This window comes from Rhinolophus hipposideros, assembly GCF_964194185.1.
Source record: "Rhinolophus hipposideros genome assembly, chromosome: 21".
Classification (NCBI taxonomy): domain Eukaryota; kingdom Metazoa; phylum Chordata; class Mammalia; order Chiroptera; family Rhinolophidae; genus Rhinolophus; species Rhinolophus hipposideros.
The window spans coordinates 40,825,500-40,896,436 of NC_138067.1; the positions used below are offsets into that span (position 1 = coordinate 40,825,500).

The 70,937-nt window shown below is 49.5% G+C and overlaps 3 protein-coding genes across 6 annotated transcripts; all 3 read left to right on the forward strand.

Annotated features, from left to right (window-relative positions):
• The first annotated feature begins 2,190 nt into the window (after nt 1-2,190).
• LOC308490471 (poliovirus receptor-like) lies at nt 2,191-15,457 on the forward strand. 4 transcript variants are annotated; one of them, XM_081032761.1, is made up of 9 exons: nt 2,191-2,518; nt 5,299-5,676; nt 6,710-7,009; nt 8,222-8,339; nt 10,612-10,760; nt 11,630-11,761; nt 13,405-13,436; nt 13,890-13,998; nt 14,209-15,457. In XM_081032761.1, the coding sequence occupies exons 1-8, from the start codon at nt 2,386-2,388 to the stop codon at nt 13,959-13,961; spliced, it is 1,314 nt and encodes a 437-aa protein (XP_080888887.1). In that variant the 5' UTR covers nt 2,191-2,385; the 3' UTR covers nt 13,962-13,998; nt 14,209-15,457. The 4 variants fall into 4 exon arrangements, 3 of the variants coding, with proteins under 3 accessions (XP_080888887.1, XP_080888886.1, XP_080888888.1); XR_013992214.1 differs by having other exon boundaries at nt 2,277-2,518; nt 10,542-10,760; nt 14,209-15,456; XM_081032760.1 differs by having other exon boundaries at nt 13,890-15,457.
• A 4,765-nt stretch (nt 15,458-20,222) lies between these two features.
• On the forward strand, nt 20,223-37,368 carry CEACAM19 (CEA cell adhesion molecule 19; the record flags this gene model as incomplete). Its single annotated transcript, XM_081032772.1, has 7 exons — nt 20,223-20,277; nt 20,885-21,253; nt 28,678-28,828; nt 32,541-32,587; nt 33,628-33,710; nt 35,362-35,409; nt 36,195-37,368. 7 exons carry the CDS (start codon nt 20,223-20,225, stop codon nt 36,246-36,248), a joined length of 807 nt encoding a protein of 268 aa, XP_080888898.1. The 3' UTR covers nt 36,249-37,368.
• An 11,464-nt stretch (nt 37,369-48,832) lies between these two features.
• CEACAM16 (CEA cell adhesion molecule 16, tectorial membrane component) lies at nt 48,833-54,771 on the forward strand (the record flags this gene model as incomplete). The annotated part of the gene is made up of 5 exons (XM_081031516.1): nt 48,833-48,869; nt 50,092-50,436; nt 50,777-51,052; nt 51,993-52,271; nt 54,368-54,771. 5 exons carry the CDS (start codon nt 48,833-48,835, stop codon nt 54,769-54,771), a joined length of 1,341 nt encoding a protein of 446 aa, XP_080887642.1.
• Nucleotides 54,772-70,937: the final 16,166 nt, after the last annotated feature.

Consider the following 70,937-nt stretch of genomic DNA (forward strand, 5'->3'; position numbering starts at 1 on the left):
ACAATAACAAGCCACCCCCAAACCTTGGTGACTTGTATTAATCAACTTCTCACTCATGTTACACATTGACCACAGATCAGCTGTGGCTCTTCTGCACACATCTTCTTCATCCTGGGATGCTAGCTGAAGGGGCAACCCCATTTGGGACAGGCAGTTGTGGTGACCAAAGGAAAAGAACAATGGATGAGCCAGGTCACAGCTTTAAAACATCTGCGCAGAACTGTTTTGAATTGTCCCCTCCAAATGCAAGTCAACTGGTGAAACCTAGTTCACAGGCTCGCACCGGCTGCAAGAAACACTAAAGCTGTAAAGTTTTTGGTTTCTTGGGAAGAAAGGACACATAGGGGAAACTGGAGGGAGGGGAGTCAAAGTGGTGGATAGACACAAAGGAGGGGTTTTGAAGAAATTCTTCCTCATCTCCTTACCCTGTCTTATTTTTCTACATAGCTTTCACCATCCACTGGCTTAGTACCTGTCTACTTTTAAAAATTATCTTTCTCTCCCCAACTCCCATCGAGCATGGGACCTCCAGGAGAGGAGGACTTTTGTCTCTTGATCACGGCTGTAACTTCAGCACCAAGGACAGGGCTTAGCACATAGTAGGTGCTCAATAAATATGTATTGATTGAAAGATTCCAAGGAGCTAAGGACTATGGTGGGAGAGCCTAAGGTGCTGTGAGAATCAGAGGAGGGGATTTCAATGAGACCCACTCAGGTGTCATAGGTGAGGAGGGATCAGGGAGGCTGTCAGAGGAACCAGACAACCCTTTGATTCAACCCACCCATTCCAACTGGCACCAGTCTCCCTTCCTCGTGTCCTCACCCAGTCTCATCCAGATATGACACAAGACTTTTTATTTAATACAGCAATTTTGACAGCATGGACACTGTGGCCCTCCCAACTATTTATTGATCCAACTTCTCCCCTCCAGGAATACCAGCCACCAAAGGGCCTCCCCCTCCCATTGACCCTTGCCATATCCTAGCCCCACCCCTGAGGACCCCTCTTTTTCTTGACCTCATCTCTGACTCCATTCTTAACCTTCACCCCATCCCTGACCCTGGGCCCTGCCTTCACCCCACTTTTGAGCTTCTGTCCTCCTCATTATGTACAATTGTTCAGAACCAAGGCTCTAATGGTTTGTTTTCAGACAGAGGCCCCATTCCACCTGAGAAGTCAGATGCCCAGCGAGGAAGAGGCAGAGTATGAGGTGAAGGGGGCCCCAAATCTGAAGCCCAAACATTGGCAGGGGAGGGAGGTAGCCTCTGACAATCCAGAGCTCTGAGAGGAGGCTAGAGGCACAGTAGCCAGGGAGCCGGGGAGGACGGGGAAATCCTGAGGGTGACAGCATGATCTAGAGGAGGAACATAGCAGCCACAGGTTCCTGATTCGGAGAATAACTCAGCAGCCCAGAAAACCAGCAAGAAAATTCCGAGGTCTTCCCAAGGCCAGCCTCCATGCTTCCATTCAGAAATTCACATACATGTGTCCAGGGTGCTAGACGCCAGATTTAAAATTGTTTTTATTGTGGTAAAATGCGCGTAACATAAAATGTAACACCTTAACCATTTTTAAGTACACAGTTCAGTGTATTGGTACATTCACATTGCTATGCAACCGTCAGCACCATCCATCCCCAGAATACTTTCATCTTGCAAAACAGAAACTTTATATCCATTAAAAAAACTCCCTTATTCACCCCTCCCCCCCAGCTCCTGGCAACCACCTCAATAAACATACCTTGACTGAAGAATGAATGGATCATCATTCTCACCAACATTAATTAGTATTTGATAACTGCAAAACATCAATAATAGTTGTTATTGTTATAGCTACTATTTCTTGAGTACGAACTACTGTATATGCCACGCCTTGAGCTAAGCAGTTGCTTGTTTAAACCTTACAAACGGTCCTGTGCGGTGAGTACTATTATCACGTCCATTGTTCAGATGAGGAAACTGAGGCCCAAAGAGAGGCAGCAACTTGCTCTATACGAGCCCAAGCCTTGCCTGGCTCTAAAGTCCACGGGAGTTAAGCCCAGTCGGTCGTTAAGAACTTAGGATCTAGTCCGACTGTAATTTTGAATCTCAGCTCTGTCCCTTATGGGCCGGCCGTGAGCTTTAGAAAGTCACTGAATCTCTCTGCGAGCTTCAGTTTCCCCACCTGTCAGTGGCAGTGCCCGCGCAGGCGCGGAGGGAGTCTCAGCTGACTCACCGGGAGGCGGGTCCAGGTCGCCTCCCCCGGGCTTGCGGCCCCCAGGGGATTCCTAGGTAGGCGTTCAGGCCTTAGCGCCCGTGGCGCGGCGCCGGCAGAGCCCGCGGACGCCCGCGCAGCGAGGAGCAGCCTGTCCCCGGCCCAGCGCGCGACTCCGGAGGAGCCCCAGGATGGCCAGGGCCGCTTCCCGGGCGTGGCCGCCGCTGCTGCCGTCGCTGCTGTCGCTGCTGTCGCTGCTGTCGCTGCCGTCGTTGCTGTCGCTGCTGTCGCTGCTGTCGCTGTGCTGGACGCCCACGGGAGCCGGTGAGTGACCCCGCACCCGGGCCCGGATGAGTCCCCGGGCGCCTGCTCGCCGTCCTCCTGCGCAGGCACTCGGCCTCCTGGGCGCCCGGAGGCGCCGCGCGCTGCCCTTCGCCACTCAGTGTCCCTTGGCCCAGAGCTGGAGGAATCCTCGGGGATCCTTCTCAGCTTCCTGGAAAGCAGCTGCTTTTCGGGGAAGTAGGGCGATTTCTACTGAGCCGTGAGTCAGTCCGGGAAAACTCAAAGGAAGGTCACTGACTCGCCTCACCGCGCCCATCGAGCTCCCCAGACCTCCTTACCGGATGATGACCACAGAAGATGACTAGTGGGGGGAAAGGAGGGCAGTAACACATCACCCGGGTCCCCATCTGACCCAAATGTCTGGCTCTACGCATAGCCCTTCATTCATTCATTCATTCATTCATTCATTCATTCATTCATTCATTCATTCATGTATGCATGCATTCAGCCCACACACGTCTACTGAACACCTAAACAACTTCAGGCATTAATACCTGAGTGAGCTCAGAGTTACCTAAGCTCCCTGTTCCCATAAAATGTGTTATGGGCGTGGGAAATCCACCTACCTTGTAAGACTGTCATCTGGGAAAGATGCTGAGCAATGTTGAATGCACTCGGAAAGAACAATAATGATGATAATGATAATTCACGTGAACAATAATAATACCAAATGCTGACTGGGGAAGCCAGAGACCCTCATCTCAGCATGTCCCAAAATGTGATTCACAGCATACTGGGCACTTCTCCAAAAAAGAGGACACCTCTGAGGCCCCGAGAGCCACCAACCTAAAGCCCCTTCAGGAGAAACCCAGCATGGGTCCTATTGTGACCCCATTTCCAGATGCGGAGACTGAGGCACAGAGGGAAGTAACTTGCCCATGGCACCCAGCAGGAAATAGCAGAGCTAACAGGGAGCTGCTTCTCTACCACAGCAGGAGAGTAGGGTGCCCAGCACCCTGGGTGCAGGGTGGGCCAGGCCCGGGTCTGAACCCAGGCTCTGCCCCACATTTGCTGGTTAGCCCAGGCAAGTTGCTTGACCTTCCAAGGCTCGCTTGCCCCCTCTGTCCAATGGGAAAATACTCAAGGATAAAAGTACATAGCTCATGCAGCTGTGGAGAGAGTTGGAGAAAGCCACATGTAGGGAGTGGCTCAGTGCCTGGCTCAAGTGTGGCAATTATACAGGAGCACACAAGGAGAAAGGCCACTGGACCCAATTTCATCCTCATGGCAGCCTTGCTAAGGAGGAGACTTTGCCCTCTGGTGGAGGAAGTCACCAGAGAAAAAGACTCACTTGCCCAGAGCCGCACAGCATGTCAATGGTAGAGCTGGCAGTCAAATTCAGACTAGCGTGCTCACCACTCCACATTTCCCTGTGTCCAAAATGTCCCCTCCCCACACACAGCGTGCTCCAAGTACCCCTGTCCACTACGTACCTCCTGGCTACTGCTTCCTCATAATAGCAATAGTTATAATATTCACCTTTTAGAGCCCTTGGCATGTGCTAATCCCTTTACATAGATTTGTCATTTAGTCCTTCCAACAACTCTATTAAGTTATAACCATCCCCATTTTACAGATGAGGAAATTGAGGCTCAGAGGAGGGAAAGCACCTAAACAAAGGGCCACAGTGAGTGGCTACGGTTCAAAGAACTTAACTCCTTTCCACCTTCTCCATTATCCTTATTATTAATAATAAGAATGCATAGCATTTTGTGTATTAATATCAATAAGAGCCAACACAATTGAAGACCGACTATGTGCTGGAGCCCGAAGCAGAAAAATTTTCCTGTGGAGCCAGGTGGATTAGAGGTCAGGCTCTTGAGTGCAGGTTCAACTCCGACCTCTGCCATTTATCCTCTGTGTGGTCTGGAGCAAATGACCCTGGGCCTCAGTTTCCCCATCTATAAAGTGGGACTGACAGTAGTGCTTGCCTCAAGGAACTGTTGAAGGACAAAACGATGAGAGATGTGTGAAGAACTCAGAACAGCTTCCAATTTGTATAAGCAACCTGTGAGTGTTAGGTGTTATTAGTCCCATTTTACAAACTAGGACAAAGAATCAGAGAGGTTAAGCAACCTGCCTGAAGCCTCACAACAGAGATCTGAAGGGGTCCAAAACCCTTGAGCTATAATCGCCTCCCTTCTTGTGCCAGGATCCCCTACAAATATTCTCCCAAGCCCTGACCACACATCAATAATAATAATAATAACAATAATAATAATAATAATATAATAATAATAATACCGTATTTCACGGATTCTAAGACCTAGAGTTTCTTCCCCTTTTCACTGCCCTAAATCAGAGATACTCAGTGAGTTTCACCACTGACAGTGAGTCATGCTGTAAATTTTTTTTTAAATGGCATCTCAAAATTGATGACACTGGGATGATTAAAAAAAAAAGTCCTGGAACTAGATAGTGGTGGTGGTTGTAAAACATCATAAATGTAATAAATGCCACTGACTTGTACACTTTAAGATGGTGTAAATGGCAAATTTAATTTTTTAACCACAATTTTATAAATCGGTGATGCTGAGATCGAGGAAATATGGTGATAGCAAAATATAGGACAATCATGGCCCAGTGAAACAGGGCCCACCTGGTGGCAGGCGCAGTTCAGCCACTGTCGCTGTCGCCCTGAGAGCGGGACTTGACCCCCCTACACACACGCCCCCGGGGCTCCAGATCCTCCTGGGCGCCCCTCCCCATCCAGACCCGGGACTCCCAGGTCTCACCCGCCCCGCTCCCCCGTTTTCCCGCAGAGACCGAGACTATCGTTGTGCAGGCGCCACCCCACGTGCGCGGCTTCCTGGGCGACAATGCGACGCTGCAGTGCAAGCTGCACACTCAGGAGCCCAACGTGCAGGTGACGCTGGTGACGTGGATGCGGCAGGACCTGGCGGGGAGACCCCGCAGTGTGGCCGTCTTCCACCCCACCCGGGGCCCCAGCTTCCCCTCGCACCCCAGCTTCCCGGAGCCCGGTCGCTTGGAGTTCGTAGCCGCCAGGCCCGGCGTGGAGTTGCGGGACGCGACTCTGGCCGTGCGGGGGCTGCGCGCGGCGGATGAAGCCAACTACACCTGCCACTTCGCCACGTTCCCGCAGGGTAGCAGGAGCGCCAGTACCTGGCTCCGCGTGCTGGGTGAGCGTGGAAGAGGGACACGAAAGGGAGGAGCTTGAGGGGTGCGGGGAGGTAAGCAGAAAGGGCAGGGCCCTGGAGGGAGTGAGATGTCCTCCAGAGCAGAAATCCTGTGGGGACAAAAGAAGGTGGTAGGGAGGGCGACCTTGGGCCTGGGGTGGGGGAGGGGTGCGGAAGGGGTGGTTGGGGGAAGAGGGGAACCGACGGTGACTGCGAAGCCTGGATCTGCATCCCAATTCACCCCTGCAGGCTTGGGCAAGTGGTTTCATCCCAGACACTCCTTTGGTCACCTGTACCATAGGGTTGGTGACGAGAGGGCTGCCCTCCCTCCAGCAAGCTGTCCTGAGGGTCTCCGGAGTGTCTCCAGGTGACCTGCTTAGAACAGAGGCCCATGTGACTCATAGTTGTCAGCTGTTGTCACTCCCTTTGGCGAGGAAGGGAGAGTTGAAACAGACGACAAGGAGCGGTGCTTTCCCCAGTGGGGTCCCAGCACCCTCCACTTCCATCATTGTCCCACAATCATCGGTTCATTTTCATGAGCACAAGGGAGACTACAACAGGCCCTCCTCTTGGAAATGGAATAAGAAGTCTTTGTGCCTCAGTTTCCTCATCTGTGAAATGGATATTGCTCTGAGGATGACTAAGAGCTGACATTTATTTTTCCCTTATGTGCCAGGTTAAGTGCTTGGAGCTGTGCCAAAGGCAGCTCTGGTCATTTCAGCAAACCTGGGACTTCAGATATCATGGTTTAGGATGAGGGTAAAACAAAACCAGTGAGTTAAATTAAAGAGAAATCATCAGTAAATAATAACCCAGGTAATGATAGGGAAGGAACCCAGTGAAGCCCCAGGTCTGCAAATAACCAGAATGATGGTTAAGAGATGGTCAGGATGGTTTTAGAGTCAGACAGACCTGCAGTGAAAGCCCAGCTGTCACTTAAACCTTGAGCCAGTCACTTTTCCTCTTAACCTCCAGGGCACAGCTTAGCCCTCTCCTCAGATGAGGAGTGACGTGTCCCTTTTTTTCCTCTCCCCAGCCCAGCCCCAGAACAAGGCTGGTGACCTGGAGGTCCCACTCAGCCTGCTCAGCCAGGAGCCTGTGCCCATGGCCCTCTGCATCTCCACAGGAGGTCGCCCGCCTGCCAGCATCTCCTGGTCCCTTGATGGGAAGGTCAATACCAGCCAGGTGCCAGGACCCCTGCCTGGTACATTCACTGTTACCAGCTTATTAAACTTAACACCCTCAAGCCAAATAAACCTCAAGAATGTCACCTGCACCGTGAAGCACGAGAGCTTTGAGGAGCCCATCCTGCTGCCTGTGATCCTCAGAGTGCGCTGTGAGTGTGCCCAAGTCTAAGCAAGGGCAGGAACCACTGCCAGACTGCTTCCACCCCCAGCCCCATCGTCCACACTGACTGCCCTGGGCCACAAACAGTACTGTCCTTCATTAACCATACCAGCTTCTTAGGCGACAGTCAGTGCTGCTCCCCACATTGCCAGGCTCCCCTGGCTACTGTCTGCACTGACACCCACACTGTCCATACTGGCTCCCTTGAACACAGGCTACACATACCGCCTACACCTGTTTCCCTGGTCAACTACCTACGCTGACCTTGCACTCTATGCTACACTCCTCCCCCATCGTCTCCACCAACTCCCTTGTCCGTTTTCTATCTTGCCTTCCTACTGTCCACACTGGCTCCTCTGGACCACAGGTAGCACGGCCCCCATTGTCTACACCAGTCATTTAGGCCACCAACTCTGGGGAGATGTGTTCCCCCTGTTTTCTAAACTGCTCCTGTGACCACTGTCTACATTGTTCTCCTAGGCACTCCCTCATACCGCCCCTCAACATTGTCGACACCGGCTCCCCTGGAGAACCGTCTACACTACCCTCCCCCCCAGTATAGTCTTCATTCCCCTCTGCCCCATAGGGGCTATGTCTTCCCATCACTGTTTACACTGAATACTCCCCCTGGGCAGTTGCCATACTGATCCCCTCAGGCACTGTCAACACTAGCCCCCCTCTATATTATCACTGGGTCTGAGGGAAGAGGGGATCTACACTGACTCCCCCCACCCTCCCTCCAAAAAGAAACACTCTGTCTCATTGGCCTTCCCCCTGGGGACTTTGAAAAGTTCCCTGTAAATCACATCTGGGATGGATAAGCAACAGGCTAAAAAGCAGAGTCATTCAGGAGTCTTTCCTGCAGGACTTGTCAGAGCCTTGAATATGTCCTGTGTGCTGAGTCTCCAAGAGGCCTTTTCTCGTGGGACATCCAAGACGCGCCAGGACCTGGCTACCCAGAAAAATGAGTACAAAGGCCAGGCCTGAGAAGCACTCTCTGCACCCAGCTACCTCCTGCCACGCCAAAGACTCTTAGGCTTCTACGAGGGAACTCTTTGCCGCAGACTCCTCACAGGCTTCTTTAACTTGGGCTGTTCCCAAAACCCGCTGAGGCTTTCCACTATTGTGACATGAAGCCCACCTATCTGTAGGTCCCTCTGAAGACTCCCTGTCTCTGAGCTTGTGTGTCTGTTTCTCCCAGACCCCCCTGAAGTCTCCATCTCTGGTTATGATGGCAACTGGTACCTCGGCCAAAGTGAGGCCACCCTGACCTGTGACGTCCGCAGCAACCCAGAGCCCACAGGCTATGAGTGGAATACGTGAGTCCTGGGTGGCTCTGGACCCCTGGGTCTGAGGGAGGAAGGCTGGGGGCCTTGTATCTGGGTCTGAGGGAAGAAAGACTGCAGGCTGGATTCTGGGATCTGAAGGAAGGGGAGGGGGTGCAGGAAAGTACAGAGAGAGGAGAAGTTGACTTGGGGCCCCAGGAACATTTCTGCATTTCTGCATGTTCTTGGGGCCCCAGGAACATTTCTGCATTTACGAGGGGGTTAGACCTGCTCTTTATAGCAAGCCTTCTGTGTGCCAGGTACTTACCACATCCCATGTGGTCGCCATACTCCAGGCACAATCAGCATTATTGCCGTGCCCGGGTTAAAGATCAGCTGGGCCCCCACAGGGGCCATCATTTGCCCTGGTCACACAGCAGAAGCGGCTCTCCAATTGACATCTGACTCCAAACCCAATGCCCTCACTTCTGGTCTGTGCCACCTCCCCCGTCACCTCAGTCATCTCTGGAGGAGCAAAGACTGTCCCCAATCTCTAGATAAGCAAGTTGAGGTGCAGGGCAATCAGATTTCCTCGAATTCCTACCAGCCCTGGGGTTAAGAATGGAGAAAGAAAGAGGCAAAGAGGTCAATTGTTTGACGTGATTTTTATTGGGCCTTTTTCCTTATTACAAAAATGACTCATGACCATTGTGGAAACATTTGACAATACAGTTATGAACAAAAAGAGGAATATTGCACCTACAGTCAAATGTACCCAGCCACCTCCAGAAATATCCACTGTTGCCCTTTGATCTATATCTTTCCTGTCTCTTTCTCCTGCGTTTCTAAACAAAAACTGTGCTGTCTGTGCAATTTTGAAACTTTTCCTCCATCTCATGAACACCTTTCCATGTCAAGACACATAGATTCACGTCCCCATTTCCCCAACATTGTGTCAGGAAAATTTTCAAACATACAGAAAAATTGTAATTTTCCAGTGAACACTCGAAAATCCACCACATGGATTCTCCCACTAACATTTTGTTGTTTTAGCCCCTTTCTGTCCATCCCTCTCTTCATCCATCAAATGGTCCATATCTTCTATGCATTTCAAAATGCCCACAGCCCCTTTTGAAAGCTGCTGGACTTCCACCAAGTGTGCATGACCTCGATTATTGAACCAATCCTGAATGGGGGGTACAGAAGTGCTTTCCCGTTTTCGTCTATGCAAATGCCATGGTGGTGACCCTCCTTGTGTACCCACCTCTGTGGATAGCTACCGTCGTTTCTCAATTGTCTGTCAAAGGACTTGCTGGTCAGTGGTTTTCCACTGGTGTCGACAGTTGGCGTGTTTGCAGGTCTGCCACAAAGCACCATCATTCAGGCTCACGAGCCATGTGGCAGGGTCTCCTCCCCAGCTCTGCAGACGCCCAAACCTCCATGCCTCTCCCTTTTCCATCCATTAAACCAACGTTTCTTGGCTGCTTACTATGTGCTAGATGCTATTGCCCAACATACCTTGATGAATAAAACAGACCAGATTCCCTCCCCTCATGGGGCTTCCATTCCAGAGGGGGAAGAAATGATAAGATAACATGGTAAAGCACATAACACTATGGAAAATACAAAGCAGAGGAGGGGGATGAATAGGGTGGCCGAGGAAGGTGTCATTAAGGTGACCTCTGAGCAGAGGCCTGAAGGAGGTGAGGATGAGCTATGCTCGTCCCTGGAGAAAGGGCATTCCAGGCAGAGGGAACAGCGTATGCAAAGACCCTGAGGTGGGAGTGTAACTGGATTATTTGAGGATCAACAAAGGGAGAGTAACAGATAATGTGGTCAGTGGTATCGGGGACCAGCTCATGTGGGACCTGTGGCTGTGGGAATGACTGGTAATTACTCTGAGTGAAGTGGGAGCCACGGGAGAGCTCTGAACAGAGGAGAGATGTGAGCACACTTAATTATAACAAGATTGTTCAGGCTGCTGAGTCGGGGACAAAGTTGGGTGGGGAACGAGGGTGGAAGCAGGGAGCCCAGTGAGAAGGCGGCCATAGTAGCCCAGGAGTCGGAAGATCAGATCAGGATGGTGGCCGGGCTGGCGCTCAGGAGTGGCTGGATTCTGGGTAGATTGTGAGGGTGGGGCAGACAGGATCTGCTAATAGGTTGCATGTGGGTGAGAGGGAGAGTCAGGGGAACTTCAGGATTGCTCTGAACTTAGATCATAGATGGCATGGGGGTTTCTGTATTTCTGGCATACAGTGAGTGGCCCATCACCTGTCACTCGAGGCCTCCAGCAGACATCACTTCCTCACTCCTCTGTCTCTCCCAGGACCACGGGTTCCCTGCCATCCTCTGCTGTGCCCAAAGGCAACCAGCTCCAGATCCGTCCAGTGGACGAATTGGTCAATACGACTTTCACCTGCAGTGTCACCAACGCCCTAGGGACTGGCAGGGCAGAACTGCCCATCCTGCTCAGAGGTGAGGAGCCCCCTGGGTGGGGAGAACAGAGGAACCAAAGGAGATGGTCACAGCAGGATTCCCTCTGAGGGAGGAGTTTGGCACTTGGAGGCACCTGGGTAAGGGAGTCACTCAGCCACAAGAATGCTGTCTGACTCCCATCCTTCTCCTGCCCCCTCATGAGAGGACCACCAGGGTTTACTCTCTGTTAACCCAACATGTGTACCATTGGAAGCCTTGTACAGCCACCTGGGCACGTCCCTCTGCAAACCCAGGCTGGGGTAGTTGTGGATGCCTCATCCCCAGGGACTCAGGAAGGCCTTTCTTTCCAAGCGTATTAGGCAAAACTATCGATTGCAGTTGATAGAAGCACAATTCAAAATAGTTCAAGAAAAAAAGGGGACTGTATTGAAAATGCAGGTATGCATTCAGGTATGGTTAGATCCAGGAACTTCAACTGTGTAACCCAGTGACTTTTCTTTACCTCTCATGTCTCTATGCTGCTTTTTTCCATGCTGGCTTTATTCTCAGGCAGATTCTCCCCTCAGGGAGGCATGATAGCCCTCAATAGCTGCCAGCTCACATCCCACTAGTTTAATAATTCCAGGGGAAAGAATGAACGACTTTCAATAGATCTAGCCAAAGTGCCAGGGCTGGCTCTCATTGGCTCAACTTAGGTCATAGCCCCCCTATGAACCAATCACAGCAGCCAGAGAGAATGGCATGCTCTGATTGGCCAGACCTAGGTCAAAGTCCCCTCGTAGAAGCCAGAACCATATAGACTGAGGGAGGCACTGTGGTAGTTTCTCAAAGAAATGATGGGTAATGTTTGCAGGGCAGGTGGAAACCCCAAAAGTTCTGAACCTAAGTCCCTGCTTCTTCCGTTCCAGAGGGACCTTCCAGGGAGCAGTCACACCCGGCCTTGTCCCCTGCGCACGTTGCTCTGATTGTGGTTGTAGTCCTGACTGCACTTCTGAGCGTGGTGGGGTGCCTGGTTTATCGTCGGTTCTTCAGACAGTCTCGTGAGTCCCCTCCTCTTTGGCACATTCCCCGCCTGTCTGCCATGAATGAACATCACCATAGTCGCCATAATTGAGCACCTAGTATATGCTGAGCTCTGTGCTAAGCCTTCCACACAGTGGCCTCTCACTGAATCCTCACCCCAATCCCAAGAGGTTTCCCATTTTACAGACAAGGACACCAACAACAGGGAGTCTGGGTCATTGGATCATTGATTCATTTTACAAATATTTAGGGAGTCAGGACAAATCCTGTAGGGCTTTGAAGGCCACAATAAGGACTTTGGCTTTTAATCCAGGTGACACAGGAGCCCCTGCCAGGTAGGGGCAATTTCAGTTTCAGTTTTCTGCCTTGCTCAGGAGGGATGCCCTAGCTGTTCTCACAGAAAGGAGGGGGTGGCAGGAACTGGTACTCCGAACCCCGGCTCTAAAAGGGCCTGAGGGTCTCTCACCTCAAGGGCTTTGCACAGGCTCTTCCCCTGCATGGAGCACCCTCCCTGTGGCTCCCTCTGGAGAAGTCCTTTGGCTAATTCTGTAATCAAAAGAATTGTAATTTGCTGAGCACTTTCTATGTGTCGGACACTTTCTGGGCACAGCCCCCTTGAGTGCTCACAACCACCCCGCAAAGTGAGTCTTGCTGTGAGCTCCACTTTACAGATGAGGAAATGTTACCTGCCAATCAGCACACAGCTGGAAAGTCGGGACTAGAAGGCAGTTCTGTTGGCTACAAAGCTTGTTTCCTCAACCACTAAACAAAACTGCCTCCTCACAACCCAGCTGGAGGGCCCTCCTCCAGGAAGCCCTCCCTGATCCTCCAGAATGAGCCAAGCGCCTGCTCTGGGCTCCCTTACCCCAGCCTTGCCCACTCTGGATCATCACTGTGTGGGGACTTGTCTATCTCTCCAGTGGAGGGTGAACCCCAAGAGGGTAGAGCTAGAACAGTCATAGTCACGGCTGTGTCCTTAGCACCCCTACCACTAGACTGGGCATAAGGGTGGCATTTGAGTAAGTGTTGGCTGAAGGTGTCATCTCCAGAGCCAGGCTGCCTGTGCCTGGCACCTCACTCTATTTTTTTTATCAATTGTGTCACCATGGGAAAATTACTTATTCTCTGACTCAGTTTCCTCATCTGTGAAATGGGAGTAACTGTACCTGATAATATAGAAAAAACACTTAGTGCAGCATTTGGCACATTGTAAGTCACACACTGGGTATCTATAAGCTATGATTATTATTGCTATTATTACTATTACTATGATTAATATAAGCTCCATGAGAGCAGAGGTTTTTGTCTGTTTTGTTCACAGCTATAGCCCCAGCTCCTAGAATACACCTGGCACAAAGTAGACATTTCCTATTTGTTAAATTAACCCCTGTTTGATGGTTGAGGAAAGCAAGGCATAGAGATGTTAAGTCAATTACCCAAGGTCACAGAGCTCCTAAAAGACAGAACTGAGGTTTGAACCCTTCCACCTACCCCAGTCCTGTTTTACAAATGTATAAACCACTATGGGAAGAGGGACCCCCATGTCAAGAGGAGAGATGGGTCTTAGAATTTCAGGGCCCCAGCCACCAACATGTGTCTCCTTCCCATGCTTTCCAGCATTGTCACTCATCCCTGACAACTTCTCCTCCTGTTTCCCCAGGTCAGAGACAATGCAGCCACTCTGCTAATGGCGTAAGTGTAGCGGTGGGGCTCCGAAGGGTTTGGGGGGTCTACATGAACCACACACTCATTGCTGTGGGCTTTCCCAAGGGATAGTCATTTCTGGGCACCCACAGCACTTAACTGAAAGCCAGGAGCCGGGTCCTGGATCTTTTCTCCAAATGCCTTGAGCAGCGGTTCCCAACCCTTCCTGCTGGGCACAACTCCCTGTAAGATTTGCTAAAATGCAGGTTCCTGGGCCCGCCTCCTGAGAGTCTGGTCTGGTGGGTCTGTGCTGGGCCCTGGCATCTGCATTGTCATAGGTGCCCCTGCCCTCCCCTGTCATGACCACACCTTGAGAAGTGTTGCCCGGGCTCCCAGGGAGATGGGAGGGGACAGGCCTGAAGTTCTTCGCAGGATGGGCTTCAGAGGGCAGGTTTTGTCTGAAAGAGCTCTAAGGCTAAAGTTTGAATATCCTCTTTCTAGAGTGTCTCCTACTCAGTTGTGAACAGTAATGCCAGCTCTCCCCAAGAACTGCCGACAGCAGGCGCAAGGTGACAGCATCAGTACCGAATGAAGGAAGCAACTAGAGCCGGTAAGAGCATACGCCTCGCAGCTGGACCCCACTCCAATGGATGACGTCTCCCTCCAACAGGACAGAACACCCTCTGTGCCAGACCTCTAGATGTCCCGTCTGTTCTGCAACGCAGTGGGTGGGTGTAAGCTCAGGGGTCCCCAAGCCCACTCTCAGGTTCAGTGTGTTCACTAAGGACTCACAGAACTCAGGCGAGCTGTTAACACTCAGGTGAAAGCACGAGATGAAGGTCAGCAGTGGGAAAAGGTGCATGGAGCAGAGCCAAGAGAAACCTGGCACGAGCGTCCAGTGGAGTCATACCACAGTGCTTCCTTCTCCCAGCAACGACATGCGACGACACACCCAGAGTATTGCCAAGCAGGGAAACTCACCCCAGACTTGGTTTTCAGAGCTCCTATTGGGGGTCAATCATGGAGACATCCCTGACTGCCGATGTAGCTGACCTTAGTCTCAAGCACCTCCAGAGGTCAAGCCAATACCGTGTGGTCCAAGGCCCCATCGTGAGCCACAGGGTCAACACAGAACACGAAGTGTGGCCCACGGGGCCTCCTGTAAACCAAGACTATCAGCCAGAATACTCCTAGGGCTTAGAGGTCACCTCACAGGGCAAAGGGCTGAATCTCTCTCTGGGCGAGGTTAACCCTTTCCTGCACGGTGGGGCCACGCGGGATGTTCCCACTGTCAGAGAATTTTGGTAAGAATTTGACTTCTGACCTTGAGCCTCTACATCTCCATGTCAGTCAAATCACTGTGTTTACAAGCAACAGTCACTGACCCCAGAAGAGAACCAGCAGTTGGAACCTGGGCTGCCTGGGGCTGTCTGAGGAGCAGGAATAACTGGTGGATGTGAACTTGGAGTTATCAGTCCCAGGCACCTTGTGCCAAGACTCAAGTCCTGGCCGAGCATCTGCAGTCAGCGTGCTATGGTTGACCGGACCCCGGGGCACGGGGGCCCAGTAACCCACCAAGGCTGTTGTTGCCAAAAGATGGAGGAAGAGACGCGGTGGGAGCAGCTACACAGGACACACGCTGCCCTCAGACTAGGATGGGTGCAGCCCAAGACCCCAGAGTCAGAGCTGCTCAGATGCAACTGACATGTTTAGTTGAAGACGGTTTGTGATCACCAGAATCCCTCTTACAGCGAGAAGTGTCTGCTGAGAAATATACCTCAGGGAGAAAAGACCTTGGGTCAGGATGCTAAATCAAAGGGCGAAGTCTAAGCTGCTCTGCAAGAGGTAACCAGGATTTGGGATTCACGTAGATAAAGAGTGAAAAACAGGATTCTGGAGAGACAGGAACCAAGAGAATGGGAGGGGGAGTGGGGGAGGGGCGCCTAAGCCAGTGGAGCCCCAAGGTACCGTGGAGACAAAGGGGAGACTGGTTGCCTTGCTGCTGTGGACAGTCCTTGTCTGTCTGTTTCTAGCCCCACACCCTCATTAAATCTTATTTATTACACGTCAAGTGGCCATGTGCAAGGGGGTCTTTGGTGGGGATTGAGGAAGGGCCGAGTTTTGCATGGGCTGTTACCATGTGGGATGGGGCCAGCCGCCTGGAAGTAAGACCCTGAATTGGGAAGGCCACAAGAACATGGGTCCCCAGGGTTCTCAGACCCCAAGGGGAGAGCTTGTCTGATTTTGCTCTCTGGTTTTAAGTTTTTTAACTAGGTAATACATAAACACCCCCAAACTGAAAGTTATAAAAAGACATCAGGGGTCCACTTGAGTTCATTTGTGCCAAGGGCATTAGGGAAGGGTCCGGTTTCATTCTTTCGCATGTGGATGTCCAGTTTCACACAACACTGTGAACGTAATTGATGCCACAAAATTGTATGCTTAGAAATGGCTAAAATGACCAATTTGTCGTCTATTTTTCTCACAATTTTAAAAAATTAATAATGTAATTTACCAAAAACCATTGAATGCTACACTTTGGGTGGGGGAATTGTATTTCCGCAGACTTAGTGGCCTGAAACACACAAAATTATTCTCTTATAAGTTCTGGAAGTGAGAAGTCTGAAATGAGTCTCACTGGGCTAAGATCCAAGTATCGATAGGGCTGGTTCCTTCTGGAGACTCCAGGGGAAAAGCCCTTGCCTTGCCTTTCCAGCTTCTAGAAGCCTCATTGCCTTTTCTCCTTTGACTCTCCTGCCTCCCTCTTTCCCTTATGAGGACCCTTGTGATTTAACTGGGCCCACCCAGACAATCCAGGATAACCCCCCCATCGCAAGGTCCTTAACTTCACCACATCTGCAAAGTCCCTTTTGCTGTGTAAGAGAACATACCGTCTTTCCCCAAAAATAAGACCTAGCTGGACAATCAGCACTAATGTGTCTTTTGGAGCAAAAATTACTATAAGATCTGGTCTTATTTTACTATAAGACCGGGCTTTATATATAATATAATATAATATAATACCAGGTCTTATATTATTATAATGGTAAATACATATATATATTTACCATTACAGCGTTGCGGTGAACGTCACTTAGCATGGGTGTTGGGAGGGGGAGGAGGAATTCCTCCTTCCTGGAGGAGGAATTGCTAGGTCAAAGAGTATGGCCCCTGTCATGATAGATATTGGCAAATAGTCCCCCATCAAGGTTGTACTGATCTCTGTTCCCACCAGCGACAGATATGATGGCCTGTTTGTCAAGGAATGAATGATCTGTGGATTTCACAGAGCCAGAAGTCGAGAGTGGACCCAGAAGCATCTGGGATGCAGATTGCTTGGGGTGAGGATGCCTGTGCTACAGAAATCTAACTTAGTAAAACATAATGAAGTGAGCCAGGAATTCCACTCCTAGGTAGATACTCCAAAGAACTGAAACAGATACCCAAACAAATACTTGTACACAAATGTTCATAGCAGCATTATTCACAATAGCCAAAGTTGACACAACCTAAATGTTCATCAACGGACGACTGGATAAATAAAATGTGGTCCAGCCGTACAATGTGATTCAACCATAAAGAAGAATGAAGTACTGACACACACTAAAATATAAATGAACCTTGAGAACACTAGGCTGAGTGAAAGAAGCCAGACACACAAGGCCACATATTGCATGATTCCATTGATAGGAAATGTCTAGACCAAAAGTCCATAGTCCATGGAGAGAAAAAAGAGAAAGGGGAAGGTGGAATGGAGAGCGACTGCTTAATGGGACCAAAGTTTTCTTTTAGAGTGATAAAAGAGTTATAAAAATAGACTATTGTGGGCCCGCCCGGTGGCTCAGGTGGTTGGCTCATAATACCAGCATGGGCCAGGGAGCTGTGTCCTATACAACTAGACTGAGAAACAACGGCTTGAACCAGAGTGGGGATGGAGGTGGAAGAAGGGGGGGGGGGAATAGATTGTGGTGATGGTTGCACAATGTTGTGAATGTGCTAAATACCACTGAAATGTACACTTTAAAATGGTTAAATTGGTAAGTGTTATGTGTGTTTTGCCACAATTTTAAAAAACTTTAAATTCTTATAGAAAAAATTTTTTTCATTTCCTGGCTCTTACTGGCAGAATTTCCAGGAACCAATAAAATTCATGAAGCTGCGGATGGGTGAATTGTTAAAGAAAAAAATAATATTCTGTTAAGGAAAAAAATTGTTCAGTGACATGAGTTAAAACATGATGAGGCAGGTTTTATTCAAGAGGAGGGGACCATGACAAGGAGGGGACGAAGGTGTAGGCACTGTTGCGATGGGATTTTGCAGTAAAGGAGACTGGGATCAACTCCAAATACAGCATGGGCAGGTGGGAATTTATAGCCAGGGAGCAGGTGGAGATCAGTGGGTGGAAAATCACTAAGAGGAAACATCTGGGGAAGGGAGGGTTCTGGGTAAACTGAGCCAGCAAGCCAGGGTGATCAGACATCACCTGGGAGATGGTGCAGGGTGAGGAACCTAATCAGATATCAAGGGTAATCAGATGTCAAGGGTGGGGGGGTTCTGGTTAGACTGACTTATGATTCTTGCGAAACCAGACACTGCAGAGATGAACACAGAAGTCCAAAAGTCAGGCCTCGTTGGAAAAGAGTTCAGGGGAACCTGAGTAGAGTTCAGTCAATGAGAATCTTTACCAGTATATAAAAATGTGATGGTGAGGATACTTCAGGCACCAATGGCAGAAAGCACACACCGCCACCCCACCTCACCCCACCCCCGCCCCCTCCTGGGCTGGGATGAAAAACAAAAAACTTGATTGTCTGGTTCTACTCCAGGCACCAGGTGTGGAGTTCAGCTCTGCTTCTCTGCTGTTTATTGTTTTCTTCCACATCTTGGCATCATCCTCAGGCTGGTGCCAAGATGGCAGTTGCATTCCGGGCATCGCAGCCACATGGGGACTCGGAGAAGTGGCCCACCGGATCCTGGGTGAACTTCCCCAGCCGCCTCCCCTCAGGTCTCATTGGCCAGTATCACCCAGCGCTCAATCAATCCCTGGACAGAAGAATGGGATCACCTAGAGGCTTGGACCAATCAGGCCCTGCTCTCTGGGCCTGGGGAAGAAAGGGGAGGAAGGCTCAGGACAGGGGATGGAAGCCTGGACCTCTGGTATTAGCAGCATCTTTCTCTGGATAATTGGAAGACGGTTGAATTTTGCTCTCTTCTTTTTGAGTCCATACAGTCTAAATTTCTGTAACAAACCTAGACTTTATTTTAATAACGCAAAAGGGGTCAAAGTCATTATTCAAGTAAGAGAGAGAGAGGAGATTCTGTAACTGGAAAATCCAGAATAACTGACCTCTTGCGTTGCCTGGCACTGCTTACAGAGCAGTGTTTATAATGGCAACAGGGCAGCGTTGGAGTCTGGTTGTTGGGACACTTGTACACCCTCTGGCCACACCGCCCCTCCAGGTGGTTCAAAGGTTTCTCTCTCACCCTAATCTGGGGACTCTGGAAGATGCTATCACCTCTAACAATCTGATGATGTGTGTCCAGAACACACACACACACACACACACACACACACACACACACACACACACACACACTGGATGTTCTGTCTTCTTGCAGACCTAGAAATCTCACCTGGCACTGCCCTCTACTGGTCCCTAGTCCAATAGAACTTTCGGTGATGATAGAAATGTTCTATATCTGCGCTGTCTCATGTCACAGCACTAGTCGCATAGGGCTATCGAGCACCTGAAAGTGGCTAGTTTGAGGAAACTAAGTTTTTTAAGGCATTGAATTTTAATTAATTTAAACTCCCCACTCGTCCAGGATCTTGCGGTTTCCCCAGGGCACCTTGATGGCGTGTCAGCCTTTGTATGTGCTGTTTACACTGCATGGGACTCCTCACCCCACCCCACTCCACCCCACTTTCTGCTTCATTCCTACTCCTACTCCACGTCTCAGCCATTCCCTCCTCCAGAAAACCCTCCCTGCCTCTCAGGCTGACTGAAGCGTCCCCTTGGGCTCTCCCAGCCCCCAAGCTCGTCCAACCCAGCACTGATCTCTCTGGATCATCATTGTGTGGGGATAGGCCTGCCCCCCACACACATATGGAAGTGAGAGCCCCACGGTGGCCTGAGGGCAGGACAGGAGCTGTCTTAATCATCACTGTGTCCCCAGCACCGCCCAGCATGGGGCTGGTCATAGGGAGTGTGTGTTGGAAGGAATGAATGCATGCGTGCATATATGCATGGAGGGAGGGAGAGAAGGAGGGAGGTGGGGAGGGATGCTTTTGAAAAACTATACTGAGGGCTTTGGAATAAGCCAGGCACAAGTCAAATCCCACCTTCCCCTGCTAGTAGACTTGCCTTCCTTCTTGAGCCTCAGTTTTCTCATCTCTGAACTGGGAACATTTATGCATAGTGGATGTTGGTTGAGATAGTATGTGTTGGGCCAATCTGCAGGGGCCAGGGGGAGGTGCGCGGATTGCTCAACCAGAGGCCACTGTGACTTGTTATAATTATTGCCGTTCCTACTGGCAGTCACACTGAGTGGGAAGAAGCGATTAATGGGGGGTCAAGGGAGCGGTGCTGGGAAGCCTCAGGAAGTTCCCCAGTCACCTAGAAAACTGGTTCAACCAGTGTCTGTGCATTCATTACAGTGCACACAGGTGAAACCTCCAGAGCCTGTGGAAAAGGGGTGCTAGGGCTCAACCAGCCTCTGCCATGTGTCGGAGGCACCCCCAGGATCCTCACTGAGCTGGTCCACTTCAGACAGGCCCTCTGACCCCGTCGGTGTCCAGCAGGTGGACCCTTGACATCTCCTCGGGATACCAAGATGGAGATTCCCACAGGGACCCAGTGTCACTTCTCAAAGGGCCTCCTGCTCTCAGGTAAGGAGGAAACGTACCCCCAAGGCCAAGGGGAGAAGGAGACTTGGCCCAGAGATTGATGTTTCCCCTTGGAAGAAGGAAAGGTTATCAAGGAAGATGAAAGTATTAGAGTAAGATAAGGGAGGAGGGTAGTGGTGGAGTCACAACCCCAGCACCATTTGATCTATGAAATTTTCTTGAATGTTAAGCACATGAGGACAGGAATTTATTTGTGTTCAGTTCCCTGCTGTGTCCCCAGTGCCTAGAAATCTAGGGAATTTTAGACATATCGTACGTAATTGGTATTGTAGCATAAACAATATATATGCCTGTAACTATTGGTTGGATGAATGAATGCATGAATTCCGAGAGTCCACGTGTTTAGAGACAGGCCACACAGCAGCTCAGGGCAGAGACTTTCTGGTACAAGGGGATGGCAAACCTGTGGCATTCCTATGGGTCTGGGTGTCTACTCCTGAACCCAGGGCAGACATCACTAATCAATCCCAGCACTGTTTCCAATGAGCAACTCAGAATCCTTACCCCCAGATGAGGACTATAGGGAGGGGAATGCTATGGTCCCTGATGAACACCTTTGATCTCCGGCCTCCCCTGTAACTCCCCACAGCCTCAGTCCTGGCCCTCTGGATTCCCCAAGACTCCTGGGCGGACCTCCACATCCAAAAGATGCCAGAACAACCTCAAAAGGACCAGGATCTTCTCCTGTCTGTCCAGGGGATCCCAGACACCTTTCAAGACTTCATCTGGTACCTGGGGGAGGAGACCTACGGTGGCACAAGGCTGTTCACCTACATCCCTGAGCTCAAGCGACCCCAGAGAGATGGCAGTGCCATGGAGCAGCGTGACATCGTTGGCTTCCCCAATGGCTCCATGCTGCTGCGTCACGCCCAGCCCAAGGACAGCGGCACCTACATTGTAGTGGTTACCATCAACCCTTCCTGGACCATGCGGGGCAAGACTGAGGTCCAGGTGACCGGTGAGTGCCGGGCCCTGGGGAGGAAGTGGGGGGCTAATGGACCCTGAGCAGCTCCTGTGTGCCAGACCCCAGGCAAACACTACCTCCACTCAGCACATATTGATTGAGCACCTACTGTGTACCAGGCCTTAGAAATATCATTTGCTCATGCAATTAACCAGTAAAATATTTATTAAATGCCTCCCTTGTGCCAGACGCTGAGTCAGACCCTACAGAGTGCACCATCTCATTTACTCCTCGCATGCATTAATTAATGAAATATTAATTGAGCACCTACTGTATGCCTGGTCCAGAGAAGTAAACTACATCACTCAATCCTCATGTTCGTAAGTCAAGTACTTTTGGAGGAATGCTGGAGACAGGGTGGTGGACAACAGCAACAGCTAACGTTCCTTGTTATGGGACTGTTGTCAACACACTGTACAGCATAGCTTGTCAACCTGGGCACTGTTGACATTTTGAACTGGCTAATTCTTTATAGTAGGGGGCTGTGCTGTGTACTGTGGGATATTTAGCAGTATCCCTGGCCTCTCCGCACTAGATACCAATAACACCCTTCCAGTCGTGACAACGAAAAATGTCTCCAGACATTGCCAAATGTCCCCGGGGGGTACAATCACCCCAGTTGAGAACCACTGCCCTATAGGAACTCATTTGTATCTTTAAAAAACAAACTCCTATATGTTTATAAAAAACAAAATCCTATATGACATATAGGATTTCATATATGAAATCCTATATGTCAATTATATCTCAGTGAACTAAAGGGGTGGGAATAATAACTTCTCAACCCTCCTAGGCAGACTTGGTCACTCATCATCTATGTCCCCATGGTTACTTTTGTGACTTTCATAATGTGTTTTAATTTATCAGTTTACCTGTTGGTCTCCTAGAATAGTCCTTCAAAGTGAGAGAAATAGAACATACTCATTCTTTTATCATCCAACATCTACCACAGTGTGTGGAACATAGTAGGCTCTCAGTTAATGTTTGAATAAATAAATAAATGAAAATAAATTTTAAAAATCCATGAGGTAAGTGCCATTATTGTCTCCATTTTACAGATGGGGGAAGTGAGGCACAGAAATTGGCAGAGCTGGGATTTCATCTCATGAAGTCACAATGATAAGGGTCTGGGAGCTTAACCACTTCCTTTCAAAGCAGAGAAAGAAAAATAATCTTCCTTCCTTCATTCAAACATGGGGTGCTGATAATAAAGCCATAAATAATCAATTAAGATGTCATTTCAGATAGTGACATTAATAATAATAGTGATAGCTAACATTATTTAGTGCCTATTACGTGCCGGTTTTACATACGATAATTCATTTAATCCTCACAGCAGTCCTCTGAGGTGGGTAATATTATTAGACCTATTTTACAGATGGGGAAACTGAGGTGTGGAGAGGTTATGACTTGCTCAGTAAAAAAAAAAAAAATGAAACAGGATGATGTGATCTGGAATGGCAGGTCATCAAGGAGGCCTCACTGGAAAAGAGACATTTGAGTAGAGATGGGAAGGAGGGAGAGAGCCCTGAGGATTTCTGGGGGACAGAGTTCCAGGCAGAGGGAACAGCAAGTGCACCATTATTACAGTATATTGTTATAATTGTTTTATTGTATGCGTATTATTGTTGTTAATTGTTTATTGTACCTAATTTGTAAATTAAACTTTATCATAGGTATGTATGTAAAGGAAAAAACATAGTAAATATAGAGTTTAGTACTATCCACAGTTTCAGGCATCCACTGGGGGTCTTAGAACATATTCCCTGCAGATAAAAGGAAGATTACTGCATTCTTCCTCATCATTAACAACCATCATCAAAGACTAACTATATGCTGTCAAAGGTTTACTATTCACCAGCAATTCGACCTTTAGTCAAATGACCAAACCTCTCAAAGCCTCCATTTCCATGTCTGCAAAATAGGGGCAATCACAAAACCTCCCACCACAGGATGGTTATACAGACTGGCTTGGCAAATCCACATGGTGCTGCTGCTTTTGAAGCTGTGGAAATCAACAAAGACCAACCAAATGAGAAAAGCAAAGGCTATTTATTCAGAGCTTGCTACATACAGCAAGAGAATCAGCCACTATCCCTTGCAGACTCAAAGGCAGGCAGAGGGATAGGAAAGCCTCCGAATGGAAAATAGGGAAGGTTTCACGGGTGCTCTGATTGGAGGCTCTGGACATACGAATAGGGAAACTGACTAGAAGCAGGGCATCCTAGTGACTGGGTAGGATACATATTTGGCTCTCTCTGGTTGTTCTTAAGTTAGAAGTGGGGACAAAAAGGAAAGCTATCAGTTATTAACCAAGTTGCAGCTAGTTGGGGCTGATTGTTACGGAAGTTATTGTCTAGCTTCCTGGAGCGTCACTAAGGAAAGCAAGCTGCCTTCCTGCAAATCTGACTTAAAGCTGGCTGACTTCCTGGGCTGTTTATGAGAGGATTGGTGTCCTAGGCAGGTTTCTGCAGGCTGTGGGTCACAAGTTTGCTTTTATGGATGGTATGGCCATTGTCCATTTGTATAATGGTCTCTCAAAACACTTTTCAGATGTGATTATATCCAATCTAATATCAGCATCGATAAATCTGGTCCACAGAAGAAGCCCCAGATGATACTTTTTAGTAGAACTGAGTATGGATGGTCTCAGAGACCAGTGAAGAGAAAAACCAGAAAGTTTTCAGTCCTGGAAGAAGAAACAGAAGGTGAAGTCCAGTCCTCGTTACCTATTGCTGCAGAACCAACTCTGTGCTGTAAAACAACAACCTTTTTATTATGTTCACGATTTCTGGGATCAGGAATTCAGACAGGGCACAGAAGGGGTGGCCTGTCAGCTTTGCAATGTCTGGGGCCTCTGATGAGAAGACTCAAGTGGCTAAGTTTGGCTCAAATTCTGGAGCCTGGAATCATCCAGAGGTGTCTTCACTTACGCATCTTCACTTACCTGGCTGTCAGTTGGGACCTCAGCTGGAGCTGTTGACAGGAGCATCATCACAGTGGCCTCTCCGATGTGACTGGGTTACCTCACAACATGGCAGCTGGGTTCTGAGGGACAGCACGTGGAGACTGAGTATTCCAAAAGACCGAGGCCAAAACTGGACAGCTTCTTCTGACCTAGCTTTGGAAATCACAGTGTCACCTACACTGCATTTTATTATTATCATCATCATCATCATTATTATTATTATTATTATTATTATTACAAGGGAGTCCCTAAGGTTGGCCAGATTCAAGGGAATGGGGTTAGACCCTTCTGCTGGATAGCAGAATAGCAGGTTGTATCCAGAAGACCATACTGTTGCAATCAACTTTGGAAAATACAATGATTTGCAGGCTCCTTCTTTACAAGCTCACAGTCTATAATAATGAGCAGATAATACAAGAAGTTATAAAAAGAGGACACTTAGTCCTGTGAATCAGGCAGAGTTCTTGCTGCAACAACAGAAACTGCTTCTGGCTAATATAAGCAGAAAAGGAATGGATTAAAGGATCTGGAGCAGCTCAAAGGCTCTCCAGGACATAGGGAACTAGACTTGGGAGGTGTTGTGTGTTCAGTCATGATCCTTCAATAAGGTATGTTAAGTTGTAACTCTCAGTCCCTCAGAATGGGACATTATTTGGAAATCACATCTTTTTTTAAAATGATTTTATTGGGGAAGGGGAACAGGACTTTATTGGGGAACAGTGTGTACTTCCAGGCCTTTTTGCCAAGTCAAGTTGTTGTGCTTTCAGTCTTAGTTGTGGAGGGCGCAGCTCAGCTCCAGGTCCAGTTGCCATTTCTAATTGCAGGGGGCGCAGCCCACCACCCCTTGCGGGAGTCAAACCGGCAACCTTGTGGTTGAGAGGACGCGCTCCAACCAACTGAGCCATCCGGGAGCTCAGCTCAAGGTGCCGTGTTCAATTTTAGTTGCAGGGGGCACTGCCCACCATCCCTTGCAGGAGTAGAGGAATTGAACAGGCAACCTTGTGGTTGAGAGCCCACTGGCCCATGTGGGAATCGAACCCGCAGCCTTCGGAGTTAGGAGCATGGAGCTCTAACTGCCTGAGCCACTGGGCCAGCCCCAGAAATCACATCTTTACAGAAGTAATCAAATTAAAGTGAGATCACTAAGGTGGGCCCTAATCCATTATGACTGGTGTCCTTATAAAATGGGGAAATTTGTACACAGTATGTGAACTTGCTCAGGGTTTCAATGTCTGAAACAATGTTGCCATTTTGTTTGGTCAACACAGTGCTTTAAGGCATGTTTAAATGAGTTGTCCATGCATGAGGCTGGAAATAGTCTTTATTTGGGGCAGGCTTCTGCCCAACTAAAGCTCAGGGTTCTCTTTCCAAGGAAGAGGGAGGCATGGATAATGCTTTCATGGTAGCAAAATGATTCCAGTGTTCACAAGCCTCAAAACTCCACAACTTCCAGAACAAGGGATGTCCTTTTCCCTAATTCTGAACTCTGGCACTTCATTTCCCCAAGATGGACCAACCTGAACCAATCACTGCCAAGGCAATGCAGAGTTCTGATTGGCTTATGTCTGGATTGCTGCTCATCCTGATCCAATCACTGTGCAAGGGGTGGGACCATACTGATTAGAACATGCTAATGAGAGTCCCATCCAGAGCTGGGGGTGATATCAATGCCTCTGAAATCCTGGGTGCCTCACAATGGTGGTGTGGTGGAAGGTTCACTCTACCAACATTAATCAACTGATTGCATAATTAAGTAAGCTATGAATAAAAAGTGTATCAGGTGTCATCTTGGTCTGGGGTTATCAGAGAAGGCTTCCAGGAGGAGCTGGGAACAGAAAAATGAGCAGGAGTTATAGCATGTGGAGAAGAACCTGCTAGGCAGAGGGAACGGCTTGGGCAAAGACTGAGCAGCCCAGAGAATGAGGAATGGAATTGTGGGTCACGAGGGTGGGTGGGTGGATAGGGCAGCAGGGGCCAGAGCAAGCAGATCCTGGGAAAGAGGGCTCTGGATGTTGTAAGAAAACTGGGCAATTGGGGGAGGGTGTGGACATGGACAGAGACTCAGAGGCTCCCTGTGAGCCAACACAGCCTGGCCTTGCACCACCTCCTGAGCCACTCACAGAAGCCATTGAATTTCTATTTGCAATTGTAGGAATTCAATAAGGTAGAAGGTGCAAAAGTTGCTAGCACAGTGTCTAGAAGAGGGGCAGCCTTCTATCCTTTACCCAAATGCAACCCCCTGGGCCTTGGTTTACACATCTGCAAAATGGGCCTAACTTAGCCACCTCCCTGGACCATGGGGACACCTATGCCCAAACACCAGACAACCTTGGACACAGGCTATCCCCTTCCTCACAGTGACAAGATTACATTTTAAAATGGGTTTTGGACAATTTGAACAGATAAACTTTTAGGGAGATAAATGAAATAGGCAAATATTTATTAATTTGATTGCATACAAAAGTCTGACAATTAAATTCGCGAACTTGTTGCAATGGTAAATATTTTTGATATCAGAGGGATTATTCATTATGAATTTGTACCAACTGGACAAACAGGTAACCAAGTTTACTATTTGGAAGTGCTGAAAAGGTTCCATGAAAAAGTTAGAAGAGCTGAACTTCTCTCCAATAATTCCTGGCTCTTGCATCACGACAATGCACCCGCTCACACGGCACTGTCTGAGGGAGTTTTTAGCCAGTAAACAAATAACTGTATTGGAACACCCTCCCTACTCACCTGATCTGGCCTCCAATCACTTCTTTCTTTACCAGAAGATAAAGGAAATATTGAAAGGAAGACATTTGGATGACATTCAGAACATCAAGGACAATACAATGGCAGCTCTGACGGCCATTCCAGAAAAAGAGTTCCAAAATTGCTTTGAAGGGTGGACTAGGCACTGGCGTCAGTGCATAGCTTCCCAAGGGGAGTACTTCGAAAGTGACCACAGTGATATTCAGCAATGAGGTATGTAGCACTTTTTCTAGGATGGGTTCGCGAACTTAATTGTCAGACCCTCGTGTGCGTGTGTGTATACACACACATGCACATATACAGAGGGTGCCCCAAAAAATGCATACACATTTTAAGAAAGGGAAAACTATTAAAATTGTAATACTCAATATATACCAAAACAAAGATGAATGCAAGTCATGTTTAACTTCGGCAATTACCAGAGGTACTCAATGAAGTGGTTCCCATCAGCATAATTTTAATAGTTTTTTCCTTTCTTAAAATGTGTATACATTTTTTGGTTCTCTCTCTCTCTTTCTCTCTCCCATATATATATATATACACACAACACACACACACACATATATATATTCTAGTCTGTTTGAAAATAACAGTTTTTACTCACTCAGAGCCTCAAATAGTTTATTCCTACCCTCCACGGGTTCTCAGGACCCAGGCACCTCTTTCAGAAGACACACAGAGTGGTCATTAGAAGTTCAGGTAACCTGGTCTGGGTGTGATCCCAGCACTACATTGACCATGAGCTCTCGGGCAGTTCAGTTTACGTCTCTATGCCTTAGTTTCCTCATCTGTAAAATGGCACAGAATTTACTTTGTTGGATAATTGAGAGAACATTGTGTGTGCGTGTGTGTGTGTAAACTGTTTCAATCTTCACAACAACCCAAGAAGTTAATATTATTATTGTCCTCATTTCACAGATGGGGAAAACTGATGCACAGAGAGGCTGAGTAATCTGCCTAAGGTCATACAGCCAGGAGGCAGCAGGGACTTGAACCTCAGCATTCTGACCTCTGAGTCTATGAACTTAGCTTCCAAGAATGGCTGGGACATAACAGGTGTCCAACTTGAGATTAAAGGTGGAAGGTCCTCGTGGTGGGGGCCAGAAGTCAAGTAGGTTTTGTCCCAAATATAGCATCTCGAGAATGAGAACCCCGTTATTCGAGTTCCCTATGTCCTATTTTTGTCCTACATAACCTTCAGGTATGGCTGGATCCAGGGACTCAATTTTGTCAAGAAACTCCTCCATACGCCTCTCAGCTCTGCTTTCCTCCATGGTAGCGTCTCTCTCAGGCAGGTTTTCCCTTTGTGCTGTGACAAGATAGCTTCCAGATCAGAACCTCATCCTTTCACTAGAAGGGTGGAGGTATCATCAACTGAGGCAAGAAGAAGCAGGTAGGTGGGGTAGGGGTGGGGAGCATGTCAGGAGGTAGGTTTTGAGTGGTAGGAAATCCTAGGGAAGCAGAGATTTTGCAATGGGAGAGCCGAGGAGTTGCATCTGGGACACGTTGGGTTTTATGTGCTGTGGAATCAATCAGACAGTTGGATACTCAGCTCTGAAAAGCACGAGAAAGCTCTGGGCTGGGAAAACACAATGGTACATCAGTGTTCTGTGGATAGTCACTGAGGCAGTGGGGGCAGTGGGAGGCCTTCCTGACACATCACCCAGTCCTCTCTCTCTCTTGTAATCCTCAGAAAAGCACACGGAGCTGCCCGTTACACACCTGCCCATGAGCACTGGGATTGTGGCTATTGTCATCCTCGGATCTGTTGCCGCTGTGTCCCTCTTCATTGGCAGCATTGCCTATCTCCTGGTGACAAGGGGCTGCAAGGGCCGGAGCAACAGGTATAGGAGCCCCAGGCCTCTCTCTACTTCCCTTCTGTCTTCCTTCCTTTCTTCCCTTCTCACTCAATCCCATTGATTGATTCTTCCCTGAGTCACGTCACCCGACTCATACACAATCTCATCAATTCTTGGAACACCTGGAGTAAAAAAGAATCTTTCTATCCTGTATTAGGCAGAATTCTGCATTGCAAGGGACAGAAACCAGACCCTTGAACAGCCTTACAAAGAATTAGAAAGTTGGTTGTTGGTTTTTGTCCTACATGACCATCAGGTATGGCTGGATCCAGAGACTCAATTTTGTCGAGAAACTGCTCCGTAAACCTTTTAACTCTGCTTTTCTGTATGGTGGCTTCACTCTCAGGCAGTTTCTCCCCTTGTGGTGTGACAAGATAGCTTCCAGCGACTCCAGGCTTATATCCCACTGGTTTAGCCACCACAGAGGAAAGACTGCACCTTGTTCCTGACCGTTCCAAAAAAAGCCCCAGGCCTGACTTAAATCACGTGTCCTTACATGGACCAGTCACTGTGGCCAGGTGTTCAAATGCTCTACTCGGCCAAACGTGTGCTATTTGTGCAGCCCTGGAGCTGGAAATAGAACCGGCTCCACGTGGCCAAATGGATTGAGAGTGGGGTGGGTTTCCCCAAAGGAAACCAGATACTGTTGCCAAAGAAGTAGAGTGGATGGAGGGCAGGCAAAGCCATCAGAGGGTGCTACCACTGCATGGGGGCAGAGAGAGGTTGGGGCCTGTTTCCCAGGAGACAGTCTGTTCATGAAAAATTCCTTCCTCGTGAGATCAGTTCTTCAGTATTTTCTCTCCTGAGCTGTTTCTGAGCTGGTGGCAGATAAGATGTCTAATTTTTCTGTCTCTCCATAATCACCAGAAAATGAAGGCAGCAATCTTCTCTCCTTCCTCAACTCTTCCTTATGTGTTGTGGTTTCTTGACCTTCATCATCCTACTCATCCTTCTCCTGATAAATTCTAACTTAGGCGTGGCAAACAGCTGTAAAAAATAATATAAACGGAGCCACTTTAAAATGGAACTAGAAGCTGCCAATCCAAAGGAACTGCCTTACAACTCTTATGCCTCAAACCTTTGGAATGCTAACACAGGGCAAGATAACCTTTGGGCTGGGACTAAAGCAACATTGTACCCCAAAGCACAGTTTGCAAAAACAACAAGAAAGCAGATACGATGACTACTGGACTGAAACTTAAAAACATTCCTTAGAATTAACGTACTGTGTTAGCTTATCTGCACACATAGAAATGCCTTTGTCATACAGGGTCTCTAGTCCCGCTCCCTGCACAAGAATGCAGGATATGGTGAGGCCAAAAAGGAACACCAACATAGCCATAGATAGGGGAGTCATACCACTATATTCTCGCTGGCGGCTGGGTTGGAGACACAGGAAACAGGAGCTACACAATCCACAACCTGTCCTCTGCTTCTCTGCCAACCAACCTCACTTGCTAACTGCAATCCGCCGTACTAACTGCAACCTGAGCTTGCTGGCTTAGCCACGGCAGTTATATCAGTGGCTAATGGCTAACTGGTAACAGCTGATGGCCAACTAGTCCTAGCTGATGGCCATCTACCACCCGAGCCAGCACCTTTCCACATGAGGCCGAGAGCCTGGAAACTGCTCTCTAGGACTCTGTCCCCACAGCCTTCCTTCTATTGATGTAATTGTTCCCCTTCCCTCTCTCGTAAATACCCCTTGGCTTTGTCTCCTAATCAGAACACTATTTGGGTTTCTGCCTGAATCAGTGTTTCCTGACTAGCTGCAGTGGAAAAAGGGTTGGAAGTTGCATCTAAGTTCAGTGGGAGAAGATGCTTGATTGATTAATAATGTCTGCCATGGTAGTGAAGGCTCGACTCCTTAGCTCACAGGCAGAACAAAAACAGGTGATCAGGCAGATTTGGCCCTTGGGCCATAGTTTGCCTTGTCTCTAGACAAAAACTAAGGCTTAGAGATGTGAACTCATTTGTCAAATGGCAAATGAACTGGCCTGTGAGTAGCAATAGGTTCCCAGATAGGAACCCCGGCCTGAGTGACACGTAAGCTCCCGAACCAGAACTAGACTCCCTGTCTCCTCACCCTGGGACCAGCTTTTTTCCCCACAATAGCCAGTGATTCTCAAAGAATCGCAAAGATTCTCAGAGCACAGGCAGCGCTGGAGGCCACTTAACACGGCATTCTAGGCCATGGCGTTTAAAAAAACAAAAGGGAAATATGTAAATACTTGGAAGTGTTTAGCCGGAAAAGCCATGATATCTGCAACTTACCCTCAAATGGTTCAGGAAAAAAAAAATGCACCCAGGAAAGAAAGAGGGACAGAGAGAGAACAGATGCTAAAGCAAATGAAGTGGAAAAAATAGGCCAGTCTGAGCAAAAACTATACAGATGTTCTTTGTACCATTTTTGCAACTTTTCTCTAAGTTTGAAATTTTTGCATATAAAAAGGATTTTTAATGGTTCGCTATTTTTAAAAGCTTTGAAACACGTGGTGAAAAACAATCCTCTTCGCGTTGTTCTGCTTGTGGCAAATGAATGTCTCAATTAGGTTCTAGCCAGCCTTTAACACTTATCTAATACTTCATAGCATTTACCAAGAGAAACTCTGCAACCATATCGAGCTACAAATTTAAATTATGGTTTGGCTTTCCTTTATTTTCCTAGTCATTTACTACTTATGGCTAATTGGACAGAGTTTCCTTTTCATTTATAATGTAAACTCCTCACTGGTCTCCCTGCTTCCACTCGTGCCCCCATAGTCTGTTCCCCGTTCGGCAGCCAGAGAGATCCTGTTAAAATCAGTCAGCTCGGTTTCCCCAGAGTCAAGGTCACAGTCCTCACCATGGACACAAGACCCAGCTCAATCTCCTACCCCACCCCCACCTCCCTGACCTCACCACTTCCCACTCTGCCCCTCGCAGTCTCTGCCCCAGACACACCTGCTGTTCCTTTACTATTCCTGTTCCTGCCTCAGGGCCTTTGCACAGACTGTTTCCTTTGCCTGGAACTCTCTTCCCATGATTTCTGTACAGCTGGTCCCCTGGACTGTTTCAGGCCTTTGCTCAAATGTTACCTTTTCAGTGAGTTTCCCCAGACCATCCTACTTGAAACTGCACACACACCCCTTCCATCCTCTGTCCCTTTCCATCTTCATTTTCCTTCTTAACACGTTTCATTTCCTGACATTTATTGTCAATTGTTTATTTGAAATCTCTCTCTCTCTCTTTCTCTCCGTCTCAGTACCCCCCACTACCGAAGTCCACTCCAGGAGGCCAGGGCTCTTTGTCAGTCTTGTTCCCAGCTATGTTCCCAGCGCCTTCATCGGTGCCTAGCTCACGGTTGATGTTCTGTAAATATTTATTTAGTGAATTAACAAATTTTATGTAGTGATGTCAAGTGTACTTTTTAAATAAGCGTATTCAAGTGAGCCAGTTGAAAGAGACATAGTACGGAAATCATAAAACGGGTAGATGGAGCAGATCATTTAAATGATCTGTATAAATGGTGACGTTAGAGAAACATTGCTCGTTGGCGTAGTGGAGGCTGAGGAGACTAAAGAAGGGCTGTGTGGCTGGGGATTATGGGAGAAGAGGTGGGGATGGGGACAGGTCTCGCCATGGCTCAGCTTCTCTGGGGCTCATCCCATCTGAGCATCTTATGGTGCTAATGTTGGTTCTTTCCATGTGCCCCCAGGATGGAAACCACAGGAAAACCAGAGCTGGGCCCCAGTCATAACTCTGGTAAGCCACAGGCCGCATCTTGCTACCCAGCCCTCCTCGCGGCTCCTTTCTCTTTGCCCCCCGGCCACAAACCCCTTTGCTCTTTCCTACTTGGTGCCTCCCAATTGCTTGCCCCACCCAGACGTCTCCAGGGCTCCCCAGACTCAGCCCACAGATCCTGAGGTCATCAGTGTTTACTCCAAACCTGCTTTTTCTCCTCTTCTCACTGGCTGGCACTCCTGTCCTCAGTCACCCTATATTCACCCAGCCACCAACACATCATGACCCACCTCAGGCTCCATCTCCCGGATCTCCACACCCAGCTGCTCTCTGGTCTCCCTGCCTCTAGGCCAGCCTCCACCCCATCCCTTGGCAGGGGACTTCTAAAACTCCGACCCTGTCTCCCCGCTCAAAGACCCTCCATGGCTCCCCAGTGCCCTTAGGACAAAGTTCAGCCTCCTTAACATGGCTCTCAAGGCCTCCCATAAACTGGTCCCCACTGTTTTATCTGGCTTCATCTCTCATATATAATATTCCCACCCTCAAAACAAAACAAATAAACAAAACAGATAGATGATAGATAGATAAATAGATGATAGATAAGTAGATAGATAGATAGATAGATAGATAGATAGATAGATAGACAGACAGACAGACAGATAGATAGATCCAGACAGACCAAACATATAGTTCCTCAAACATGGCAGGCTCTCTCACCACCAGGTCTCTGCACACACCCTCTCCTGCTTCTATATAGCTCTCACTTCTCCTTAGTCTCAGATGTCCCCTCCTCCAGGAAGTCCTCTGGGCTCCCCCACTCCAGCCCTGCCCACTCTGTGTCATCCCTGTTTAGGGACAGGTCTGTCTCCCCCACTGGACTGTGAACCCCAGCAGGGCAGGGCCGGGGCTGTCTCAGTTACCCTTGTGTCCCCAGCATAGAGCTGGGCAAGAAGAGGGATTTCCACAAATGTTAGTTGAATGAATAAAGGAATGTCGACAGCAGCCAGAGTGGGCCTGTGGGCCACCTGTCAGCTGGTTCCTCCCCTTGTCCTCTGTATCAGGTGACAAAAACATCTATGAAGTGAGGTCATCTCCAGTCCTCCTGGCGTGCCCCCTCAACACAGCATCCATGGACACCCCCACGGTGAGCCCCCCACCCACTGCTCCTCTCCCCTATCACCCACACTGACCTGGTACCACCCCTCCGAGTTGGCTGTCATGCCCTGGGGTGCCTTATCACACAGTTTGGGAATTGCATCCCTCTCTCTAGGACCCCCAGTTATTTAAAAACCAGAAGGAAAAGAGACTAGAAGGAAACAGCACAGTGTAAAGAGCATTTGTCTCTGGGTGTGGAGGCTTGGGGGTGGGCTTCATTTTCTCTCTTGTCTATATTTTCTACACTGAGCACATACAGGTAACCCCTGTATAACACGGTTGTTAGGTTCCTTAAAAATGCCGTGTTATGTGAATCCGTGTTATACAAAACAAAGAACTAGTGCAAAAAATAGGGTTAGATTCTAAAAATTAAAAAAAACATACTATTGGGTGGACGAGTGGCTCAGTTGGTTAGAGCTCGAGCTCTGGGCAACAGGGCTGCTGGTTCGATTTCCACATGGGTCAGAGAGCTGCACCCTCTGCAACTAGAATGAAGTCAATGAACTGCCGCTCAGCTCCCAGGTGGCCAGATGGCCAGTTGGTTGGAGTGCGTCCTCTCAACCACAAGGTTGCCGGTTCGCCTCCCGCAAGGGATGGTGGGCTGTGCCCCCCTCCAACTAACAACGGCAACTGGACTTGAAGCTGAGCTGCGCCCTCCACAACTAAGATTGAAAGGACAACAACTTGACTTGGAAAAAGTCCGGAAGTACACACTGTTCCCCAATAAAGAAAGTCCTGTTTCCCTCCCCCCCACAAAAAAAGAATGAAAACAATCAATTTACCCTATTATGACCTGATTGCCAAGATAATGCTGTTTTCTGAAAAAGCAAGATTCAGAAAACAAAACAAAACATCCTATTGTAGTTTTATAATTAAGGGAAATACCTTTTTTAAAGTAATTTTCACCAAAAGGGTAACATATTAATATGTATTAAATAATGTTTTCTTCGTCATCACTACTAAGCACCATTAACCGAGGGCGTTTTCTTTTTGACAAGATATCTTCATCCTCTGAACTTAATACTCCACGAACAAAATGGATTTAAAATTCTAATAAATTTTAAAATTCTGCAGTCAAATCTGGTATGACATCGAATGAAAAATTTCAAGTGAGATATCTTTTGTTCTTAAAAGCTCTTATTACAATCCATATTGTTCAGGGATTTCCCTAATTTCCAATGAGATATTTTTTGTTCTTAAAAGCTCTTATTATGCTCCCTGTTGTTCAGGGATTTCTTTAATTCTCAAACCGTGCTAGAGTGAAACCATGTTATAAAAGTTCCGTGTTATTCAGGGGTTACCTGTATTCCTTTTATACTCAGGTGGGAAGAATTGAAATAAGAATTAAATAAGAAGAGAAATTTAAGAAGCTAAAACTAAAAACTTAGAACCACAGGGGAGGCTGAGCATTAATGGGGTGATTGTCAGGCCATTGAAGGCGCCTCCCGTGAAGTGGTGCCCTTGCGTCCATTTCTCAGAGGAGAACATTGAGGAGCAGGCAGGTTGTACCCTTTACCTAGGGCCTCAACAGGGAGGGGCGATGGGGATTTGGAATCAGGTCTGTCCTAACACCAAAGGTCAAATGTTGGGGGGGTGTTGGAGTGCCAGGGCCCTGCCTCACCTGTGTTCTTCCCTTGCAGGCCCCGCCCCCACCCCCGCAGCGGGAGCCAGAGAACCATCACTACCAGGTGTGGAGCTGGGAGGTGGGAGGGTTGGTGGGGACTCCATGGAGCCTGGGAGAGGAGGGGGTCACGACCAGTGGGAGGGGGCTGTCCTCATCACCAACTCTTCTCTCTGGTCTGTAGCTCCTGGGGAAGCATGTTACAGCTGAGAGACCCTGGGCAAGTCCTTTCCCCTCCTGGGGTTGCCGTTTCCTCCTTGGTAAAGGGATCCAAGGCCTTGAATTTGCACAGGAGGGAATGAAGCCCAGGAAGGGGAAGGGCCTTGCCCAGGGTCACAATTCAAGTCAGGACCCATTCCTGGACCTGGGTCTCAGCCCCTCTCTATCTTCTCCTGTCTGTCCCTGGGTCTCTGTCTTCCTCTCAGCGACCCTCCTGTCTGTCTACATATCTCTGTGTATGTCTCTCTACTCTGTCCTCCCTCTCTTCTCTCTCTCTCTCTCTCTCTCTCTCTCTCTCTCTCTCTCTCTCTCTCTCCTTTTATCTTTCCCTCCTTAACTCTGGGTCTCTTTCTATCTCCTTGTTCCTCTATCTCCTTCTCATCCTCTCTCCTTTTCTATGTTTCTGTCTCTCCCATTTCTTCTTCTCTGTCTCTCTATGTCTGCCCCCTTTTCTGGTTCTTCCGGTACCTCTATGTCTCTGTCTCTGTCTCTTTCCATCTCAGTCTTCCATTCTGTGTGTGTGTGTTTTTCTCTGTGTCTCTCAGTCTCTACCTGGTTCCTCTGCCTCCCTCTCACCCTGACTCTCACCTCCCCCCAATAACAATCCCTCTCTCTCTTTCCCCTCCCTGCCAGGAACTGCTGAACCCTGACCCTTCCCCTTACTGCCAGCTGGTGCCAACCCCCTGAAAGTGTCCCCAGCCAAGCCAGCGGGGAGAGGGAAAGCCTCAGCCCTCCCCTGGGGTCCTCACACCCACAGAAAAGCCACACCAGAGACCCAGCAGGACCAGGCCATCGGAGATGTGGGGCTAATGAGGTGAATTCTGCTGAAGACACAGCATGGCATCAGGCAGGTGTCTTAGGTGAGGGACAGGAGGCCGTGGCAGGCCCAGCTCCTCACTTACCCTCTGAGTGTACCACCCGCCTTTAATCTTGTCCTTCCCGCAACCTGACCTGACCCATGTGCCTGGGAAAAATAGTTTCTTGCCTCCCCACCCCTCCATCAAGATATTTGGGGGTGAGGAAGGTGTCCTCAGGCCTGCCTCCAGCCAGACCTCACAGGTGCCCACTTGGCTGAGCTCCCAACTGACTATTGATTGGCCCATAATATGCTCCACCGCTGCTGCCCTCAGAGCCCCTTCCCCCGGGACAAGGCAGCCCTCCACCACACATGCCCCAAAGGGCAACGCATGTGGCAGGGAGGGCTGGCTTCACAGGCCTCTGGCCCCAGAGGACAGTTCTGGTCAGTAACCATGGCTGCTGGACCCCTTCCTTGCTCGGGCAGATCCAGCACCTCTCAAAATTCAATCTTTCAGCAAACCAAACAGAAACAGTCTCAGAGATATAGAGAAAAAACTAAGGGTTGCTAGATGGGAGAGGGGTGGGGATGAGGGAGAAGGTGAGGGGATTAGAAAGCACAGATTGGTAGCCACGATATTGCGACAGGGCTACGAAAGACAGTTTGGGGAATATAATCAATAATGTAAAGATCTTGTAGGGTATCCGATGGGCACTTGTCTTATTATGGAGACCACTTCAAGGATGGTGTAGATGCCTGACCACTGTGCTGTACACCTGAAGCTGAAGCTGAGTAATATTGAATGTCAACTATAATTTAATATTTTATATATACAGTCATGGGATGTGGAGTACAGCACAGGGAATAGAGTCAATGGAAATGTAACAGCTATATACAACGTCGGAGGGGTAGTCGATTGAGGGGGGTTATCACTTTGTGAGGGGTGTAAATGTCTAACTATTAACATTGTTTTGTATACCTGAAACTAATAAAAAATATTTAGTGTCTCAGAACCTGTGGCCAACTTCTGCCTATTGCCCCCACCCTGACTCTACCAAGTCCCTCAGAGCAAGGCTCCCTTCTCTACCCCCACCCCATGCCCAGTCCCAAAGGTGGGTCCAGTCTGGCCCTTAACTTATTCATTTATTTAGCAATAAATAGAATGTGTGCCATGGATAGTTCTAGATCCTGTAGCTTTAGCAGGGAACAAAACAGGCAAAAACTCTTGCTCTCCTAGAGGGACACTCTGGCAGGGTAGAGAGTCAGGAAACAAAATAAATAAATATGTCATCACGGGTTGTTGGATGGTAATAAGTGCATTGGGGGAAATATAGAGACAACTGTGGTTGGGAAGCATTTCACTGAGAAGGTGACAATGAGCAAAGACCTGAAGGAAGAAAGGGAGGGAGCCATGGAGGGAGCTAGAGGGAGAGCATTCAACGCAGATGGAATGGCAAGTGCAAAGGTCCTGAGGTAGGAGCATGCCAGTGTGTTCGAGGAGCAGCAAGGAGGGTAGGGTGGTGGGAGAAGAAGAGTGGGGAAAAGAGTGGGAGGTGAAGTCAAGGAGATGGGGAGCAGGGAGCGAACAGGGTCACATAAGACACTGCAAAGACTGTGACTTTTGGCTCCTCAAAGATATCTATATCCTAATCCCCTATGAATATTACCTTATTTAGCAAAAGGGACTTTGCTTTGTGTTACGTTAATGATCCTGAGATGGAGACATTATCCTGGGTTACCCGGGTGGGCCCTAAATGTTATCACAAGGGTATTTATAAAAGGGTCACAGGAGGAGTGACAGTCAGAGAAGGAGCTGTGACAGCAAAGGAAGCAGAAATCGAAGATGGAGGGAGAGGCCGAAAGCCAAAGCAGCACAGAGTCAGAGTGACCTGATGTGAGAAAGATTCCATTGGCCCTTGCTGGCTTTGGAGATGGAAAAGAGCAGAAGCCTCTGGAAGTTGGAAAAGGCAATAAAGCAGATTCTCCCCTAGAATCTCCAGAAAGAAACACAGCCCTGCTGACATCTTGGTTTTGGTTCCGTGAGAACCATTTCAGACTTCTGACCTCCAGAACTGTAAGAGGATAAATTCCTATTGTTTTAAGCCGTTAAATTTGTGGTAATTTATAATAGCAGCATCAGGAAACTCATATACAGGATGAAGAAGAATTCACAGGAAGGGAAGTTGCATTTCCTGTGGCCCAGCATGCTAATACTCCCTTGAGGGACTTCCATCCCCCAGGACACCTACTTCTTAAGACAACCAATGCCTGCGCCTCTGACCTCCTGCTTACTAAGAAGGTCAACCAGGTCAGCCACATGGGCAGGGCTCAGCCCAACTCTGGCTGCTAGGGTTCAGGGTATGGGAGGATTCTGTTCAACCTGACCTCAGATGAAGAGAACCCACATGCCTGCTTCCTCTCCTCTATTCCAGCAACTGCTTGTCAATCCCCAATATCTGTTCCCTCCATTCCTCAGTAATAGGATTTTTAACAAGCATATGGCTGCCAAACATAAAAACTACATTTCCCATCTTCCCTTGCAGCTAGGTGTGGCCATGTGACTTATTCCAAGCCAATGAAATGTGAGCAGAGGTGATATAGAAGTCCTTAGGTCATGCCCGTAAAGGGAGAGGCTACCCCTTCCTCTTTGTTCACTTAGGCTGGAGAAAAGATGTGGTGGTGAGAGCCACCAGGGATCATGTGGACAAGAACAGCCCAGAGCCCAGTGAGAGAGAGCTTGAACCAGGACAACAATGTGGACAGAGCTGCCATGCCAGGTTAGATAGTTACTTGAAAAAGAAAGGCTCCTCTCTTATTGAAGCTGCCATTACTTAGGGATTCTGTTACACCTAGCTCCTTCTAAATCCCAATTAACACACACACACCCCTCCAAGATGGCAGTGTTTTCAAGAGTAAACTCTCTAAGACTGCCTGCCTGCTTTCCAGCTCACTTGATACCTGCTGTTATAGACTGAACCATGTCCTTCAAAATTTGTGTGTTCCAACCCTAAACCCCCATGCAACCGTATTTGGAAATAAAACCTTTAAAGAGGCCATTAAATGAGGTCATAGGGTGGGGCCCTAATCCAACAGGACTGGTGTCCTTATAAGAGGAAGAGACACTAGGGAACCACATGCATGGAGAAAAGGTCGTGGGAGGACACAAGGAAGTGGCTGTCTGCAAGATAAGAAGACAGGCCTTTGGAGAAACCAACCCTGTTGACACCTTGACCCTAGACTTCCAACCTTTCAAATTGTGAAAAAATTGATGTTTGTTGTTTAAATTACCAAGCCTGTGGTGTTTGCTATAGTAGCCCTAGAAGAGTAGCACAGACTCTTAGGTAGTAGGATTCCAAAGGGCTCTTCTTCCTTTACCACTACAAAACCATAATTAATTATAATGATAATAATAGCTCCACTGAATAAGCCAGGCCTTTGTGCCTTGACAGTTGGAATTTCTTGAGTTCTCAGAATAGTCTTGGGAGTTGGGACTATTATATCCCCATTTTGCAGATGGAGAAATCATGGTTCAAAGAGGTGAAGTAACTATCCCAAGATCACACACCAATATAAGGAAAGACCAGTGTTGCAGCCAGAATAAGCTGGGTTATGCTGCAGTAACAACCCCACAATCTCCATGGCTTAAAACATCAAAGAATATTTCTGGCTCATACTCCATGTCCATCTTAAGTAGGCAGTTGTGATGAGGGGCAAGAGAGCTCTGCTTTACATCTCATTCGGGAACAGGCCCATGTTCACAGAGCCCACCACTTTGCAGGGAAAGGAAGGGAACATGGCAAGGCATGAACTGGCTTTTAAAGGCTTCCACCCAGAAGTGACATTCCCACTCATATTTCATTGCAAAGCAAGTCACATGGTACAAATCTCGTATCAAGAGAGCTGGGTAGGTGCAATCCTACCATGTACCCATAACAAGAAGAACAGAAATATACATGAACAGCCCAATCAAAACACCATCAGGATTCACACCAGAGCCCATACTCTCAACCACTATGCTTTCCTGAGAGAAATTTCCAGACAGACCTGCCCTCCTCCATCTATTCATTCAATGACTCATTCATTCATTCAGCAGGTGCTGGACCAGGGTGGTAGGGGTGCCCAGGGGAAGAAGTACACAAAGCCGAAAGGCACTTAGCATGAAATGTTGATAGAATTCAGTCCTGAATTAGATATGGGGGGGTTAGGGAGAAGCACATGTCAATACTTTGTTCATTGATCAATTCAACATTTGTTGATCATCTGCTGTGTGCAGCTGTTCTAGGCTCTGAGGAGACAGATGTGAACAAAACACAGAGATCTTTGTTCTTGGAGAGCTGACCACAAAGCATCAAATGTGAAGTCCAGGGGGAATAATGTTGTCAGAAAAAAAATGAATCAGGTGTGAAGAGAGCTGAGGTACTGGAGTCATGAAACCCCTTCCCAGGTGTCTGGCTTGTGCGAGGGGGGGGCCAGGGACAGTGATGGGGTTCACACTGCAAGACGGCCCGATTTGCAAAAAATAAAGACACACATCCACACAAAAAATTGTACCTGAATGTTCACAGCAGCATTATTCATAATAGCCAAAAAGTTAAAAAGAACCCAAACGTCCATCAGCAGGTGAGTGGATTAACCAAATGTGGTAGGTCCAGACCATAGAATATTACTCGGCCCTAAAAAGGAATGAAATGTTGATCTATGCTACAACATGGATAAACCGTGAGAACATTACATTGGGTGAAAGAAGCCAGAAACAAAAGATCACATATGGTAGCATTCCATTTATATGAATTGTCTAGAATTGGCAAGTTCATAAAGACAGAAAGTAGATTAGTGATTGCCAGGAGCTGGGAGGGAGAGGGGAAATAGAGAGGGACTGCTTATGGGTACAAGGTTTCTTTTGGGGGGTGTTCGAAATGTTCCAAAATTGATTGTGATGATGGTTGCACAACCCTAGGAACATACTAAAACATTGAATTGTGCACTTGGAATAGATGAATTGTATGGTATGTTAATTACATCTCAATAAGACTGTTTTTTAAATACGAAAGAAGAGGGCAGGGATTGGGAGGACAGCCTTAGTTCAGTACCACCTGTTGACAGGTAAAAGCAGCTGGAGACCGGAGTCAGGGGTGTGGGATTAGGGAGGGTGAACGTGAGTGCACCCCACGGCACAGTCGACCCGGAAGTGTCATCTTTTGTCGCTGGTTGGAGTTTGGGCTTTTTGGGTCTGTCCTTGTTGCCAGACTTACAGGTAGAATGGGAATCACTGTGGAGCCAGGAGGGGGCAGCAGAGGACCGTGCAGACCTGCCGACAGGGGCCCTAACTGTGTGATGCCCCCTCTCCAAGCCCCCAACCCCAGCCTCTGCCCCTTTCGTTACCCTGCTGGGCACGCAGAGCGGTCACCCAGCTGCCCAGACCCAAAACATGGGTGTTCCCCCCCTCAGTTTCACTGGGGCAAGCAATGGAACCTGCCACCTAAGTCTCCTGAGCTTGGCGTTCCCTGGTTTAACAGCCCAGTCCTGGGCCAGGCTGTTTCTGCCAATCCCCACCCCAGCCTCCTACCTGGTCCCCTGCTCCCTCCCACCACAAGACAGTCCAAGGGATCTTCCCAAAGGCCAAACTCGACACTTCCCCTTTCTGCTCAGAACCATCCATGGCTCCTCAGTACTCTTAAAGTCCAGGCTTCTCACCACAACCTTCAACTCCCTGAAAGGTTTTGGCCCCTCAGGATCCCCTCTCAGCACCTCCTGCTCTCACCCCCACCCTTTGGCCTATGGTCCACTAGATGAACTTCTTCCAGCCATTGCACATTCTGTTCCCTCTGCCTGGAGCATGCCCACAGGCACCCCCATTCATCCTCTAGGTCTCAGCTCAGACACCTCTTCTTCCAGGAAGCCCTCCCTGATGCCCAAGCTGAGTCAGGTCCCCCCTCTGAATTTACCTACCTGCTACCTGGAGATGGGTTTGTCTCCCTGCTGGACGGTGAGCCCCTGGAGGGCAGGGCTGGGGCTGTCTTAGTCACCCATGGGTCCCAACACCACACAGCATGGAGCAGGGACAGGGCGGGGATTCAAGGAATGTATGTGCACTAAGTGAATTTGTGTGGATTCTCATTATTTAGATCCTTCCCTTCCATTCATAGCTGTCTCCATTGATTCACTGACAAACGTTTGTTGAACAGCTGCTGCACACCACCCTCTGTTGCATGAACTTAACTGGGCACCAGAGACGTGAAGATAAACCAGACCAGTTCCTACTCTCAGGAAGCTTGCAGTCTAGTGGGGGAGGCAATGTGGAACCCAACGTAATAATCATTAATAATAAACATTTATTGAGCACTTACTACAAGTATATAGACCATGCTGTGTGCTAAGTGCTTTACATTTATTAACTTATTTTATCCTTGCGATCGTTTTTTGAGGGAAGAACTATGGTTATCCCTGTTTCACAGATGAGGAAACTGAGTCAGGTCATACAGGATGTAAATGGACAAACTGGGGATGGAACCAAAGTCTTTCCGACACCCAAGCTTTACCCTCTGCTCATTGTGGTCTGAAAGGAAGGACCAAGACGTAGCCCACACCCACTAACACGTTGGGGCCTGTGTGTCCAAGCAGAGATATCTGCCATTTACAAGATGGCACCAAGGAAAGCTCAAGTCTTAACCTTGAGGAGGTATCGCTGATGGTGGCATTTCAGGACGGAGTGAAGTGTTTGGCTCAACGAGGAGGAGACCAATGTCCTTGGCTGGCACTAGGAGGTTCCAGGCTCCCTCACTTTGCCCACCCAAGCTCTGCCCACCAAGGTCACTGCCTGCCGCCAACACCCCCTTCCTCTGAGTCCCAGGGCACCACTAGATTCTCAGGGCTGTGGCTCCTTGTTTTGTAAATGAGGAAGTGGCAGCATGGGGAAGGAAGTGGGCTGGGCCGTGACCAAGGGTGATTATGATTCATGGGGAAAACCCTTCCCTCCCTAATCCAAACCCTTTGTGAACAAAAGGGCATTGCCCTCCTAAAGAGTTGCTGGATCAGCTGGTGTAGGTAGACCGGCAGCAGAAGGGTAATCATTGATGGAGGTGAAGGCTTTTTCCTGTACCTGGGAGGGGGTGCGAGTCTAGTTTGAGGTATTTGTTGTACACACTGGGGTTCCCTGGGAGATTTAGTTTGAGAAAAGCAGTCTTCGGCTGAAGCAAGAATTTAAAAATATTGAACCATTTTGGGATCCTGGCGTGAGGACAATTTCCAGGGTGAGAAAAGTGTTCTAAAGCTCGATTTGGGTGATGGCTGCCCAAGGTGAATTTTCTAGGCTAGAAATTATGCCTCAATGAAGCTGATAAAGAGATCATGACATTTATGAGACAATTGAAAACTTGAACACTGTCTGGGTAATTTGAAGATACCAAGGAATTGCTCCTTTTCTTGTCACTTTTTAGGTGAAATAATGACATTGTAAGTGTTTTGTTTTGTTTTCTTAACGAGGCCTTACCTTTTAGAGATCCAGGCTGAGGTATCTATGAATAAAATAATATAATGGCTGGAATTTGTTTTCAAATAATATGGGGGGAGGGGCCTGAGTGGAGGAAGACAGACCAGATGGTCCCTCTCTGACCAGCACGTCGTCCCACCGTCCCCTTCTCTCACTCAGCTCCAGCTACATTAGCCTCCTTGCTGTCCTCACCCTCATCAAAGACTTTCCTGCCTCAGGGCCTTTGCACTTGCTGTGCCTTCTGCAAAAACCACTCTTCCCTGAGATGTTCACAGGGCTCCCTAGGTCGTCTCCTTCAGCTCTCAGCTCAAACATCATCTCCTCATAAAGGCCCTCCCTGACTTCCCTAGAGAAAAGAGCAACCCGTCACTCCCTAGCCTCTTGTCCTATTTTATTTTTTTATAGCACTTATCTCTCCCTGGCACGATAAGCTATATCAGTTGTTTGATTCTTGCCCATCTCCCTCCAATAGGATTTGACCCCATAAGGGAGGGGATGTCTGTCCCACCACAGCCTGGCAGATAGTCAGTGATCAATAAATATTTGTTAAATGATTGAATGACTTGGAAAACCCCAGGTGCAGGAGATGAGAGGGGAAAGAGGAGGGGGGGATAGACGGATATCCACGCAAAGGGAACCGCCTGGGCACAAGTCTCAGGCTTGCTCACGCAATGCACTGTCCCCTCTTGCAAGGTAGCCTGGGTGTTCTTTCTAGAGTGAGGAATTAAGGGGACATGGGTACTATCTCTCCAAGAACAGCCTCCCCAGGATCAAGCTCAGACCTTGCCAGGCCGGCACAGGAAGCCACACCCTGAGATCAAATCCATGAGTCAATATTGCAGCACCCTCAGCCTCACCCTGGCGAGATAAGGGGAAGAAGGGGGTTCAGAAACCTGCTAGTCAATCCCTCAGCTTCAACGTCTCTGCCCAGAGAGGACAGGACAAGGGTCCCGCCACGGTTTCCATCTAACAAATATGGATTAAGTCAGTGGTGGGTGAGGCCTCAGCCCGGAGAATGAATGAGGAGGTTCCAGGCAGCCTCCAGCTCCCTAAGGAACAAATGATGTGGCTGCTGAGATAAGAGGGCTGGGAGTGGGGGAAGGGAGCTGACAAAACAGGGTCAGAGAACCTTGTCCCCAGCTGGCTGTGTGGAGAAGATAAGACTTACCCACTCCAACCTCCTGAGGCCATGGCCCTGAGCCTCAGTTTCCTTGTCTGCAAGATGGACTCCAGGCTCACTGGCCTCACATTCACCAAAACGCTCCTGCCCCAGGGCCTTTGCACTTGCTGTTCCCTTTGCCTGGAATGCTCTTCCCCCATAATCAGCATGGCTCCCTTCTTGAGTCTGAAGAAAGAGTGAAGATAGAGAATATATAAAATGGAGTTATATTTAACCAAGCTGCTAAAATTATTAACACTATAAAAGTTGAGGCATGAGAGGACTCCATTCTTGTTCTAATTAGCATGGGACTTAAGCTTTTTTCCAGTCCTGCATCAGTGCCTGGACGTGCATCTAGACCTCCAGGTAGCCCTCTAATTATCCCCGGAAGGACTCATATAGGCGGGCCACCTGCCACCCATTATCCAGACCACCCGAACGTGACCAGACCTCCTGGCACCCTCTCCCAGACTACCTGACATCTGACTACTGACTGAACTGGACCAACCTTAGGGCTGAGAATGCAGGACTGATCATTCTCAAGAATGCACTTTTGTGGTATAAGAACTTTCAACTTTCCTTCCTGTCTTCTTTGGAACACTTCCGGGTTTTTGCCTAGCTATGTTTCCAGTTTGAAAACTCCAAGACCCTTGAATAAATCTCTATCATTTGTTTCTAGCACAGCCTCCAGACTCTTTAGGTGTGTTCAAGTCTCCAGTGTGACGTCCTGCAATGTCTTTTCGCTGCCCTACATAAAGCAGTGCCCCAGCCCCCTCCATCCCCTCTCCCTGCTTCAGTTTTCTTCATAGTATTATCTCCACCTGATATAATATCATGTGTGCTTATGTTTGTCTATTGGCTGTGTCCCCAAACCAAAGATCAGCTCTACGGGGTAGGGATCGCTCTCTGCCCTATTCGAGGCTGTAACCGGCACCTAACAGAGCAGACAGCACAAAGTAGGTGCTCAATGAATGTTTGTGGAATGGCGAATGAACAATGGTGCCCATGTGCACAGTGCCCTGGCTGGGGCAGGCCCAGCACAGAGCCCTCCATGCCTCTGATCTCCTCTATCCTCAGAGGACTCCTAGGCAGATCAGTGTCATGATCACCCACCACCCACTACACAGTGAGGCAAAGGACCCTGCCCAGGGTTGCCTGCTCTACTTTCTGCCCAGCTCTAGGCCTGGTACATACATAGTAGGTGCCCAAGAAACTGCAGCTGTTGGTTAGCCCAGGGATCTGGGTCGTGTCCAGGAGAGCCAGAGGAGGGACCCGGGAAGTGGGGCAGGGGAGCGGACAGCAGAGAAGGGTCGGTGTGATGCTGTGGGTGGTAGGGAGCTATGGCAGAGTCTGGACATGAGCCGGGTTCTGCCCTCAGCCTCTCAGAGCCACAGTCCTCAGCCAAATCACCAGAAACCTGGGCCTCCCTGGAGACTACTCTTTCTCTGTGTCATCCACACCTAGTATCTGGTTCCACAAACACTCTCTGAGCCCCTGCTCTGTGCCCAACCCTGGGCTGGACAGAACTGGGGAAACGGTGGTGACCACAACAGCCCTGGTCCTGCCCTCCCAGGACTCACAGTCCACTCATGGAGATGAACCTATCCCTCTGACAGTGAGGACCCAGGAGGGTCAGAGTTGGGAATGGGGATCCCAGGGCACACCTAACCCAGCCTGAGAGTCCAGGAGGGCTTCCTGGAGAAGGAGGAGTTGTTGGGCAGGCAATGAAACAGAGCAGAGGGAAGCAGGGGTCTATGCTGTGTGGAGGGAGCGCAAGTGAGACAGAATAACTGGAGCAGAGAGTTCCAGAAGGAAGGGGTGTCCCATGATGCTGGGACACATGGGCCATGGCAAGGACCTGGGCTTTCTCCTGAGGGTAATGGGGAGCCATAGTAGGTTCTGAGCACGATGGGGGAGGGCAGAGACCAAGGAGGAGTTTGGAGGTGAAGCCAGACAAAGAACAGGGGGCTCCTGGACCAGGGTAGGGAACACAGGGAGGGAGAGAAAGGCACATGTGGAAGAAATATTTAGGAGGCAGGCTCCATAAAGTATGGTGTGCTGGGGGCGGGAGGAGGCGACAGGGACGAGGCCTGGGTCTCTCTGTCCCAATGACAGAGGACGGTGGCGCCATCCCTGATAAGAAGACAGGGAGAAGGAGCAGATCTGGGGAAGATGCCAAGGTCAGTTTGGGACGAGGTGAGTGAGAGGTGCCCAGGGACATCCGGGGGAGGCATCCTGAATGACACTGGGACAAAGTCCCAGGGCTCAGGGGAGGGGGCTGGGCCAGGACAGAGAAGGGTGAAGTGAGGTCACAGGAGGGATGGGGGGAGCAAGAGGCGCCAGGTCACCCACACCTCTCACTCCCTCCCCCATCAGAGTCCTGCCCAGCGAGGGCAGCTCAGGACACAGTGCTGGAGGAACAAACCAGGACAGGTGAGCCGCAGGTATGGCCCCCTGCCCAGAAACTGAGGCCTTGGAGGGACCAGGACCCAGAAGCCATCGAGACATTGATAATAACATGTCTGTCAGGAACGCTCTTCCCCCAGGTCCCCCCCGTGGCCTCTCCCCAGCATCACCTCCCCATAGACACCCTCCCTGATCCCCTCCCCTGCCCTCAATTTAAAAACTGCAATCCCCCTTTTTGGCTTTATGTCTCCAAACATCACTTATCTCCATCTGGCATGGAATAGATTTTACATTTTCTTTGTTTACCCCCCGGAATGTCAGCCCACAAGGGCTGGGACTTTATCTACCAGTGCCTGCCTAGAACAGTGCCTGGCAGAAAGGAGACGCTCATTCAAAATTTGCTCAATAAATGAATGAGTGATTTATTGAGCATTTGCTCTGTGCTGGGCATTGCTCTAAGTACTTCACACATATTTGCTTGTTTAATCCTTACAATAGCCCTATGAGGTGGACACTATCATCATTCCCATTTTATAGATGAGGAAACCGAGGCCCAGCAGGCTCTATAACTTACCCAGGGTCATGGAGGTAGGGGACAGTGGATCCAGGCCCGCACTTTTAATAACAGTCACACCAACCAGACCTTGTGGTTGGGGCCCAACCCTGCCAGGCACTGGCTGAATTCCTAACGTGTAGCACCTTGCTAACTGCTCTCAACAAACCATCCCATTTCTCAGCTCTGTGCAGGAAGAGGCCAACAAGAAGAAGAGTCCCAAAGAAAGTGTGCAGCCAAACAGCCTCCTGCCCTTTCGTGTGGCTTTGGAAACAGAGCGGGGTTCAAGTCCCCTCTTGATGCAGGAAATTGGGCAAGTCAGAGCCCCTGCCCAGTGCCTCAGTTTCCCCACCTGTAAATGAATGGGGGTTCTAACAGTGCCCACCTCACAGGACATCCACTGAGATGACAGTTGAAGGTCACCCACAGTGGTGAGGCTGGGAAAACAGCAGCCACTGTTGATTGGTTTTATTCATCAGTGACCCCCAAGCACGCCAGTGAACCCAAGGCCTGGGTCATGGGTAAGAACTGCCCTAAAATTTTCCCCTGCCCCGCCCCCCCCAGCGACCTGGTTCTTCTCCTGGTACCAAACCCGGGCCCTCGGCACAAAGAAGGTTAGGCAGTGCCCCAGGAGGCCTGGCCAGGTCGTGGCCCCTGGCCCGTTCCTGCCACGCCTGCTCTGGTACCCAAACGGGGCCCCAGATCCTCGGTGACTCGATCCCTCCAAATTCAGGTGATCTCCCCCGGCTCCAAATCACCAAACCCTCCCAGGTCCTGCACCAGACGGAGCCAAGCCCCAACCAGGAAGGGCCTCGGAGCATTGGGACGCCAACGCCGCTATCTCCAAGACCCGGGTTTGGGGCGAAAGATGGCGCTGACCGGGTACAGCTGGCTCCTTCTCAGTGGTGAGCGAGAATGGCGCCCCCAAAACCTCAGCCCCCCATGGCCTAAGGGAAGGGAGGGGATCCCCAGCTGGGAGAGGGAGGGTGTGAGCAGAAGTCTAGCATACTGGGTAGGGAGGGCAACTCTGCTTCACACAGGCAGTTTGCTCCTCCAAGAGGCCCCAGCATGGGCAGGCTGGGGACAGCCACCCAGAGAGGTTGGCAGGGTGGACTTTGGAGATTTCTAAGACTGGAGCATGAACTTGGGCAAGTCAGCCACTGTTACTCCTTCATTCACGTGGCAAACCCTTACTGAGCTGTGGAAGCTTAATTAGGGTGAGTTCTAACCAGCAGCTCTGCCCCTCCCTGAGGAGGTGGCTTTGGGCAGTTGCCTTCCCCTTCTCAGCCTCAGTTTCCTCGTCTATGAAATGGGCCTAACTCACAGGGTCATTGGAAGATCATCATAAGCAGTATTACTAGTGCATACTGTGTGCCTGGAGTTGTTCTAAATGCTTTCTGTGGGTTAACAATCACCCTATGAAGAAGGCCCACTCATGACCCCCAACTTCATAGACATGAAACCTGAGGCTCAGAGAAATGAAGTCACTGGCCGGGGTCACACAGCCAGAAAGTGGCAGGGCTGAGTGCTATACCCAGAGCCCTCACTCCTAGCCGTGCTCTATCAGCCTGGAAAGTACCAGAAACCAGGCTAGGCACGTGAGTACTTCTTACGTGAGAACCGCCACGGCTACCCGTTTCAGGGAACCACACACAATTCAAACCCAAGCAGCCCTGACCAGCTAGTCAGGTTTGGGGCTTATCTATTGGGTTGAAAAGAAAAGGGGTGGGGTATATTAATTATGGGGAGATAGAGGAAGAGCACTGGACCGGGAGTCAGGGCCAGGAGGCTGGATGAACCAGCCTGGTCTTGTAAGGCTCAGTTTAGTGACTCTCACAGAGGGGAGAACCCTCTGTGTCCCATGAACTCTCCAGGTCCCATAGGCTGAGTGTGGGCTATGAGCTGGCTCTGTGCAAGCTCCTATATTAGATCCTTGGCACCGCTCATCAGATCCCATCCTCGGAGCACACATACACCCCTCCCCAAGACTGAGACTCTGCACCTGGCTAACATTCATCGAGCACTTATATACCAGAAACACATATGCCAGGAGCCCAGGTCTCCTCCATCAAATGGGGGGACCAGTCAAGCCTGCCTCATCTGACCCCTCTGGCTCCTTTTCCCCAGCCACGTTCCTGAGTGCAGGGGCCGAGATCTCTATCACCCCTGAGCCTGACCAGCCAGCGGAAGGGGACAACATCACACTGGCTGTCCATGGGCTCACAGGGGAGCTGCTTGCCTACAACTGGTATGCAGGGCCCACGCTCAGCCTGACTTACCTGGTGGCCAGCTACATTGTGAGCACAGGCGATGAGACCCCTGGCCCGGCCCACACGGGGCGGGAGATTGTGCGTCCGGATGGCAGCCTGGACATCCGGGGCGCCCTGCTTGCGCACTCGGGCACCTACATCCTGCAGACTCTCAACAGGCAGCTTCAGACGGAGGTGGGCTACGGACACTTGCAGGTCTATGGTGAGACACCTCCCAGACCCCACTGTTCCCCAGCCATGACTTCCTATGTCCTTCCCAATCCCTCTTAAAAAAAAAAAAGAAAGAAAGAAAAAAGAAAAAGAAAAAAGAAAGAAAGAAACTCTAAAAAAAATTTAAAACCATTTAAAAAAAAGACCTAAAATAACATGAAAATGCTCACTCCTTCAGGATGGCTTCCAGGATTAGACCTGCCTCCTATCCCATTCTTTGCCCCTCGCGTTGGGGTACAGGGGCACCACCAGGATGCCCCTTGCCTGGGGAAGGGGAGGCCCCGGGAGCAGGCGGTGCCTGGCCCCCTCCCCCTCTGTCTCTTGCCCCACAGAGATCCTGGCCCAGCCCGTGGTCCTGGCCAACACCACAGAGCTGGTGGAGCGCCGAGACACCCTGCGCCTGATCTGCAGCAGCCCCAGCCCCGCTGAGGTCCGCTGGTTCTTCAATGGCGAGGCCCTGCCCATCGACATCCGCCTCGGCCTGTCCCCCGACGGCCGGGTGCTGACCCGGCACGGCATCCGCAGGGAAGAGGCTGGAGCCTACCAGTGTGAGGTCCGGAACCCGGTCAGTGTCAGCCGCAGCGAGCCCATCAACCTGACCGTGTACTGTGAGTCCTCCTGGCCCCAGAGATACCCAATGCCCAAACCTCATAGATGGGGAAACTGAGGCCAACAGAAGGTGCCCAAGGGCACACAGTGTGTCAGTAGGCAAGCTGGGAACCACGGAGCCCTCTAAAAATACACTTGACCCATCTCCTAACGACACATTTGAAATGGAATAATCCTCCAGTTTGAAGCAATACTTGCAGGTCCCAGGGACACAGGAGTGGTTGGTTTCAAAAGGGAGGCAGGAAGTGAGTGGTGAAACAGGAGGGGAGATAAAATAAAAACACTACCAAAGCATGGAGTCATTGCCAGGGGCAGATGATATGCGGTGCGGAATCCGTGGAAAATAAATCACTGAGGTACTCGAAGGCCGGTGATGTAGAAAAACTTAGAGCCTAGAATCCTGCAACCAGGGAAACCTGGATTAAAGAAGCACTGAATTCTAGACTCTGAGGATCCTAGAAACTCTAGAAACAGAGATTCTTAGACTCTTAGAATCTGATTCTAAAATCTTAGAGCAACCCAATCCTAGAATGTTAGAAACATAGATCTAGAATCTTAGAATCCTAGAACCTGAAACGTCGCTCTTGGAGCCTTAGAATTCTAGACTCTTAGAATGGCTTATCAGAAACCAATCATTTAGACTTCTTCCACTTATTTTTTAATAGAGCCATAGATTTCAAAAATAGTTTGAAATTTTCTCTGGCTCAACACTCTCTTTTTACAGAAGAGAAACTGAGATCCCCTGAGAGGGATAGTGACTCTCGAGATCCTAGAGCAAGTTAGAGATCCATGTGGGATTCGGAAAGGCCACAGCTCTATTTCCCTCTACTAGGCCCTGATATTCCCAGGGTCCCAGCCTGGTGGAAAGAAAGCCAGGGGTGCCCACCTCTCCTCCCCTCTCCCTCTACTGCCCCGTTTCTCTCCTTCCTGCCCCCACAGTTGGCCCGGAACGTGTGGCCATCATCCACGATTCCACCACCCGCACGGGCTGCACCATCAAAGTTGACTTCAACACGTCCCTCACTCTGTGGTGCGTGTCCCGGTCCTGCCCAGAGCCTGAGTATGTGTGGGCCTTCAATGGGCGGGCCCTAAAGAATGGTCAAGATCACCTCAACATCAGTAGCATGTCAGCAGCCACGGAGGGCACGTACACCTGTATTGCTAAGAATCCCAAGACCCTGCTCTCCGGATCGGCCTCAGTGGTGGTCAAGCTCACTGGTGAGTCGCCCCCAGCTGGCCACTGCCCTCTTCCCATGGAGACCCAGTTGGACTGTGAAGGTTTGGCTGTTCCACCAACAGTTAGGCCACCATTTGCCCAACAAATGATTGAAAAAGGAGAGATTCTCAACCCATTTGTTGGCCAACCCATTTGTTGGACAAAGTGGCATATCAGGTGGACGTCTCTCCATCCAGGTGACAAAAAAAGACACTCTACCCCTTGTCGCCTAAAAAACAAACAACAAATATGACTCTCTTCTTTGAGGGGTGGCAGTGAGAAAATGGGCCACATGTCCCATATTGTGCAGTGGCAGAGTGAGAAAACATTCGGATGTCCCTTTATGTGGGTGCCCCTGTTCTAAATTCAGTCACCAGCTGCGTAGGGGCTTGACCCACTCCCTGCCACACAAACAGCTGAATTTCTTGGTAGCCAACTAGATTACCCGGTTGTCTGGCCCAGATGACAGTGTACACACGCAGGCACACACACACATACACACATGGAAAATCACAGCCAAGTGTTGGCAAATGGAAAAACACAGCTGGGGAGACATTGTCTTATCCCTGTCCTTAAACAACCTGGGGGCTGGGGGCAGTACAGACTCAGCTGGTGTTTTCAGAGCCATTAGGATCCTCAGGGGACATTTCTCATCCCCTGAGGATGGCGGCTTTGAACATAAGGATCTGGTTAATTCCACCTTGGTTCCTTCCCAAGTGGCCACCATCCCCTGGGGACAGTAGGAACAGTCCTTCCCTCCCTCCCTCCCCCTCCCTCCTACTAACAGGCTGGGTCTCATCCAAAGGGTGGATCCTCTTTCACCCAAAGGAAATGACATCCCTAGAGGTAAGTGTTCCTCCTGCCCCACGCCAACCGGGGCCCTGGCAGCTGGTATTGGCAGGAGACAGGGGGTGGACCAGATGACCTCAGGTGCTGCCCCAAGCCCTGTCCATACAGGCCAAGATGGGGGGTATCCAAAGTGTGCAGGTATGTTCAGGGAGTGGGTACAGGGCCCCCAAAGGCCTCCTGAACTGTCAGCAACACTGTGGCAGGTGCCAGGAAGGAGACAGAGGAAAGGGTGACATCACCTCTCCCCCACCTGGGGGACTCTTATCTGATGGAGGAGACATGGTCTCTGCCCTTAAAGAGATGGTCCTGGAATAGGGAAGCATGGTCTCCTTATTCAGAGAGAAGAGGCAATGCCACATACTCCATGGACTTCCAAGCAGTGATGGAGGAGACATAACACCCACCCTCAATGAGTTTCCAATCAGATGGAGGAGACACAATTCATAGTTGGGGAGATTTTCTATTCTGATGGGGGAGACATGGTCTTCAGGAGACATGGCCTCTTTTATTTTAATATTTTAGAATTCCTAGTCTGATGGGAGAGACACAGTTCCCATGTTTGGGGTACTCCCAATCTGATGGGGGAGTACAGGCCTCCCACTTTCTAGGAATTTCCAATATGATGGGATAAACATGCCTCCATCTAATTTCTGGGGTCCCCGACTGATCAAAAGACCCAACCCAATAATCTGGAATTTCCAATCTGATGGAGGAGACATGGCCTCCCACCCTCTGGAATCTTTCAACCTGATGGGCAACTACAGTCCCCACATTCTGAGGTCTCCCAGTCTGACAGGAGAGACATGACCTGGAATACACAACTCCCAATTATTTGATGGGGGAGACACGGTCCCCCATATTCTAGAATTTCCAATCAAATAGGGGAGACATGGCCCTTATAATTTGGGAATTTCCTATCTGATGGAGGAGACATTACCCGACTCTCTAGGGTTTTGCAGTTTAAAGGGAGAGATACCCCCCAAAGGCTGGAAATTCCTCGTGTAATGGGAGAGAGATGGCCCTCACACCCTGGGGCCTCCCAGTCTGATGGGGGAAGGCATTGTCAGGATATAAAACCCACCGCCACTACCACACAAATTACCTGCTTCCTCTGTCTCCTTCCCAGACGCTGCATGAGGGAACACCAGCCAGCTTGGGGGAGGCACAGATGAGCCAGCTGGTAGTGGGAAGGGGACACTAGGCTCAATACAGGCCCAGCTGACCCAGCGTCCCCTCACTCTCTTCACAGCTGCAGTCGTCGCCATGTCTATCGTGCCCGTCCCGACCAAGCCGACAGAGGGCCAGGACGTGACACTGACTGTACAAGGGTACCCCAAGGATCTGCTGGTCTATGCCTGGTACCGCGGGCCTGCCTCCGAGCCCAACCGGCTGCTCAGCCAACTGCCCTCAGGGAATTGGATCGCAGGCCCCGCGCACACAGGCCGGGAGGTGGGCTTCACCAACTGCTCGCTGCTGGTGCAGAAGCTGAACCTCACCGATGCCGGCCGCTACACACTCAAGACTGTCACACTGCAGGGCAAGACTGAGACGCTGGAACTGGAGCTGCAGGTGGCCCGTGAGTGTGCGGGAGGGGTTGGAGGGTGCCTCTTTTCCGACGGGGGCTCCCACAAGGGGACTTTGAATCCTCCATAAGGTTGGGGGACACAGACCAAGCATGGATATGCTTCTCCACCAGACTGCAAGAAGGGACCGTGTCTCTTCCATCTGATTTGGCATTCCCGAAAAGCAGCTCTTGCCTCTTCTGTCAAACTGATGATCTAAATTAGGGGTAGATAGTCCTCCTCTGTGAGACTCAGGACTACTAAAGCAGGCTTCCATGCCTTCTGTGTCGTATAAGAGGTACACTAGTCTGAAAGTTTTAAAAAGGGTACATAGTTTGAGGGTAGGGCATCTTTTATGCCACAGATGAGTGGACCCTAAATGGGAGATATTGTTTCTACTACCCTATTGGGAAAGTGGGCAACTGATGGAGGTTTACCTCTGCAATCATGCTATAGGCATAGAGTGAGGGTGGATATGCCTCTTTCTTCAGACTGTCGTCCTAGACAGTGGGACCATGTCTCATCCTTTGCATTAGTAAGAACGAGAACAGAATCTACCATCTGAGGAGGGAATTTATCTCTCAAACTGAAATATGGATTATCTACTCCATTAGGATGGACGTTTCTAGGTCGTAGGAATTGTGTCTCCTCTATCACACTGGGAGGTTGCAGTAGTCAGAAACAATGTCTCTTCCATCAGACCGGGAATTCCCAAATGTTGGGGACTGTGACTCCCAGTCAGACTGGAAGCTCCCAGGTGTTGGGGACCGTGTCTCCCCATCAGACTGGGAGCTCCCAGAGTCAGGGACCATGTCTCCTCCATCAGACTGGGAGCTCCCAGATTCAGGGATCATGTCTCCTCCATCAGACTGGGAGCTCCCAGATTCAGGGACCATGTCTCCTCCATCAGACTGGGAGCTCCCAGATTCAGGGACCATGTCTCCTCCATCAGACTGGGAGCTCCCAGATTCAGGGACCATGTCTCCTCCATCAGACTGGGAGCTCCCAGATTCAGGGACCATGTCTCCTCCATCAGACTGGGAGCTCCCAGATTCAGGGACCATGTCTCCTCCATCAGACTGGGAGCTCCCAGAGTCAGGGACCATGTCTCCTTCATCAGACTGGGAGCTCCCAGATTCAGGGACCATGTCTCCTCCATCAGACTGGGAGCTCCCAGAGTCAGGGACCATGTCTCCTCCATCAGACTGGGAGCTCCCAGAGTCAGGGACCATGTCTCCTCCATCAGACTGGGAGCTCCCAGAGTCAGGGACCATGTCTCCTCCATCAGACTGGGAGCTCCCAGAGTCAGGGACCATGTCTCCTCCATCAGACTGGGAGCTCCCAGAGTCAGGGACCATGTCTCCTCCATCAGACTGGGAGCTCCCAGAGTCAGGGACCATGTCTCCTCCATCAGACTGGGAGCTCCCAGATTCAGGGACCACGTCTCCTCCATCAGACTGAGCATCGCCTCTCAGAGGTCTGAGAGGCCATGTCCCTAAAGCAGGGGCAGGTCTCACCCATTAAACAAGGAGATCTCCAACACTGTGGACTAGATCATTCCCCAGGCTGGAGTTTTGCCTCCCCCATCAGACTAGGCACTCTCAAAAGCTATGTGCCTGAGTCAGGGACAGTGTCCTCTCCCTCAGACTTGAAGTTTCCAGAATCAGGAACCCAATCACTGCCAGACACCCTCTTTTCTATTCACTCATCAAATTCCAGTTTTCTGGGTCAGTGTTGTGGGGAGAATGCTATCCAATGACAGCAGGCCACCCCTGGTGAAGCCTCGGAATTCCCTTTCACCTGTCTCTCTTCTCACAGTCAACCTCCCTCCCTCGCACGAAGACCAACGCCACCTTCCTGAACCTGAACCTGGCACAGGCTGAGCGTGGGGCGGGTGGGGTCGCTGGGAGGCTGGGGCTGGGCTGGGGAGCAGGTGGGATGGGGGCACTGGGGAACTGGTCCTCTACCTCCCTGACAGTCTCCTCTGCACCTTTGCCCCATCCTCCCCCATAGCCATGGAGTAGCAGCGTGGCCCTGGAGACCTCCAGAGAGAAGAGCTCTTTGCAGCATCCTCCCCATCTCCGCCCCTGAGTGGAGGTTCGCCATCGTCCTACTCCTCTGTTCTCCTGCTTCCACACTAGAGTTAAAGCCAACAGGGACTTACTCCTTCGCTGAGCTGTCAGAGAGTGACAGAGGCCATAAACATCCTGGTTAACACAAGTGTGTGTCAGCCTCTTCTTCCACCACTGCCAACTCTGCCATTGCCTGGTAGCCTGCTTGCTTCCTTTCCCACCCAAGAGTATTCTCAGTCTGGGTGCATGCATGTACAGGGATACCCAAATCACAGTGCTGCAAGCTCCCACTGGTTGATGTCAGGGTCTCAGACCCTTCTCATGTCTCCCCAGGTTATATCTGAGGATTCTGCCTCCCCAGGGGCCAAAGACAGCCCCTCCTCGGGACACTTGACAGAGCAGGGTTCTGTAGGACACAGCCCTCCCCCACGCTGTACCTCACTCCATACATGGGCCCTGAAGCAAAGCTGCTTGTGCACAGGACAGGGAATGACCAAATTTTTCAAGAAGAGTTCTAGTACCTTCTGGCCCTCATCCATTTAACCAAAGATGCACCTCGTGTCCTCCATTGTCGTCAGGTCCCACCCCCAAACCCATGTGGCTCTCAAATATCACCTGCACCCTAAAAACATCTCCCTCCTCCTCTAGCCACAAAAAAGGCCCTATGAATAATGAATGCAAATGGGACAGGGGTGGGGTAAGGGAAAGGAAATGGGGAAGTGGGAGCCAGAGAGAGTGTGTCTTTGAACTCCTCTCATTAGCAGGGTCTGAGCTGAAGGACCCACCCAGTGAAGATGCCCCATTAGAGACTTGGTGTTGATCAGAAATGGTGATGGCAGGCTCTAGTCTTGGGGGAGAAAGAGAGGTTTGCGTAGGAATGGGAAGGCCTTATGGAGAGATTTCCCAGAAACTTGCAAAACAGCCTTTCTGAAGATGGCTATGTTGAGTTGGGATGGGGAGTGGTGAAAGGCCCCCAGAATGAGGGTTATAGGATCTGGGTTATAATCCCACATTTGCCATGAATTCACTAAATCCTCAGTTTTCTCCGTCAATAAAAAGGTGTGGACTGAGGGTAGACTAGAGTTTTCCAAACCATTTAATTATCTCAGAGCCCTTTCTTCAAATGCAAGCTTGCATGGTTGGTCAATATATTATGTAAAATAGCAATGCATTAAAAGTAGGTATCAGTTCAAAAGCTATAGCCCTCTCTCCCTCCAAAGTTCTACACACTTGAAAACAATCCTTTATATTTAAATACTTAAATGCAAAATACCAACCAGAATCAAATGGCAGTGAAAACACTATATATAGAAATCTTCAGGATATGGCCAAAGCTGCACCTCGAGGGAGAATGATAGCCTTAAACACTTAAATGCATTGAGAGTACTAAAAGAAAAATACTTGAAAATGAACAAAATAAGTTTTCCATTCAAGAGATTGGAAATAAACCAAAATAAACCAAAGGAAAAAGGTAAAGAAATGTAAAAACAGATATGGATAAAATATAAAACAAAATTAGCACTGGTCAATAAAACTTAAATCTAGTTCTTTGAAAATGCCAATGAAATAGACAAACTTTTTGCAAGTGTGATGAGACAGAAGAGACTAATTTAAAAGTAAAAGAGAAACTGATCTAGTTGAAGTAGAGGATCTCTCCCGGGTTAGATGCTCAATAAATATATGTTGAAGGAAGAGGGTATGACAGATTCTGTGGATTGCTCCCCAGTAGTCACTCCCCTCTCCTCTTTCATGAAGGCAGGCACTGCCTCCCATGAAAGAAGCTGAAAATGTCAGGTACTAACTTTCCTAGACTACTTTGCAGCTATAGGTGTCCATGTGACCAATTCTGGCCAATGAATGAAGGAGAGAGCCAAAAGTCCTATTACTGACTCCATCCCTCCCAGGGGGCACTAAGAGTTTGGAACCTATTACCTAAATCAGTTGTCTCTAATATGAGGTTTCCAGGCAATGTAACAGCTAGGAACTGAGGATGGATTTGAGACCATACTCTTAATCCCAACACTATTCAGCCCCAAAATGGGAAATAGCATCCATATTCTCCCCACCCCTCATAAGAGTCAGTGACATATATAGGGCTAGAGCCTCGGTATATCAGTTAGAATTTCTCTTCAGTGGCTAGTAGGAGAGACTGGAAATAACACAAGCAACAAAGAGAAGACTAACATATAAGATAAAAAAGAAACCAGTATATGTAAGGGTAGCTTGCATGGATAGAAGATTGCTTCTCTCACACATAAAAATTGTCCATAAACAGATTTTTCAGAGTTGAAATGGTGCCTCCATAGTGTCATTAGGGACACCACAGCTCTTTCTATCTTTCTGCTCCATCATTCTTAGCTTGGAAGGATTCTCTCCATCACCTGTGGCCCAAGATGGCTGTTGCAGCTGCAGCTGCCTCAGCCATGTTCCATGCAGGAAGCAGGAAGAAGGGGACGAAGGCCAACAACAGCGCCACACCTATTTATGGACTGTGCCTCTTTCAAGGAACCTTCCCCAAAGTCCAGGCCTACAACTTCCACTTACATCTGATTGGCCAGCTCTTAGTCACATGGTGACCCTAGCTGCAAGGGAGGCTGGGAAGTGGAGTCTTTTTCCTGGGAATATTACTGCCCCAAAGAACATCAGGAAAGGCAGGAAGAATGGATCCCAGGTGGACAGCTGGCAGGCTCTGCCACGCCAGACCTTGGAACTCCTATCTCCCAAGCTGGACAAAATGGCCTTTCTCAGCTAAGCATAAATGGAAGGAGCCACAGTGACAGTAGCAAGGGATTGGGAAAGACCGGGGTGTGTTCAGCAGAGGCTTACTTTGTGCACTACAGAATGAGGCCAGTGGGCGGGGCAGAAGGAGCAAAGGAGGAGGCAGCTCAGGTTTCTAGGTCAAACAAGATCCCATATCCTCAGGGTGTGGAAGCTCAGATATTCCCCAAACCAAGTCTTCCATCCCTCTAATGATCTCTGGGCTCCTTGACTGAATCTTCCAGGCTGTCCAATCCCCTCCTTTCACAGTCCAAGAAAGAATAACAATAACCACAAAATAATAATAGATCCTGTATCTCAAGCATTGATTTGTCCTTTCGCATGAACCATCTCAATGAATTCCTACAACAACCCTTATGTGTAGTTACTACCAGTTCCTCCATTTTACAGGTGAGGAAACTGAGGCACAGAGAGCTGAAAACCTTGCTCTGGGTCCCACAGTTCCCACAGTTGCTGGGAGAGGCGCTAGCTGGTGAGTCCCCTTTGTTCTTCAGCAGAGTAGGCAGTCAAGGCCAGACTTTTAGCTGTGGGCACGTTACTTTTGCTCACCTGTAAAACAAAGATAATAATAGTGCTGAACTCCTAGGATTGTTGAAAAGATTAAATGAGTCATTACAAGTAAAGAATCTAGTACATAAGTGCTTGATAAATGCTTTTGACACCACCACCACCCGCACTGAGGTGTTTGCTTTTGGCAACAGGCAGCTGGAAAAGCCAAAAACAACAATTGTTCTGCAATGCCTTCTTCCTGGGGGACTTAATTAGGTTTGCCTCATTTTATATAGTACATGATGTTCTTAACAATAGTGTTCGCTGAAAATGGCTTACAAGAAAAAGTAATAACTGTGTATGAACTTTTAGAATCATGATATTAATGATCTCAGGTTCAGGGGTAATATGCTTTGAGCACAGATTCTCTGATTTGCTCCTCGCAGCCTGCCTTTGAATGGGGGCCACTTTTCCCCAGCCTCCTAGCTGTTTATTAAAAAATAACACATGCCAGGCCCCTGCCTGGGCCCAGGAAATCTCTGTCTCCAGGGAAAGGAACTGGAAGCTGAATTTTTAAAATAAATAGCCTGGGTGATTTTATCAGTTGGGAAGTTGAGGGACCCAGATGCAGGGACTATCTGACAAAAAAAGGAAAATGAGTCACAAAGAGGAGGAAGTGACTTTCCCAAAGACACTCAGTCAGGAAGGGTCAGGGCCAGGAATTAGCCCAGAGAAGGGCAGGAATCTGCTCAGGATTATATAGCAGGTTTCCTACTGAGGGCTAAAACTGGGACTCTTCTGCCCCAGGAGGTTGATAACAGCTCCTCCAACCCCAACTTCACAAAACTGCATGGTGCTTGGGGCCCTCAGATTCTACTAGCCAGGAGTGGGAGCTAGTCCAGACCCCCAGGGCTGCCTCTGCCTCTCTCTGACCCCATTCCCCTCCCCCTTCATGCCTTTTCTCAAGTAACACTTCAGGCAAGGGGGAGGGCGGGAATAGGGGCTGGAATGACCTTGAGGCCAGAACACACAATGGCCCAGTCACTGTCTGGCGCCCTGCCAGGGAGAGGAAGGAAATCTGCCCGGGCTGGAATGTTGATTCAGGATGGAGAGAGGGGCGGAGGATGGGAGAAAGGGAGGTAGAGGGAAGAGAAGAAGGGAGAAAGAGAAGAGAGGAGAAAGTAGAGGGAGAGGAGAAGGAGGCATGAGAATAGTATAGGAAGAAAGAGGTGAGGAAGGAGAAGGGATGAGAGAGGAAGAAGGATGAGAAGAAGGAAGAGGAGGAGGAGGAAGGGTGCCTGGCACCAGGGTGCCGAGGCCAGACTTTGGGAACCAAACAGGGAGTCTGGTCAGCTCCAGCTCTTCATGATGCACAATGCAGAGTCCAGTGAGGGCATCCCAGCCCACCTAGGTTGCACAGGAGCAGAGAAGCCAAAGGGCCTCACCTGTGCTGCAAATCGTAGGCAGGAGCTCCCTGAGTACCCACAGTAACCTTCAGAAGCAGGTGTCAGCCTGCCCGTCCCTCAGAAAGGAAACTGAGGCCTCCAGAGGTCACATTACTGGAATCATCTCCCCTTTGGATCACAGTCCATACCCTTCTCCTCTCACTCCACTCCAGCCACACTGGCCTCCTGGCTATTGTTTGAACAAACCAAGCAACTCCTGCCTCAGGACCTTTGCACTAGCCTTTCCCCCTGCCAGGAATGTTCTTCTCCTAAATACCTGAATCACTCCATGGAGGTCTCTGCTCAAAGAGACCCTCTTGAACACCCAATGCTGTCTAGCTTTGTTCTTCATAGCACTATCACACACACACACACGCACACACAGCTATATTATATCTTCCTTCCTCATTTGTTCATTAGCTGTATTTTCCCCCCAGACAGCAAGCTTCGTCAGGCAGGAATTTATCTCTTTTGTTCACTACTTTTGTGTCAATTACTTACATCAGTGCTTGGCACACAGTAGGTGCTCAATAAATAGTAGCAGTAATAGTAATGATAAGGTGACTTACCTCACCATGTCACAAAACATACTTTAGAGCTATTGTATTAGTTATTTGACTACCGCATAACAAATTACCCCAACACTCAGCAGCTTTATTATCTCACAGTTTCTGTGAGTCCAGAATTCGGGAGTGGATTCCCTGGGTAATTCTGGCTCAGGGTCTCTCATGAGGGTGCAATTAAGATGGCAGCTGGGTTACTGTCATCTGAAGGCTTGGCTGGGGCTGGAGGACCCAATTCCTGGCTAACTCACATGGCTGCTGGCAGGAGGCCTTAGTTCCTTGCCACATGGACGTCTCCATAGAGTGTCCTCATGACAAGGCGGCTGGATTCTCCCGGTGCAAGTGATCCAATGGGAGAGCAAGGAGGAAGCCATGATGCCTTTTATGATGTGTCGGAGAAGTCACACACCACCACTTCCACCATATTCTACCATATTCCACCATATTCCTATGAAGCAAGTTACTTCATCCAGACTCATTCAAGGGGAGGGGAATTCAGCTCCACCTTTTGAGGGGAAGATTGTCGAAGAAGTTGTGGAGGTATTTTAAAACCACCGCAGCTGTAATCATTCAAACAGTGTGAAATGAGCAAAAGAACCAAGGGAAAGACAATGAGAAGTGTCTTAGTCACCTCGGGCTGCCATAACAGAAGACCATACATGGAGTGACTTAAACAATAGGAATTTATTTATCACAGTTCTGGAGGCTGGAAAATCCAAAATCAAGGTGCCAGCAGGTAGGTTTCATTCTGAGGCCTCTTCCCATGGCTTGCACGTGGCTGCCATCTCGCCATGTGTTCACATGTCTTCTTCTTTGTGGGTCCACGAGGACAGAGAGGGTAAACTCGCTCTCTAGTGTCTCTTCTTATAAAGACACCAATCCTACGAATCAGATCAGGGCCCCACCCTTAGGACTTTATTTAACCTTAATTACTTCCCTAGAGGCCCTATCTCCAAATACAGGTGCATTGGAGTTCAGGGCTTCAGCATAAGAATGCTTATTCGGTCCATAGTAAGTGGCAACACAAGAGCAGAATCACTGCCTGCATCCTGCAGCTCCAAGCACAGTGCCAGGCAAACAATCGGTGTTCAATAAATACTCGATAAGTTAAAAGATATATGGATGAATGAATGAATTCAACCAATATCTGTTGAGTGTGCACCCTGAGAAGGTATCGTATAAAGTCGTGGGTGCACATACTGATCCCCACACCTTCGTCCCTGGCCTCGCAGAGCCCACAGCCCAGAGTGGGGGACAAATGTTAACAGGTCCGTAGACAAAGTCATTACAAAGTATCATGATGCTCTGACAAAAAAGTGTGAATTCTGAGAGAGAAATGCCAGAGCATGAAATTCAGGTGGAGCCTCCAAAGCAGCCTCCCAGAGGGGTGACATTTAAGGTGTATATTAGTTTCACGTGGCTGCTGTAACAAATGCCACAACTGTGGTGGATTAAAACAGCAGAAAGGTATTTTCTTACGGTCCTGGAAGTCAGAGATCTGAAGTGAGTCTTCTGGGGATGGAGTCAAGGCGTCCACAAAGCTGGGTCCTTCTGGAGGCTCCAGGGGGAAATCTGTTCCTTGCCTCTTCCAGCTTCTGGCTGTTGCCAGCGTTCTTCATCTTAAAGCAGCATCACTCTCATCTCTGCTTCTACGTATTGTCAAGTCCCCTTCTCTTCTATGGTCAAATCTTCCTCTGCCTCGTTCTTACAAGGAGACGTGGGGTGACACTTAGGGCCCACCCAGATAATGCCAGATCGTCTCCTAATCTTCTGGTGCTGAAGTTCTTCATAACTGTGAAGTCTCTTTTGTCTTACATGGGTAACCATCACAGGTTACCCATGGGATTCAGGCTTGGATATGGGGGATGTTATTCAGCCAATTACAAGGTGACACCTGACAGGTCAGAGGAGCTGGGTGGAAAGTTAGCGGGGGCGGGGGGGGGGGAAGCATTTCACACAGAGGGCATAGAATGTATAACGGCCAGGAGGCGGGAAAGCAGATTTGAGGCCCATGTGGCTGGAGAGGAGAAAGCAAGGGGAGACTTGAGGAGGTGAGGGCAAGTGAGGACAGGGATCGTACAGGGCCTTGTGCGTCACAAGGAAGACTGTGACTGTCCCCTCAAGTGAAGTACGAGCCACAGCAGGACTCTGAGCAGCATGTGCTCCAAGCCCAGGGCTCTTTCTCAGGCCACATGTTGGAAGAGGCTGTGGGGAGTAGACAGCAGGGAGCCCAGCGAGGAGGTGACGGCAGCTGGACCAGGGTGGTGGCCATGGAGATAGACACTGATTTGGAAGGCGGAGCCAACAGCAATTGCTGATGGACTGGACATAGCATAAGGGCAGAGAGGAGTCATGGGGTCTCCAAGTCTGGGGCCGGAGGAGGCACAGGATGGAACTGTCATCCATGAGGCTGGAAGGCTGAACGCGGAGCAGGGTCAGAGATTAGAATGAAGACGTGTCACATTTGAGAGGTCACTGAGCGGGGAGACTTGCCTGGACCCCAAGGCACATAGGCTACAGGAGGGAAGTTGGAAGCAAGTTGTGGACTGTGGTATTCACCCACCTCGAGGGGCCCCTTATCCTCTCCCCCAACTTCCCCTCACGCCCGGGTGGAGCCGGTCTTGTTTTCTTCCCTCTCATCATCCGTTTTATGATGGGGAAGGCTGGTTTTCCCCTAACCCAGCAGACACCTCTTCCCTCCGCCTGTCTCTGACCCTCCCGCCTTGGGAAGCCCCGTGCTGGCCTCCTAAAATGTCCCAGCAGGATGAGGCCCTGGCCACCCGTTCATCCAGTCAGATGGGCCCCGAAAGGGGAAGTGGGTCACCCAGCATGCGGTCAGCTCAGTCAGGGCTTTGGGGTCTCGTCTCCTGGATGCCCCCACAGCCCTGGGAGGCTGGGAGAGGAACCACCAATTCTTTCCACATTTCACACGAGAAAACTGGGGCTCCAGGAGAGGCCTGTGTTCACCCAAGACACTCCTCGAATGGGGGAGTCAGGATTTAAACCCAGGTGCTGACAGAAAGATGTCTCTATTGTAAGCTCTGAGAAGCAAATCGGTGAACACAACCCTGTCCTGTCTGTGTAGGGCCCAGTGTCACAGACAGTGACAATCCAGCATTGGTCAGCGCTGAGATCTGAGATGGAGGAGTGCAGGAAGCTGGGTGGCGGGACACCTGGCCCAGTAGCGGGTCAAGGAGGCTTCCTGGAAGAGAAAATGACTCATTGAGACCTAGCGGATGAGCAGCAGTTACTAGGTACAAATGTTTCAGGGAAAGGGAACAACATGGGAAAAGGTCCAGGATTAAGAGGGAACTTGGGGGCTTCTAAATCTGACTGTGTCCCTCCTCTGATTAAATCCTCCTATGGCTGCCTTGGCAAACTCCTCAGCCTGGCATGCATGCATGCCTTCATTCATTCGAGTAAACATTCCCTGTATGTAATTAGTGTCAGGCCCTGTGAGGACAGAGAAGTGACCACAACAGCCTCACAGGACAGTGACCCTGACCTGGGAGTCAGGGAGGAGTTCTGGGGGGGAAGGTATCTACTCCAAAACCTGAAGGAGGAGTAAAAAAGATGCTGGGGAAGAGACAAGGAAGGGTGTTTCAGGCAGAGGGAACAGTCTGTGTAAAGGCCTGAAGGTAAGTTCTGAGAATGGCTTGCTCCAGAAATAGCTCATAGCTCATAGGTTCAACTGCAGCACAAAGTGGTTCGGGAAAGGCAAGAGAGGGCAATCTTGTGACCTGTATGTGCGCTTCCTTCCAAGGTACTGGAGAGACACAGAAAAGTCGTGAACAGGGGAGGTAGGAGTAGGCTTCTAAGTCAGAAAGACACACACCACTACCCCCGCCACGGGGAGGATGAACGTAGTGAAGCGACAGAGTCATAGATGGGGTGTTTTGGGGTGCGGTGGGGTGGACTCGTACCCAGGTCTTCTGGGGCTCCGCTCTCCTCGCTCTGGATGGGAGGCCTGGCGCATAGCAACCGGTAGGTGACGCCAGTACACCACCAGGCAGCTCCCGAGCTCCAGAAAGAGAAGTCAGGCCCAAAGCCCAAAGCAGCCCCTGAGTCACAGGCGTAAGTCCCACAAGCGCTCTGCCTCTCTGTCCCTTGGCCCCTCCAGAGCTGAGATTTCAAGCCTATAGGGGCCCTCCGACTTCAGAGCACAGGAAAGAGCTGGCTGGGCTACAACAGACGTGTTCTTCCTATCCAGTCATCTTGGAAGCTCAAACTGGAGCACGTCCCCCATCAGACTGGGGCTATCTGTCTCCTACTTCAGATTAAAAACTCATCTCACACCTCAGAATGGGCCATCCTTACCTCCCCCAACAGACTGGAAATCCGGATTAGAGACTTGTTCACCCTCCATGGAACTGGGACTTCCTATCCTCTCTGTCCAACTTGGGAAATCCTGTCTCCCACATCAGATTTGGAGAGGGCTTCTTTATGGTCCCCATTGGTCTGGGGCTCCTTGTCTCCCCCATCAGCCTGGGAAATCTTTGTCTCCCCGTCAGACCAGAGGGGAAGATTCTTCCACCCTGGCAAAGCTTTGCAGGTCCTTCTTCCATCCATGGGAGGAGCCATACCTGGTTTACCCAGAGGGAAACTGAGGCACAGAGCAGCGGAGCAGCACCGCCCGGACAAGCTGAGCTGCTCCGTTCCCCCTTTTGTCCCCCTCCATACTTGTCCCCCACCCCCACCCCCTGCGCTTTGGGTAACTCCCCTGGCACCAGAAGTAGGGGAATTCTGCCTGACTGCAGCTGCGTGCTTGCTGGTGGTGCAGGGTTAAAGTCCTTAGCTGGGCTTGGGGCTCAGGGGGGGGAGGGAGGGAAGAGTGGTGGCCTAACCCAGCGGGGGACTCCCCAGAGGTCGAGACCTCGAGACTGGGAGGGTGAGAGATGGGCTGTATCCTGTCCTCACAACAGGGCGGTGGGGTGTGGGTTCGAATCTCCCTGCTTCAGTTCCAGACTGTGTGGCCTTGGACCAGGAAACAGGCCGCCTCTCCAAGCCTCCGTTTCCCCAGCTCTCAGGAGTAGAGAGCGTGGATGTGTAAAGGCCCTGGAATCAGACTGAGTTCACCTCTGCCAGCCTCAGTTTCCCCAGCTGTGAAAAGGGGACACGTCTCTGGTGGTTATGAAAACCCACTGAGTTCATGCACGAGAAACCCTTGGGACAACGGCTGACAGTGGCCCCAGAAGTCAGTGTGAACCCTACAACCTACCTTCCTCAGAAGGTTGCCTCCTAAATGTCTGAAATTGATCTGCTTCACACCTCCTTCGCCTACCCTCCTACCCCACGCCACCTGCTCTCTTGCAGCACACCTGGTCTCCCTGCAGAGACAGAGAGGTCTTTGTAAAACTCAACCCAGACCTCTTCACAGAACCTGCTATAGCTCCCTGGTACCCTCAGGAGAAAACCCACGGGCTGCACCCCAGCACAGGCCTCCTGGGTGGCCTGACCACTGCTTGTCTCCACCCTCCTTTCTGTTTTTCTAATTGATCCTTGTGTTCTCCTCCTTCAAACATGGCCCCACCTGCTTTAGGTCTCAGCTAAAACATCAAGGCCCCCGGAATGTCTTCCCTGATCCCCACAAACCAGGCCTGGTCCTCTCATTCCTCCCTCTCCTGCTCCCCTGTACCTCTCCACTCACCCCCTACCACAGGTAGAAGTAAAAGGTATTGGGCTATCCACCTTCAAACTAGCCTCTGAATCCAGCCACTTCTCCCCATCTCAACTCCATCATCCTGGTCCAATCACCATTACATCACCTACAGCCTGGACCACTGCAGTCTCCTCTTCACTGGGTTCCCAGCCTCTGTCCTTGCCTTCACATGCAGCCAGAGGGACCCTGTTAAAACCTAAGTCAGATCATGTCCGCCTTGCTTAGAACCCTCCCATGGCTCCCATCTCCTCCCAAGAAAACACCAAAGTCTCTGTAGTAACCCACAAGACCCCGAGAATCTGCTCAACAACCCCCCCATCTCCCCAATCTCACTCCTACTTTCCTGCCTGATCACTCTGTTCCAGACACATGGGAACAGCCAGTACAAACCACCTCAGGGCCTTTGCACATGCTATTCCTACAGCCTAGAACACTCTTCCTCCCAGATGTCCACATGGCTTTTTCTCTCCCTCTTTCACATCTTTGCCCAAATGTCAATCCTTATAGGGGCTTCCCTTGGCCACTGGATTTAAAAATGCTTTAAACAACTACCCACTTTCCTCCTCACAGTACTTTGCCAACTTTATTTTTCTCTGCAGCAAATACCGGAGGTGCCAAAAAAATGTATACAAGTGGACACTTTAGTCAACATTGCTGAAGCAGCAGTCGCCGTAATCAGAAGTGTCTGGACGCTGATGGTGACCACTGAGCACTTCTTGTAATTGCAGAAGTCAAATATGACTTGTAGGGGCAGGCTAGTGGCTCAGGCGGTTGGAGCTCCATACTCCTAACGCCGAAGGCTGCCAGTTCCAATCCCACATGGGCCAGTGGGCTCTCAACCACAAGGTTGCCAGTTCAATTCCTCAAGTCCCGCAAGGGATGGTGGGCTGCGCCCCCTGCAACTAAGATTGAACACGGCACCTTGAGCTGAGCTGCCTCCTGGAGGGCTCAGTTGGTTGGAGCGCGGGCTCTCAACCACAAGGTTGCCGGTTTGACTCCCACAAGGGATGGCGGGCAGTGCCCCCTGCAACTAAGATTGAACACGGCACCTTGAGCTGAGCTGCCTCCAGGAGGGCTCAGTTGGTTGGAGCGCACCCTCTCAACCACAAGGTTGCCGATTTGACTCCCACAAGGGATGGTGGGCTGCGCCCCCTGCAACTAGCAACGGCAACTGGACCTGGAGCTGAGCTGTGCCCTCCACAACTAAGATTGAAAGAGCAACAACTTGACTTGGAAAAAAATCCTGGAAGTACACACTGTTTCCCAATAAAGTCCTGTTTCCCTCCCCCAATAAAATCTTAAATAAAAAAAAAATGTGACTTGTATTCATTTTTTGTTATCGGTATATATTATTACAATTTCAATACAGTTTTCCTTTCTTAAAACGTGTATACTTTTTTTGGCACCCTCTGCATGTAACACTGTCTATATTTTCCTTGTCTTGCTAACAATCTGTCTCGAGGACTAGACTCTGACTTCCCAAGGTCTGGAACCTTATTTGTTCACCACCAGAGCAAGGCCTGAAATACCTGTTGGCAGAGCTAATGGATTGTAAATATTTATTTTGAAGAGGTAAGAGGTTCACAAGTTTCAAAATCCAAAAAGCACAAAATGGAAGTGAAAAGTCACCTCCCCACCATGACACGACCCCCTGCCCTACCCCTTTCCAGTCCCGCTCCCACCTCCCATTTATGCTCTTACCAGTTTCTTGTGTTTTATTCCAGAAATAGTCTATGCCCGGACAAGAAAATAGGTACATACATTTCTTCCTCCCTCCTTCTTTACGCCAGTGGCACACACTCTTACGCTGTTCTGTATTTCCCGCTAACAATATATCTGAGAGACCACCCTGCATCAGCCCAGAAAGTCCTTCTTCATTCTCTCTCTCTCTCTCTCTCTCTCTCTCTCTCTCTCTCTCCAGCAGCTGCCTGTGTGGTGTCCAAGGTGGAGAGAGCTTCCATCACAATCTATTTTTCAAGAGTATTGGGGCTTGGTGGCCAAGAGTCCGGATCCATCTCACAGACCCAGACTCACATCATCGCTTTGTAACCACACGCTGCTGGTGGGGTCACAAACCAGAGTAGCCACCCCGGATAATAGTTTGCCAGTTCTCCCTGAGGTAAAACACACACTCCTCATGTGACCCAGTGATTTCATTTCTGGGTATTTACCCAAGAAAAATGCAGACCTCTGGTCACACAAAAACCTGTCCGTGCTTGTTTATAGCAGCTCTATTCATGATTACCAACAACTGGAAACAGCCCAAATGGTTTCCAATGGGTAGATGGACGAGCAAACCGTGGTTCATCCACACCATGGAATATTACCCTGCAATGAAAAGCAACAAGCTGCAGATACACACGACACCATAGATGAATCTCAAATGCATGAAGCTGAGTGAAAGAAGCCAGACTCCAGACTACGTTATTCCACTAATGGGACATTTGGAAAAAGGCCACATGATAGGGACAGAACACAGACTGGTGGTTCCAGGAGCGGGGTGAGGCAAGGCTGTGACAACAGAGGGCTAGCACGAGGGGACTTTGAGGGGCGATGACAATCATCTCCATTTTGATTCTGAGGGTGACTACACAAGTGCATGCATGTCACAAAGGTTCTAGAACGGTACAACCAAAAGAGTCAATTTTACTGCCTATAAATTTTTGAATGAATTTTCTTAAAGGCTACATACTGTATGATCCTATTTCTATGACATTCTGGAAAACCAAAGCTCTAGAAATAAAAAGTAAAAAAACAGATCATTGGCTGCCAGGAACTGGGTATGAGGGGAGGGTTTGACTACAAAGGGGCACAGGGATAATCTGAGGCGATGGAAACGTTCTCTATCTTGATTGTGATATGATTATATGACTCTAAACTTTTATCAGAGCTCCTCCAAAGTACACACTTAGCATGGGTGTGTTTTATTATATATACATTATACCTCAATAAAGTTGATTTTTAAAATCTTATCTCCCCTGCCCTTCCCTGGCTGTGTGACCTTCGTCAAAGCCCCTAACCTCTCTGTGCCTTAGCCGAAGGAGGAGGGAGATGAGGGAGGAAGGGAGGCACAGCCAGGGTGGGTGCTGAGGTCTCAGGTCTCACTATGGGTAAAAACAAGAAACATCTACGAACAAAACAGAAGTGTTTTATGGGTCTGTAGGGTGGAACGGGTGACAGAGACCTGAAGTCCTGACAAAGGCCCCTGTGTCTCAGGACGGCAGGTCCTGGGCTGAGCACTGTTAGGCCTC

What these genes read in the sequence shown, in the direction of transcription:
- LOC308490471 (XM_081032760.1), top strand. Translation starts at nt 2,386, where the DNA reads ATGGCCAGGGCCGCTTCCCGGGCGTGGCCGCCGCTGCTGCCGTCGCTG. An exon ending in CTGGACGCCCACGGGAGCCG is followed by an intron (nt 2,519 to 5,298) that starts GTGAGTGACCCC and finishes GTTTTCCCGCAG; the next exon opens with AGACCGAGACTATCGTTGTG. An exon ending in TACCTGGCTCCGCGTGCTGG is followed by an intron (nt 5,677 to 6,709) that starts GTGAGCGTGGAA and finishes TCCTCTCCCCAG; the next exon opens with CCCAGCCCCAGAACAAGGCT.